At 43.0% G+C, this 71,485-nt stretch overlaps 2 protein-coding genes across 16 annotated transcripts in view; both read left to right on the top strand.

Moving 5' to 3' along the window:
* col18a1a (collagen type XVIII alpha 1 chain a) overlaps positions 1-13,023 on the top strand; it is a 60,219-nt gene extending 47,196 nt beyond the window's left edge. For all 5 annotated transcript variants that reach the window (XM_040202061.2, XM_078091175.1, XM_040202058.2 and 2 more), the window contains 30 exons: positions 1-6; positions 96-146; positions 268-387; positions 616-678; positions 1,350-1,394; positions 2,051-2,182; positions 2,469-2,540; positions 2,955-2,981; positions 3,369-3,467; positions 4,150-4,185; positions 4,456-4,545; positions 4,662-4,697; positions 5,641-5,700; positions 5,803-5,880; positions 6,048-6,083; positions 6,207-6,260; positions 6,402-6,467; positions 7,286-7,351; positions 7,610-7,640; positions 7,951-8,004; positions 8,115-8,149; positions 8,237-8,371; positions 8,533-8,692; positions 8,856-8,920; positions 9,473-9,601; positions 10,127-10,159; positions 10,244-10,561; positions 10,995-11,192; positions 11,428-11,543; positions 11,656-13,023. The exon at positions 1-6 is cut by the window's left edge and continues 66 nt beyond it. In XM_040202061.2, the coding sequence (XP_040057995.2) occupies positions 1-6; positions 96-146; positions 268-387; positions 616-678; positions 1,350-1,394; positions 2,051-2,182; positions 2,469-2,540; positions 2,955-2,981; positions 3,369-3,467; positions 4,150-4,185; positions 4,456-4,545; positions 4,662-4,697; positions 5,641-5,700; positions 5,803-5,880; positions 6,048-6,083; positions 6,207-6,260; positions 6,402-6,467; positions 7,286-7,351; positions 7,610-7,640; positions 7,951-8,004; positions 8,115-8,149; positions 8,237-8,371; positions 8,533-8,692; positions 8,856-8,920; positions 9,473-9,601; positions 10,127-10,159; positions 10,244-10,561; positions 10,995-11,192; positions 11,428-11,543; positions 11,656-11,869 (2,625 nt within the window). In that variant the 3' untranslated portion in view covers positions 11,870-13,023. The remainder of the gene's footprint in view (positions 7-95; positions 147-267; positions 388-615; positions 679-1,349; positions 1,395-2,050; positions 2,183-2,468; positions 2,541-2,954; positions 2,982-3,368; positions 3,468-4,149; positions 4,186-4,455; positions 4,546-4,661; positions 4,698-5,640; positions 5,701-5,802; positions 5,881-6,047; positions 6,084-6,206; positions 6,261-6,401; positions 6,468-7,285; positions 7,352-7,609; positions 7,641-7,950; positions 8,005-8,114; positions 8,150-8,236; positions 8,372-8,532; positions 8,693-8,855; positions 8,921-9,472; positions 9,602-10,126; positions 10,160-10,243; positions 10,562-10,994; positions 11,193-11,427; positions 11,544-11,655) is intronic.
* A 5,525-nt stretch (positions 13,024-18,548) lies between these two features.
* Positions 18,549-68,439, top strand: LOC120833908 (poly(rC)-binding protein 3). 11 transcript variants are annotated; one of them, XM_040201541.2, is made up of 16 exons: positions 18,562-18,906; positions 39,015-39,055; positions 39,215-39,291; positions 39,650-39,755; positions 54,253-54,424; positions 57,050-57,073; positions 57,217-57,249; positions 57,512-57,628; positions 58,066-58,197; positions 58,896-59,024; positions 60,432-60,506; positions 61,520-61,561; positions 62,888-62,963; positions 63,458-63,510; positions 63,834-64,003; positions 66,433-68,439. In XM_040201541.2, the coding sequence occupies exons 5-16, from the start codon at positions 54,350-54,352 to the stop codon at positions 66,467-66,469; spliced, it is 963 nt and encodes a 320-aa protein (XP_040057475.1). In that variant the 5' UTR covers positions 18,562-18,906; positions 39,015-39,055; positions 39,215-39,291; positions 39,650-39,755; positions 54,253-54,349; the 3' UTR covers positions 66,470-68,439. The 11 variants fall into 11 exon arrangements, with proteins under 11 accessions (XP_040057471.1, XP_040057475.1, XP_040057473.1 ...); XM_040201539.2 differs by lacking the exon at positions 66,433-68,439 and adding an exon at positions 64,906-65,241; XM_078091173.1 differs by having other exon boundaries at positions 18,563-18,906; positions 39,215-39,279.
* The last annotated feature ends 3,046 nt before the right edge of the window (positions 68,440-71,485 follow it).

Genomic DNA, 71,485 nt, shown 5'->3' with positions numbered 1-71,485 from the left:
GGATCTGTGAGTCAATCCAGGCCTCACATGCTGCATATTCAGCAGACTGCCTGCGTGACGTATTTGTTAACTGATTTTCGGTCCGTGTTTTTCAGACTTTTGTGGACATGGAAGCCTCTGGGTTCCCTGATCTGGAATCCATTCGGGTGAGAAGAATTAGAATTTGAAAGAATACGTTCAACAGGAACAAACTATGTAGTGGATGTAGCCTCTTTCTTGCTCTAAGACTAACTAGCATCTTTTAATGAAATACATTTTGTTTTTTAGGGATTGCCTGGTCCCCCTGGTCCCCCTGGACCCCCGGGTCCTGCTACTGATTTTGTAGGGTCAGCATCTAGTTCTGGGGCATTTGGACCCCCAGGAAAGGACGGGAATCCCGGTCAACCAGTAGGTGTCAATCTGTTTGTCTCTCGGCATCACTAGCCTAAGAACTCTCTGACCCAGTGGTTCTCAACTGGTCTGGCGGCGGGGTACCGGCACGTACCCGGACCAGCAACCCGACCCGCGTCCCACCAGTTGAGAACGACTGCTCTAAACCCTCTGAATCATGATTGAAATGAGTGTGCAGTCAAACCCAATCAACAACGACCGAATGTCTGAACCAAATTCCTTTAGGGCTTGCCGGGTTTGCCGGGTTCTGATGGACTCCCAGGAGTTTCTGGTCCGAAGGGAGAAAAGGTAATCTGTTGTTCTATGCCTCGGCCTTTGTTGGAAATATTGATTACTCAATTATGTGTGTGGGTGGTCGCGCAAATGTACATGATATCCGTTCAGTTCCAACACGTCTGCGTTGTGATCGATGTGTAAGCTCAATCATCGGGTAGTGAATGGAGCGCTGCTGTGACCAGTTAACTTTACTGACTGGATAACAGCGTTTCCCCACGACTGCACCCGTGAGAGGGACAGTTACTGCTACCTGGTACCTTCTAGGATGTGAGGGATGGGGATCTGCCAGGGATGTGTACAGTGGGAGTCGGTGCTACGCTAACCAGTCGCTTGCTTGCTTCTCCAACTGTCAAGTGGGAGGCAAAACACAGTTTTAAATGTTGTATAAGGGACCGGTTTTACATGAACAATATTTGAGCCTAAATAAGAGAAACAGACAGTTATCGATGTATGAAGGCTTGAAAGAGGGCTACATTTTTTTGCCAAAACTGGCTCCCAGGATTATAATTATTAGGGCAAAAACACAAGTGCTGTCGTAGCTGCATGCCGGTGGATATGCATCCATAAATATGTTCAAATATTTTGACTTTATTGGAAAATTGTATTAAAAAAGCACAATTGCAGCATCATTGCAGTTTGTAGTGTTTTTAAAAAACATATTTTGTTGCTTTTTCCTACATTAGGGTGATTCTGGCGACCTGGGCCTTCCAGGAGCAGTTGGAGAGAAGGTGAAGGGTTCATTGTCTTTGTTCTTTTCAGTTCTACTTGTCCTGTTAAAGTTCCATCTACAATCAAAAACAGAACTCAATGCAAATAGCTTTTTTTGTGACCAGTATCAGATATCCCATGATCCTGAATAAAGGGTAACGGGTAAATGCATTGGTGGTGTGCTTTTGAAATAACTAGTTACGGTGCCCATTGGCTAATTAGAACAACTTGTCAATTGTCATCCAACCCTTTAAAGCTCACTTATCCCTTTCATTTCTCCAGCCAAGCTTCTACTTTTCTTTTCCCAATATACTGCCCCACTATTTATCCTCCTACTTCCCTAAGCCGCCAATCCGTAGGCAACGGGGCGCCAGCATGTCAGCCATCAAAGGGGATTTGTGTCTGCTAACCATATGCAAATGTTTGTCAAATATTGTCAGCCAGACTTATAGATTAATCTGAGTGCTGCTTGGTTGAACATTTGGTAACGTCTGAATTTGGCCCGAGGACAGAGAGCGTGGGTTTATGTGCCGTTACATTGATCTTCGTTCTATTACACCACACATACAAAGCCAAACGCTGCAGGAACAGTAACAGCAGTTGTGTGCAGTATATGTGACACAATGAAGATTTGCTTCAATGAAGATTAAATCTTTGTATTTATATGTATTTACAGGGGTCTCGAGGAGACCCTGGTTTACCAGGAACCCCGGGACAGACTGGACTGGCCGGTCTTCCCGGCCCTATTGGACCAGTTGGGCGACCTGGGCCTCCAGGGCCTCCTGGCCCTGGCTATAGTGTTGGATTTGTAAGTTCTCTATTTGTTTTTCAGATGACACCTTCTGTGAGAGTTGACCGTGTATCAGCGAGAAATAAAAGCTGTTGTATGTGTAATTTAGTTGTCTGGGGCCGTTCTGCTCAACGATAGAGCTGTTCCACGGACACATTGTCGTTGTCCATTACTATGTTCATCACGGTGGTAAATTATTTGAAGGGAAAGCAACCAATGCAGAGAATAATAATACAGCATGGAAAAAAAGCAAAAGCCCATTTTGTTTGGCCAGCTGTCATACGATCTTTGCTGTTGTTTGAAGGATGACATGGAGGCCTCTGGTGAAGGCTTCAGAAATCGACTTCCTGGCGAAAGAGGAGTTGAGGGAAGACAGGTCAGTACTGCAATAGAAAAAAATCAGGTTTTGTGGAAGATGATACAGAATATCTTCAATTCTTTAAAATGCAATGTTTAAATCTGCCAAAAGCTCCTCCTTGTGCTGAAATTCCCCACGTAGGTCCCTGGATCGTATCACTACCCTTAAAGACATGTCATCACTTTGTCATCACTTTGTCATTTAGTGACAAAAATACTGAGTGTGCCCTTGTGTAAATGTCTGCCCTATTTGGCCTCCCTGCCATTTATTCGAAAAAATGATTTGGTTGTTTGCTTAGGAACAACATGCCGTTTGTACAGGTCTTCACTGTGCACGTTTGTTGTTTTGAAATCAATGTTTGTTGAAAGTTGGAAATACATGGGGAAGATATACATGAACCTGCAAATAACCAAAGCCAATATGTGCTTTCAGGGTCCTCCAGGCTCTCCTGGACTTCAAGTGAGTAACTAAAGTCATTTTCAAGAAGGGCTCCGGAGTTGGTTTTGAGTACATGAAATCCGTGGAAACACACAAACAAGCAAAATACTGCATTAAAACTTGAATACAATGCATTGCATTTGTTCACACTTTATGATGCTTTGTTTAAAGTAATTAAAAACTTAACATATTCAAAATGTCTTCAATCTAAACTAGTTAAGATTAAAGAAAAACAGGCAAACCCTGAATTTATTGTATACTGTACGTTCAGTAAAACATGTGAAAAGTAATTGGGAGTTCTGGGTTAACAAATACAATCAATATCTTTAAATTAAGGGCAGGAATGTGGTCATAACATAGTTTTTTGTGTTTCTCTCAAGTGTGATTTTCCCCATTGTGCCTCTGCAGGGTAAAGATGGGGTTCCTGGTTTACCGGGTCAGAAGGGCACTGATGGTCTCACAGGAAGAGATGGACGTCCGGGGTTGGATGGCTTCCCTGGACCTCAGGTAATACCGAGAGAAATAAGAATACGTCATCATCTTACCTTACCGTACTTCCAAACGACGCAGAAACAAAAACAAAAGCGGTTGTGAATAATAAAGAGTTCTACTTTTTAGAGCAGATTTTTACAGCAATTCTTTACAAAATGGTTATTGTAGGACAGCACAACCTCAGGCTGCCTGTTATAACAAGTATTACCCAATGTAACCATGCACGTTATTTCTTGACCTTGGAATTAGTCGTCTAAAAACACTTTCGATTGCATTCAATTCCTCGGCATGGTCTTCATCATTGGGTTGTTTCGGTTTTCTCAGGTGTTATTCATGCTGGTTTTTGTGTCAATCGCACCAGTATCAACTGTTACCAGCAATTGGCATGCTGGGTAAAGCTGGCTCTCTGTCGATGTACGAGCACGCTTTGCACCCGAATGAGGCGTGTGCTGTGGTAATACTGGGGAAACGGTCTTGGCAGGTGTTTTGTGCATTCAAATTTGCATGTGAATGGAATCTTAAACTGTTGAATACGATGATCAATTAAAGTCATTTATCAGGTAATTACATTATGTGATGTGATAGGAAGCCGTGCTTCTAATTAAAAGGTTGTTCCTCTCGTTTGTTGTTGGATCTTTCAGGTATTTGGCCACCTTGGTAAACGTTTCCTTTGTCTCGTCCCTCTTTCATTTCACAGGGACCAAAGGGGGACACTGGCAACAAAGGAGAAAGGGTGAGTTTCATCTTCATTGTAGTCATTTTTATCTGCAAAATATTGAATCATTTATATTGATAAATGAGGACATTTTGATCTCATAAAATACTTCTACAAAAGAAAGATAACAACGAACTAATACTTGTCATTCTCCTTCAAAATACTTGTATTCTTTATGTTGGAACAGATATAACAAACTGAAGCTGGGTCCATTTCAGCATTTGATGAATCTCTCTCGGAGGTGGGACAGTCACTCATCTTTTTGCTGTGTATTTGTTGTTGTTTTAGGGCAACCCGGGTCGAGATGGAACAGGGGTCCCAGGGCCACCCGGACCACCTGGGCAACCAGGACAAATCATCTACCAAAGACCCGACAATGTAAGCAGCACAACGCACACTGCACGAGTTTATTTTAGAATGAGTCTTGAGTCACTTTGCTTGCACAGTTTAGTGTTATAGTTATTGTTAGTTCATGTGTCTGTTTATTTTTCCAGGGAGGACCTGGTTTATCTGGCCAAGCTGGATTACCTGTAAGTCTCCCAGTGTTACATAATAATGGCCTTTACTCTTATTGTGACCTTAATTCTTTTGTCTATTTACTTCACACTAAATGGTGAATACATTTCATTTTAATGTTGCTGTCTCTTTGTCGCCTGTATTCTTTTTTCACCCTTTGCTAATTTACCGTTATTCTTTTTGTTTATTTTAATTTATATTATTGTCACCAAATGCCAAACCAACAATGTTTTTTTATCCCCCCCTCTCATTACTTTCTAACTTCCCATACAAATCTCAACAATTACCATTACACTTTATGTGTGAGCTATTCTTCCTGGTTTGATATGGTCAGTGCTGCGTTTAAATAAGTGATGCCGTGTTCTGTAATGCGCCAAAAAAGGTTTTTAACTTTTGAATAAAAAAAGTACAGTTTTCTGTTTGCAGTTAATTAAACCCGCATTACGGGTTTATTGAATATTCTAACTCTTGACCCTGGATGTTTCTTTAATGTTGTGTAGAAATACTTTAAATGAATTCAAAATCTTCTGTCCAAAATATACAATTTTAGTAAGTAAACTCCTACGTTTAGGCACTGTAGATTTTAGATAACTCCTTTTGGAAGACAGTGTCAAAGAGGAACAAGATACATCGGGCTTGTGCTGCACTGTTGGAAATGGTCTTTTGATTTAACCACAGGTTGCATTGCTGCATGTGGGTGGACGCTCACATCGTGATTACAGACTGTGTTTAGTCTTTAATCAATGCTACCTCCATTTCCTTCAAACTTCCATAACAGACCATTTTAAAAGGAAATGTGGTCTTCCCCTAAAGTAAGCAAGCATCAAATGCGTCTCTGCAGTAGAGTTAGCAGGTGACAAATTGACACTGCAAGTCTATGACATCTCATCCACTTGATCTGGGAGAATACTCTGCTGCTGAGAGTTTACAACCCATACGTACTCTTTTACCCTGCAGGGTCCTTCTGGGCCAAAGGGGGACAGAGGAGACACTGGCCCTCCAGGCTACGGGGACAAGGTCTGGTCCTCATTAAACTATTCATGCAGCCTCGCTTCGGCACTGAGGCACTGCTGTAATTGAGGGTGTGTTGTCGTCTCGCGTGTGCGGTTCCGTGTTCAGGGTGAGAAAGGAGAACCGGGCCAGGTAATCGGACCGGATGGAAACCTCGTGCATCTGGAAGGGCTGACGGGTCCGAAGGTCAGTCCCACTGCTTCCGACTGTGTGCATTTACTGTATGTCTCTCTCTCTCTCTCGTTAAAAGAGGTACACGCCTCTCCTCCAGAGTATATGCCTTGTGGTTCATTCATGTTTTTGGTGATCCATTTGTTGTTGTTACTGATCCGTTTCCTCTAAACTGCCTGTAGGGAGACAGAGGGACCCCTGGACCCGTCGGACCCCCTGTAAGTGTTTGAGCATCTCTATCTGATACCTCTACAATCTTTTTAACCCAAAATGGATTTTTTTCCACCACTTCATTCCCCTGTCGGCTCACAATGTCTTTCATCTCATGATTTATTGAATAGGGCCAGTATGGGCCTGCTGGAATAAAAGGTGAAATGGGAATGCCTGGAAGACCCGTAAGTACCCCTTCCTTTGCTTTATTGTTATTACATAGTCATTTGGATAACCTATCGCATATTGCTTTTGTCACATTTAAATACCATTGTTTCCTTTTTCCGAGTGCAGGGAAATATTAATGGATGACTTTAAACCCTCAGGGTCGCCCTGGTGTAAATGGTTACAAAGGGGAGAAAGGAGAGACGGGAGTTGGCTACGGTTACCCGGTAAGTATTGATAGCATTATTAATAACCGATTCGACCGTTGCAAAAGTTAAAACTGATTGTTCCACATCATCTTGTTCACTTTTCACTTACCAACCAAGTCATTCACACCTACAATACACCATCTTTAAAAAAAATTAAACTGACCATGAAATCAATGATGTGTTTTAGAACTGCACTCTGGTTGATCAGTGGAATAACGATCCATTTTGGTCCTAATTGTTCAGTTGTTTTCTAATGACTGAATTCTATATATTATCAAGAAACACATCTTTGCTAAACACGTTTAGTTTTACATGAGTCCCTTCGTGGGATTCAAATGTTGTTTTTACAAATCGGTTGATTAAATCAACTCATCAATTATTACCATCATGCGATAGTTGACTAGGAACTGTTTCGGTCGAGGACGGTCCTGATCTGTTGATCTTTAAGAATCAAGAATATATAACAGTATCATAGCCGTCAGTGCCGGCTTTTTTTAAAACGTTTGAATAAAAAATCTAAATGAAACACGACTTGAATAGATTTGGACACCGTTAATAATCATTTTTTGTACGTATTATTATCCTTTGGATATAATAGCCTTCGTTTGGTTAATTGTGCCAGGGTAATTAATGTCAATTCACAACGTTGATTCAAACATATGTTTCACATGTACATTTACATATTATCTCATCAGTGAGCTTCGGCAATCCTGATCCACACCAACATCAAACACAGACAGCATTGTGTTCATCGCTATATGCTTGTTATGTCATGAACAATCATCTACATAAACAACGAAACAGAAGGAAAGAGTGAATTACTTTGATTTCATTAGGGTGTACCCGGCCAACCGGGACCACCTGGACCCCCCGGACCAGCCATCCCCTTAGATCGCTTCAACGTAAGTACACAAGATCCACAACCTTGTACTGGGAAACCTTTTTAGCACCAGCACGATGTCTCCCATGTACCCCTCGGTGTCTGACCGCTCAACCCGAGCATGATATATCCCGTCATTATCTGGGGCTTTTGTACCGTCGCCTTCTTGTCTGGTGAAACTACTGTATCAGTTGCTAATTGCATAGTTTAGTATGAAGCTTTAAAAAAAAATCTTTTGAGGTGAATTTTTCCGTTGAACTTTCTTTTTTTTGGTTTATAGCGCTATGATGACGCTTCACGGAATTACCCAGGTACGAGTCCTCTCACTTCGCACCGATACATAATACTGTAAGATAGCGAGGGATCAGTAAAGGAAGAGATTTAAAAAGAGCTCCAAGTGTCTGCAGAGATAAACACTATCTTAATTTTAGTTTAATGAAGCTGCCTCAGCCTGAAGGGGATATTCCCTCTATTGTCAAGAGATTAGACTGTCAAGTGTGGCCGTATTTGAAGGATGAACTGACACAGACGACGTCACTATTGATGGCACAGCTCTGCACACCAGATGCACCTTTGGAAAATGATGGTCTCACCAATGTTAAAAATGGTATTTTGTTGTAGCCACTAAGGGGGAAAAAGGAGAGAGTGGGGACCAAGGACCTCCAGGAATCCCAGGTAAGTTAACATGTACATACTTTACCCGTATGCATTAATCCACTGCACTGCAGGAGAGTGTAGAAGGGAATTATTAGTATTTAGTTACTAATACACTTTTTTCTTTTCAGGGACCGCCTCTAATTTTGATATTTACACATTGAAGGTAAAGTAGCTGATCGCCACCCGCCAACGTGTATTTCTTAGTATGCTGGATGTAGTCTACTTCATAATGTTAAACTGTTTCCAACAGAACCAACTGAAGGGGGAGCGTGGAGACCTGGGTGTGAAGGGAGAAAAGGGAGAACCTGGTGGCGGCGGATATTACGACCCACGTTTTGGAGGAGCACAAGGCCCACCGGGGCCTCCTGGCAAACCAGGCCTGCAGGTGAGTTCAGAAAGTAGCCCTGGTTTACTTACAGGTGACGCGATTTGTCAAAAGGTTTTGGGTCAGAAGGTTTTAACTGTACACTAAGCACTCCGTCCTAGATGGAGAACTCTTCACAAGGCATCGCTGTCATTTAGATTTTTTCTTTCTCATCTCGTCAGGGTCCAAAGGGAGAATCTGTAGTGGGCCCTCCTGGTCCTCAGGGGCCACCAGGGCAACCAGGGACTGGTTACGATGGGCGCCCAGGTCCTCCAGGACCACCTGGACCTCCTGGACCCCAAGGTTCTTCCTCACTTCCCGGAGCATATCGGCCCAATTACTGTGAGTCACTTTTTCACTGTTTCAATATTCTGGATTATTCTAAACACTGCTATCTAGTGTGGAGGGGACCTTCAAAAGCTCTCTGCGCTCAGCTTGTCGGCCACGGGAGACACTTGAGCCGCCATAAGCCAAATCATTGACATGCTTTTGTTTACATTTGAAGCCCTCAGTGTTCCTGGACCTCCGGGTCCTCCTGGTCCGCCTGGAAGTCCCGCTCGCTCTTCTGGGGTAAGTACAATATCATCCAGCTCGTTATGTACTTGTTAAGGTTGGCATTGTTTATTTTAGATTAGATTCAACTTTATTGTCATTGCACAGAGTACAAGTACTGAGGCAACGACATGCAGTTTAGCATCCAACCAGAAGTGCAAAATAGCAATAGAGTATGTGCATATGTAAAGTGTAATAAGTGAATAAATAGATATGTACAGTAAGAAATGGATATACAATATGAACAGTAAGAGGTATTGTAGGTATAAGTACGATTAATACAGTAATAAGTGATAGAAAAAAAACATTCTGGTGCAAATGCTCAGTGGCTGGAGGAGGGTGTGGCAGTCAAGCCATGGTGGAGGGGGGGAAGTACAGTCACTGAGGGAGATGTGTGTGTGTGGGGGGGGGGGGCAGAGTTCAGTAGAGTGACAGCCGCAGGGATGAAGCTGTTCCTGAACCTGCTGGTCCGGGAACGGAGCACCCTGTTTGAATTTGAGCAATTTGTCAATTTCTTAGTTATTTCTTGTTCAACCAAAGCTAAACGCCATGTTTATTTGTTTTCCACAGGTCACTACCTCAAGGTCGTACGACACAATGATAGCTACTGCGAGACGTGAGCCAGAGGGCAGCCTCATCTACATCCTTGACAAAGCGGACCTCTATTTGAGAGTGCGCGATGGAGTGCGGCAAGTCATGGTACAGTATCTTCGCACCGAAGACACGCAGTGCTTTCAGGGGCATAGAAACCGTAGAGCAGGGGTGTCAAGCATCCGGCCCGCCGGGGGGTCCAGCGCGGCCCGCCGGATGCTAAGTGTGAAAATGACATGAATTGCATTTCTATAAAAATAGCTGCTATTCCTAATTAGTCCACTGGGGGTCGCCCTGCGTGACATGCGATCGACCAGGGTGATCGACGACAGTGTTCAGCGACTCTCGACCAGCCATCACCGCCTAGGATTTTATTGGTCCGGCCCGCGTGGCCCCCTACCTAAAATGAGTTTGACACCCCTGCTGTAGAGTTGCAATGCCATCATACTACGACGCTGCTGTTGGGGCAAACAAAACCACAGAAGGTCCAAACTGAGTTCAACTACAGTATTTGAAAAGTTTCTTTACGGTATTTGTTTGAATAACAAAAGCAGTTTGATATTGAGTTAATTACAGAGGCAATATACCCTGCCTAAATTATCTAATTTAGTCCCCCCCTCCTTCCTCTTCCAGCTCGGTAACTACAATCCCTTCTCCAGAGATCTGGTACGTACCACAGAAGGAAATACAATACAAATGTGGTCCTACCTGTTTTGCACTTTTGATTAAATGTCTCATTTGCACTGATAGGACAACGAGTTGGTGGAGGTCCAGCCCCCACCTGTGATCCTGTACCCCCAGTCACATGACCAGTCTCACAACAACGGAGCTGGCCATTACTCCCAGGGAGGTTCTGCCGTACGACCCATTGAGCCTCCTCCACAGCCCCCGGTGGACAGATACCCCCCACAGTATGATCCCAGATTCCCAGACACGAGACTCACAGGCCAGACGGACGGGAGATCAGACACGCAACGGACTGAGAACAGACACCCTGTGACTCCGCCACGACGACCCAGCCTGCCTGTGCAGCAGCCGGCCGGCCCCGTGGGGCCTTCAGCACCAGGAGTGAGTAGAGCTCAGTTCGTTTGTGAAGGAATCATCTTGCTGCGCACTTAATGGTAGTGATAATTATTGAAACGCGGTGCGGGGGTGTATATCTGTGTGGGGATTGTATTCCCTGTGTTGCCACCCAGAAAAAGGACAGCGAAGCCACGTGTCCGTTCCTTCCTTTGTTGTCATTATTGACCTTTGCATGAGAAGCACCTGCTTTGCTTCCCCCCCCCGTCACATCCAGCTAGGGTTCTGTTGTCCTATTTCCACATTAAATGCATTTTCCATCTGCAATAAGAAGAGTCTCGGCTGATGCAGTGGACCAGTCTTTTGTCAATGGGATGAACTGAGGAATGAATATACGTATAAAGTATTCTAAACCTATGTGTACCAAGAGCAGGTCTCACAGAGGCAATCATTGCTCACAAAGCTGCATCTTCCTCACCAGCTACACATCATCGCCCTGAACGCCCCTCAAACTGGTAACATGCGAGGAATCCGCGGGGCAGACTTCCTGTGCTTCCAGCAGGCCCGCGCTGTGGGCCTGAAGGGGACCTTCAGAGCTTTCCTCTCCTCCAAGCTCCAAGACCTCTACACCATCGTCCGCAGGTCGGACAGGGACAGCACCCCCATCGTCAACCTCAAGGTGAGCTACTGCGGATGGGGAAGTGGCGACATTGTTAAAGGGTTTCTGTTTATACTACATTGTGCGTCTCGATGTGCTCACATATTCCCCCAATTTAAGACAATTGTCACTTCCCAAGTCCAACTGGAGCTGTGGAAGCTTTTTGTTTTTAAAGGTTGTGTATCTTTAAGATGAAGAATAATGATACAAATTTAGAAGAGGAGAAAGTAATATCTATTAATGATATAATTTGCAGGACCAAGTGCTGTTCAGCAGTTGGGAGTCTCTCTTTGGTGACGACGTGAGCAAAATGAGGGAGAATGTACCGATCTACTCCTTCGATGGAAGAGACGTCGTCAGAGACAGCGCATGGTGAGTCTTCCGTTCAATACAGCATCTGTAGAAGAGAAGCGTTTATTCCCTTTCCTGCTACAAGATATATAAGATATATAATATTCTAAAACATGTGCTTGTTTTCCTCCAGGCCAGAAAAGATGGTCTGGCATGGATCGAGCAACAAAGGCCACCGGCAAACAGACCACTACTGTGAAACATGGCGGGCGGGCGACCACGCTGTAACGGGCCTGGCGTCCTCTCTACAGAGCGGCCGCCTCATGCAGCAAACCTCCAGCAGCTGCTCCGGCTCCTACGTCGTCCTGTGCATCGAGAACGCCTTCACTTCTCACTCCAAGAAATAAATCCCGCCCGTCCTCCCGTATTTCTTTTGTTTAGTTTTTTTTTTTTGTTCTGGGCCCTGGTTGAACAGCGTTTTGATTTCCCGAGAACACGCCTGGTGACCGTGTGGCGTCCAATGAACTGGCCCCGTGGCTCTGTGCCTGGCAGAGAGCCTTTGTGTTGTCTGCTCCTCCGGAGACGCCAAAGAGATGGGTTGAACCGAGGGGCGTTGGTCCTTTCTCTCGGGGGCATTGGCACATATTTGGTGCAGAGCGATAGCGGAGAAGCTAAATGTGTTCTCTAATTGTATCCTATTTCTTCTTTTGTTTTTCTGTATATTATGTTTGTTGTTTGTGATTTTTTTTGGATGTTTTACCTTTTGAACTGTTTATAAAATTGCTATATCCATCCGTTTTTTTTATTATTTTTGTATCAAGTATTGATCATCTCCACCTTTTTTCCATTTTCATTTTAAAATCTTGGATAATGACAGGGAACAGCAAACGTTTCATAGCTATTTCAAAGAAGATAATAATAATAATAATATTTATTTTTAAATGAATGTATGTAAGGTAAAAATGATTTGGGAAAAAAATGTTTAATACCCTCATATTCTAAACAACTTAGAACATTTCATTATTTTCAAAAGAGCTTCTGATCAGTAACTGTGCCTTTTTACTGCTTTGTGAGCTCAATAAGCTCATGTATTGAACCACTCCTGTGCAAAGCGTGATTCAACAAATATTGAAATGTTATAGAAGCTTTAGCTCAAGTGGATTCAGATGCATTTACTTTTACTAAATTTAAATGACCTTATCGGACTTGGCCACTTCTGTAATAAATAACCCCTCATCCACAGGGCAATATTCATTCTAGCTAAAATGGAGCCTCGTGAATCCAAAGTGATTATTTCTTTCCTTCTGGCACTTCATGAAAACCTATCAGTGAGTAAGCTGGAAATGATTAGTTGGCTGCTAATCTTTGTCGGAGGGATGGCTGTCCCGGGCGTTAGGGCCGTGTCCTGAGGAGAGAGAAGCTCCTGCCTGGTATGAATTTCAGAGACTAACGTGGCCTCAACGCTTGAATATCCTGACTGAACCCGTGGATGTCCATTTTTATTACTATTTGTGCTGTACTGTTTCTCCCAGGCACTGAATAAAAGTCTTTTTCAACTACAGCAAACGTTTGACGTGCTGTCCATGAAGCTGGACAGCGTGTTGAATTACTTCTCCTGAGGAGCTCTGGTGACACTGTGGACGTGACAGGTTGGCCTCAGCGGGCCTGACAGGTGGCATTGACTCCAGCACAAATCAAACTGAGTGGTGCTCAGAGAGAGGAGCTGCATACACCCCGTTCATACATCATCACTTTATATGGAATTGCTACTGTCGTTCAATTTAACCGTGATCAAGTACAGAAATGATGCAACGGTGACAATAATGATAACTGCCAATGTTGTAGGTTGGTCAAAAACAAAATAAACTACTGCCAGAAACCGTTAACGCCATCAATAGGAATAGAAGTTAAGTAAACATTTATGTTACATTGTGAAGTAATTACAGCAAAACATGATTGACTTACAAAACAAATGAAGTTAGCAGGAAATCGGGAAGATGTTTTCTGTGGGTCTCCAAGTAAGTGGATTTCAAAGGACTGAAGTGGGTCATCAGTCATTGGCGGATATCTCATGAAATCCTCTTAAATCTCTTTAAAGTTAGGAGGCGTCTCAAGATTATATTTGATTAATAAGATTAATTTGAATTATTCAGAGTTGGCCCAATTTAGAAGTTACTTTTGAACAATATGCCCAACAGAAGAGGTAGTCTCGTTTTCAGGTGGTTTTAGGGGACAGCATTTATCCCTTTGTGTAACTAAAGATAATAAAGGAGACCCAAGTGTCGTGAAAATTAACTTTAGAGTAACAGCCTGGAGTAGAGCGAGTAATGAAAAATATGTAATAGACAAAATTGATACTACAGTAGCATAAAATGCGAGACAATACTATACAGTTTTTATTACTTTTTAATGACATACTAAAGTATATCATAGAAGTCTCATATGTAATAATGTCAAAGTCGATTTATTAACGGTATCGCCCTCATGTAGCACCTAACTTTCTTTGCACCGGTAGATAAAAGTCTGTGTATCCTCTTCATAGAGCTTGAGTTCCATCTATTGATATTATCATTGACTATTTGTCACATCGTATAATCATTCAGTACAATCACAGAAAATGTTCTTCTCCTGTTATTTATCATGAAAAGGCTCGTTTTCAGTCAGTCAATATTCTACAGTTTCATGCACAGGTTCTCAACAAGCCTGCAGTACAAAACAAAGCATTTTTAAAAGTTTCACATTTCTATAAACTCATGTTGAGTTTGCTATTAAGTCGGTGTAAGACGGGGGCCTAAAGGCACCATCTTTAGTGGCAGGTCATTTGCGAATCAGGCGCAGCCAAATTTAACCACGCGCCCGCCCGTGATGAAAAGCGAGCATTCCTTATAAATAAACAGTAGATACAGTCTCTTCCCACTCAGTTTCATCAAATCTGCCTCTTAAGCATCTCTGACCGGCCTTACAGGCGCCGTAGGGCTTAAATTAATTGACTGTGGGGGAGGGGCTGCACTCCCCAGTCAGAGAAATAGACCGGCATCATAACTCCCGTCTCAATGTCCTTGGTTGAGTAAATCTTCAGGGGAAGAAAAAAAAAAAAAAATCCAACTGACTGAGTGGCGTATTATCCATTTAAGTCTTCCTGACGGAGTGGGGCGAGAGTGGGCGGGGGTCGGTCGGGATGTAATAACCCGCAGCTGGCTGCCTGCCTGAGGAAAGCTATATTTAGTGGGTGCCAAGTAATAACTAAGTACAGGCAAATGATCCGGCTACGGTAATGACACAACAGGGTGACAGCCAGAGTTTGGGGGACTTAATTACGCTCGGGGCGGAAGTGAAAAGCCACAGTTGTCAGATCTCTGGTGTGTGTTTGTTCAATGCGGGTGACTCTCTGTCACAGTAACCCCGGAGCTAACAATATCTCAACGCCGCATTCAACGAGATTGCAGAGCCACTTTGTTCGGCGAGCTCGCGAGGTGTTTTATCTCGGTGATGAAGAAGATACATTTAATGTATTATCAACATTAGACAGGAATATAAGTATAGCAAAAGACTATAATCGCTTAAATGCCTTCTCCTCTTAATGCATTCTGCCTCCAACTAGACCCACGTGTTCCCCATCAAATCAAAGGGTAACAAGGGGGCCTAGAGCAACATTTGTGTAGTGTCTGAAGCACTTGCGTCGCACCGCGAGGCTTTCACATTTCACTGACATTTAGACAGATAATGAGTAACAATCTGGCGGTCTTTAAATCCCCCCGTGAATCATATGGCATTTGAGTCTATTTCTTCCCTCCTGTCTTTAAATAATTAATAAGGAGGATGCTATCGGAGAGGATATTCCCGACATCGGCTTTGACCACTTCACCATACGGGCCCCCTGCTTTACTCAGCCTCACATCCGAGAGGCATAATTCAGTCCCTGTAAAGACACTGGATTTTCTATCATCGATTGCTTTTCCCAAAAAACGTCGTCTTGCCAAAATTCTGAACCAACAAGGAGCCAACAACAGGTTTTTCATCAACAAAGACGCTTTACCAATAACCTACAAATAACCACAGATGAATGTTTGAATGTAGCATGCTTTTATTTGTCTGCATGGCGTCTTGATGAGACCTGCGTGAGGGTGGGAGTCGGGACCCCCCCCCCGGTGTCTGCGCCGAAGCACAGTGGCAGTTCACAGCCTCCTCACAGGCCTGACACAGCTCACTGCCCGTGGTCATCAGTGCAGCTGGTTACATATTCGATGTGACATCTCCTTCCATCTAATGAATTTTTGATGTCTCTTCCTTTCCCACTCACACGCAGACGGGTCTCTTATCAGCCCTCTTCTGTAAAGGCACGCCACCATGAATGGCAGCGTCGCCTTTGGAATACAGGGGACACGCTTCTCACAGATTCCACCTGTGCACAGACGTTTGGATGTAGAGTGTTGGCCAGTTGGCGTGATAGTTTACGACCGTTGCATTGTCGAGATCCATTGCAGAGAACTTGTGCGAGCAGAAAAAAGGGAAATCCTGTCAAAACATTATAAATATCCATGATATAGTTTTTTATTATGAGCAATCATGGATGTATGTTTAATATCAGACGGCATTATACAAGAGGTCCATCTCTTCTCGTGCATCCCCCGTCTGGTTATGTTGATTTCACAGAACAAGAAACTCTCTTCCTACTCTTTACTCGGCTAAACGGACAGTTTGATGCCACACTTGTGCTGTGAATATCCAACGTGATCTCCAAAACCTGTTCGTAAAAATGTATACGAAATATTTGACATAGAAATTCGTAACAATACATGCTAACTGGCGGTGGTTAACCACGCCCCTTGCGTGAACGTCTCTCCGCCATGTTGGATTTTTTGAGGGGGTTAAGGTTAGTATTCTATTCTTACAATTTAACATTGATTTCTCGTTAAAATTTTTATTTTTGTTTATTTTACATCGTTAGACTTCACACAGTGTGTTTACGGGGTGCAGGTCCCCGTTCACTTTGAATAGGGTGACGTCATCGGTTGCAGTCCGTATTTATTTAGTATGTATCACTACAAATTTGTATGTTCAAGATTTTCGTATACATTTTTACGAACAGGTTTTGGAGATCAGGCTGGAATATCTGACCATGTTATAATGCACTCAAGTATCGACAGCCTCATTGATTATCGGGGCCCCTTACAAAGATCTTTCAAAGGGGAGTAATGTGATGATCTGCAGACCCTACTCATGCAACCAGCAGAAATAACACCTCATTTCTCTTGACCTCCTTATATTTGAGTATTTCTTCACACAGCTGATTATTTACGATATACGGTATAAAGATGGTTTGAATAAAAACAAAAGGAGCTGCAGGCAACAGCTATCTAAATCAAAAGTGGAATTCGTAACTATTTAAAGGAGTTGGAATTGATTTGTGTCGATGTAGGTGAAAGATGCAACAGCACAAAGTTAAAAACACACATGTCTCATTTCCTTGGCGTGGGTTGTCTCAACTGCACTCACTGATACGCAGCCGTGAAAATACTGATACGCAGCCGTAAAAATACTGTGAATATTGGGAAACTATCAATATGTTTGCTAAAGGGTGTAAACATGTACAGGTTATTACGGACAAAATATGTTTTCTGTACATCAAAACATGTAAACATGTTTGAGTAGAATCCCAAAATCAAGTATAAACTGTACATGCTGGGGGTGTTTTATGTTATATTATAAACTGCTGCATGTGGAAGGAAATATTACTGGAAATGAATTTTCATCAGACATTTAAACAGCTCAGTAGAATATTATCTTGTCTCAAAAAGGCAATAACATATTTGTTTTCATGAAAACACAAAAAAAACACATCTCTTTCTGCTTCAAGAGAACTGTGATCAGTGACTTTAATAATTTGAAACCACACGATGAGAACAAAGAATAAATGGCGGCCTAATAGATAATGTCCAAAATAAGCAGTTCTTATGAAGAAAATAAGTTAATCAAATGACTTAAGCGCCTCACATACAGCAAATGAGCAAACAGGGATTATGACGTTCCATTGTGCCCATTGTTGCTTCTCCCTTCATTCATATTATGTGTAAAGTTGTTATTTCCAAAATGCGGTCTGGCCCACAGGTTTGAGCGGGACAATGTTGGTCTCTGTGTCGTAGACGGACGACATGTTCCTCAGCCTCTTGTCCCAAAGGGCCGAACATCAAGGAGGAGCCCTTCATGCTGTACATGAAACCTGCAACCCTTCCAGCTTCAAAAGGCGCCGCGTCCCCCACAAAGACCACCTGCAGCCGACTAAACGACGGACAAAGTACTGACTTGTTTTGCTTGATGTTACCGTGTAACCGCCGGTTCCTTCACAGGTGCTGTGGCTTTCATCCCTCAGCTCAACAGTTCACCGTTGATCAATTGTCAAGCTGCTGGGTGCGTTCCAGATGCATCGACTGCGAAGGAGAGGGGAATGAAATAAGACTCGTGCGAGTGAAGTATGCTCCTCGGTGAACATACGGCCCACGAGGAAATCTCACACTTCTCCCTCTGCTCAGCGGCGCTGGTGGGAGCCGTCGCAGAACGCTGAGTGTAAATGTTCTGTACGTGGCAGAAGGGAATTGATTGTGTGTGTGTGTGTGTGTGTGTGTGTGAGAGAGAGCCTGTGAATGTGAACACATGACTGCGTGTCATGTGTGTGTTCCTGCCTTTGTTCATGTGAGGCTTGTTTGACCGTACAGCAACTCTAAAAACTCTTTCCTCTTCTCTCTGCAGGAGACCACGCGGCGATGTTGGCTCAGATTAAGTGGCCCAGAATGTAATCGCTCTCGTGTCTGTGCAGCCCTGAATCTCCCTCCCTGGCTGGACCGCGACGCTCGCTCTGTCCTTCCAAAAAAAAAAAAAAAAGGGAGGGAAGCTTTCCATGATTCCTTCCCTTTTGCAATTATTTCAACTGGATGTGAGCTCTTGCACTTATTGGCTGGGGGCAAAGGCACCGGCTGCCTCCCCTTTCATTGGCTACCTGGACACCTCTGTGCCGTCTCCCCCATTGGCTGCCTGGAGGAAAAGGGGAGGAGAGCTCACCCCCCCTGTGGCAGAGCGTGTAAATGTAAAGACTCCTTCTCTTCCTATTATCTGAGTGGCTGTGGGTTTGGTGTCTGCGTGTGCATGTGTGCGTGTGTGTGTGTGTGTGTGTGTGTGTGTGTATCGGAGGGAGAAAAGAGATAAAGAGAGAGAGAGTAAGGGAGGGAGAGGCAAGCAGCGTTTTCTTCTCCCCCCTTTAGCCTCCCCGTCTCCCTGCTCCCTGTCATTCCATCCTTCCTCCCCTCTGCTGGACCACCCTTACAGCCCTGCTTTCAGCCGGACCGAGACCCTCCCCCCCCCACCTCCCCCCTCCCCGCCACCCAGACCACCCCGGGACCCTTTGACTCTCCTCATTTCTCCGTCCCTCCAACCAAAAACCTCTCAGCAGGTAAGACTCCGCTTCTTCCAGCTGGTGCTGCTTCAAAAAGTACTTCCCGGCTGTCCGTCTGCTCTTGTTTTTGTCTCCTGTTTCCTTTGAAGTGGTCTGTGTCTGTTCCCTCTGGCCTCGCCTCCTTCCCCGCATGCATCTGTCAAGTTTCCCCCCCGTGGCGCTTCTGTCCCCCTCAGAAAAGTGACACAGTTTGCATGAGATACAATGAGTGAGGTCAGTGTATTTTTCTTCATCCTCTGATGTCAACACCCCCCACCCTCCCCCCCTCTCTCTCTCTCTCTCTCTCTACCACACAATCTCTTCATCTTCTCTCCCTCTTGTCTTTTGTAATCTCATTCGCTCCGGCGTTGAGCGTGTGCAAATTCTTTGTGGTAAAGTGAGTCAAGCATTTTAATTCTGCCCAGAGCGAGAGGACATCGTGACGCGTTTCTGGTTACGGGAAATTCATCCCTAATTCATTTTTTGAAAAGTGTTTATGTTAGTTGGTGATGGCTATTTATAGGTGCTGACGCGTCAGGCACACGTGTTTCCGCTTCCACGACGCCCGGGGACAGAACACAGGACTGTCCACTGGCTCCAGAAAGCATGACATTGCACAAAGTGTAATGACTTTATGAGGCATTGACTTGCCCGATTGAATCAAGCAATCCTTCCAGCAGGACGAGTCCGGTATTAACGTGGCCCATAAAGCCGTCCTGGCAACAGCCAGCGAGGAACACATCCGTACAGCAGAGGAGACACAAAAAACTGCTTCGTTCTCCATCCGCACATCCTGTACTTTACCAGGAAGGGAAAGCGGTGTGTGTGTGTGTGTGTGTGTGTGTGTGAGGGAGACGGAGATACTGCTAAATTGCTTGAGACATCAATACTGTCAGCCTGCAGCTTTTAAAGGCACTCTATCATATCTGGAAATTGGACCTTACAACAATGTCAACAACTGAGGAAATGCTTCCCATTGCGCAGTGTTTTTTTTTCTTTTAGATGGATAGATTGATACTTTATTGATCCCTGATTGATTTTGATGGCTTCTCTGAGGAGTCGTGTGTTCACGTGTTTAAATATGAGTGGCTAAAGATGGATATAAAAGGTTTTCATTCCCATGATTAGTTCATTTTGATATCTAAATTTCTACATTTAAACATAAAATTTCCAATACGGTCTTCGAGTCTTCACATAATTCAATATAAAAATATAACATTATTATAATCCATTAACTTACAGAAGGGACTTTGATCTGTGACAAAGCATCTTGGGAACGCGAGTTGTCGCTTTTATTAAGATGATTTTGACGACTGAACAAAAAGAACAGGCATCTACGACAGCTTCAATCAAACTATAAGTTATATTTAAAATGTGTATCGTGTTTCTGACCATTGAAACTGCTTTGAAGAGCGCATTGATGATGTTGTTAGCGACGGTCACGTCTAAATTCACGCATTTAGATTGTTGGTGTATTAGTACGTGTCAATCGGGTGTCTGTCTTTGTGAGCAAACATGCAGCTGTTTGTCACAACTGTCAGCTGGCGGTGAGCTAGAAGCAAATTATTCACTATGACTCTCACTTCATCACAAACAGCATGTTGATAGGAGGCCTCTAAACCTAAAACAGAGTTTTGGCTGGATGTAATATTATATTGCTTATTGACCAAAAACAAAATTTCAGTTGAAAAATGTGCGTCTGCAATGAGAGCAAACATGGCAGATTGACTTCACCTGCAAGATTTTGTTTGTATTTTGTGAATTATGTATTTTTATGGACAAAAAGATGATTTTCGGACCTACTTGGGATTTGCTTTTTGGTTATAGCAAAAATCTCTTTCTTACTCATACTTCAAAAGCTTGGAAGCATTCATGTCAGTGACATCTTAATGTCTGACTCATATTAATTTAAGAGATATTGCGGCCAATTTAACATGTGTGTTTTGTTTCAGCCGCTCTGCAGCCTTGTTTAATGCACTTTCTGCGCGTCACCTCCTTCGGTGAAAGCGCTCATAAGAATGCAAACATGAAACTCGTTGTAGAATGACATATTTATTGGCCTCGCTGGTGTGTTTTGCACATTCCTCCCTAAGCCACAGCTTTAAGCTTAAATCCGGCTGCATGCGGATGACAATGAGTGTGCATCGCCGTGTCGGACCAGTTTTACACTCGCGCATCACATAATGACACAGATGTCAGTCAGGGGCACTCGGTGTCGTGAAGGTTTGGAAATAGAGCCGGGCGAAGCCAGCAGAGTGACAGCATATGAAATGTGAGCGGACGGGCTTTTGTTTTTCAAATAATGTCACTGAGAAACAATGAGGACGGGGCAGAAGAGGCCATATGGCACCCTGGCTTGTAGCCATTCAAGTGAATCCTCACCAATCATACATTACACCACATATGCTTTATGAACGTCTTGACGTTGGATGTGTTCCTCTTTCCACTGCTGATTCGGAACCAGCGAGCGGTAAAGCGACCGATCACATGATCACATGATCACATGTATCCAGCATATTCCTTCTGTGGCAGGCCGATGCTCTGCAAGCAGCTGGCCCTTTGTGCCTCGGCCCAGTCGAGCCGTTCCGGATCTCCCGCTGGCCTGGCACGGGCCGCAGAGTGCCGGGAGTTGCCTGGCTCAGTGTGAAAAAGCCCACTGACATTGACAAGCCAGCGCCTTGGTGGCTCCCACGGAATGATGGAGGGCAAATGGTCGCACGCGAAAGGCCTGCAGAGGAGGGAAGTGTGTTTGGTCTGTCAGGGATGATTGACTGGTTCCTTTTTCCGAAAACTAACCTTAAACGGGGTCACTACTGCTTACGATATAAACGCATGCAGAATACATCATTTTTATTCGGTTACACCAAAGTATGAATTGATATTTTGTGGACTTGTATTTGTGATACACCAATCTCGGTTATTTAACCTTTAATTGTTAACACACAGTAGGAGATTGTGTTGCTGCAACACAAATGAAGTGTCATTACAGCCACATTGTTTTCATAAATGATCTTGATCAACTTGAAAACCAACATGTTTTAAATAAGAATGTATGGAACTCCTGTTATTTTGGTAAACAAAGAACATCACACACAATATTGGATGAGTTATATCTAAACTGAATTACAGAAATCTGATCTATATGCAGGTTTTATTTTGGATAGTATAACTGATGAAAATTACACTTCAACAAGAACATGCTTTTGTTTTCTTTGGGCTTTTAATGAATGACTTCATAGAAAGAAAGAGTTATTTGTTCATAGGTTAAATTCTGTTTATTAATATCTCATATCAGGCACTGAACTTATTCTTTTTTCAGTTTTTTTTATTTAATTTAATTTTGTAAATGTTGATACAGATGATGTCAAATAACTGTTGATATCTGAGACACATTGCTTAGCATCTATGTGTGTGTCTGTATGTGTGTGTGTGTGTACACTAATGCACAGAAATCTGTCAGTCACAAAACACAGGCTCAGCTGATCACACAAACAACCCACTGGATGCTCCTGCTGCCGCTGACTTGTTTTTACCTCTCGCTCATTTTGTTGGTTAGCAGTCTTCTGTCACTGAACTGGGCTGTAAACTTGAAAAACAATCCATCCTGTGTCATAATTCATGACCGAATGCGAGGGGTCGGGGCGGTGATGCAGTGCCAGAGGCTGAGATTAAACACGGCACCCTTTAGCGCCATTGGAGAGAATTATGACCTTTGAAATCTGAGCCTCTTTTTTTGTCTATTTCCAAAGGTGTAATTTAAGCTGGTGAAGGGTTGCGAGATCAATCAGAGAGGATGCGGCGTCGGGAGAAATGAAAGCGGCTGCGGGTTAAGAAGGGAAAGGTGGAGCAGGAACAGGGCTTCTGCCTTCCCCGCTGCTCTCTCTGGGTGGTGAAGTACGACCACAAATAGGCGGTCCTCTGCCCCTTGTGTTGGTGCTATTTTTATACTCGCTAATGCAGGGGGTTTGGAGAACCAGCTCAAGTGGTGAAGTGACAAGAACATATTATTGTTGGCTTGGAGTTGAGAGAGCTGCAGTGATCAAAGGACTAAGCATGCCCATGGAGGCTGTGACAGAATTACCCTTGCGTTGTTAATTCTTTATTACATCAGGGCTCTGATGGGCTCACTTTTTCCTCAGCGTGGATACGACATTTGTTGAAGTATTTGTACATTGGATCAATTTCTGGGTATGGATTGTGTTTTGGTTCAAGATATTATAGTTAGTTTAGAGGTCCAACCTTCATCCACAGGTTCACGTTTTTGCCTACTTTGTTTCTCCACAGTCTACCTTTTTCAGAATTTTCTGTTCTTGGTATAAAAAACAAGAAAGGTGGGACGGTTTCAGAGGAATTCGGTCAAAACAGCGTGTTTTAGCGGGGCTTATGAAATCCAAGTGAAATGAACGAGAGAAGGATGAAATGAATGGCATGCCGCAATAATTTGGCAGTAGTTTGACATTTGATGAGCACAATAAAAAGAAGGGCAGATATGGAATATCATCCTTTGACTTTGGATGATGCAAGTTAACTATCCATTCATTTAAATGAGTCGTATTCTGAGTGGTTTGCAAAAAAAGAACATTTGTACCTTGTACTAGACTATCAAATATGTTGAAAATACAGGGATGACATGGTATTAGTGGGCACCCCAAATTCTGCAGATGAATAATATGCATATACATACATACCTATGTACAGTACTGGGATCATACCAAATCACATCTAATCAATCAGTACATAGTAGAGAGAGAAGATCAACAGTAAGAAACGGGGTGACAGTTGTTGGGATCTCTGATCCCCCCGAGTTGGTAGATGAGAAGAATCGCAGCACGTTAATCAATTAAAGTCAAAAAGGCAACATTTATAAAGAAGAGAAAAAGATTACATGAGCAATTCTCCGCAGATATATTTGGCTCTAATTATTGCTTGCAAGCAGGAGGTCAAATACACCGACACGTATTACAGAGTTTTCATACACATAGGAAGGCCATCCTCAGTGCAGGTACGAGAAGCTGCAAACACAAGTTGAGATAAGAACCAAGGTTAAGATGAGGGAAACACACACAGTTCCTTTGTTCGAGCGTCTGTGTGAGCAAGTTAACTCCCTTCTTCAGACACAGCTGCATGTGGAGACCGTACATCTTTCTGCTTGTGCACATCACTTCATTAAAGACAATAATCACTCTTTCAGCATAAGACTGTGTTATAACATATTTTTAGTATTACATGCATCTCACACAGTAATCCCTTTTTTCAGAATAATGAGTAGACATATTCTTCATGATCCTTATTGGTATTTGAGCGCTTGTTCCTCAACCTTCTGTTAAGGGCTGCATGGTGGTGTGCTGGCTATTGCTATAGATTCCCCGGTTATGGGGAGTTGGCAGGTTTTTCCCGTGTCAGCGCGGGTTTTCTCTTCCCACACTCCCTCCAGTTGATCCGGTTGATCTCTCTGGTGAAGTTGGTGTGAGTGTGAATGGTTTTGCGTCTCTATGTGTCAACCTGTGACTTGGTTTGTTGACCAGTCCAGAGCTGATCCTGCATTTGTAGCACTCTGTCTGTATGTCCATGCTGTGACTTCCTTGACAACCGTTCATGGATTGGGCGTTCTGCTGAGGACCCAAAGGGTTGCATTGTTGACTGTGAGCTCTTGAGATCTGTGGGACACATTTATTAGTAGTGGGTTATATGCACACCGTGTGGTGAGAGGACCACTGTTGAGTGTGACATTGCAGATGATGCGTGAGCTTTTGCTCTCGACGACGGTCTGCTCAACACACCCGACATGGCGGGTGTGTTGAGCGGGACCAGAGGAGACGAACGCTCATCGTTGTTTGGATGCGCGCTCGTTGACAAAGCTGCAAGCAGCGACCTCACAGGTCGAGCACTTTGTTCTGAACGGGCTCGTTATCAACAGGAAGTTGAATTTTAAAACAATAAATGTCCATCCTTGTGGTACCAGACTGTATTTCCATTTCTCGTACTCGCACTTCAGACACACTTAAGTGCTGACAGTCACCTGTGTCACAGCGCTGCAATAACAAACAATCCTCTCTGTTCAACTCCCATGAAATTACCGTTCGGGGAGATGTTTTACTTTATTAAAAAAGGTGTATAATGATTCTGTGGTAAACATTTTTTTAATGTAGAAATATATTTTCACTACGCAGAGGCAGAACATGTATAACAGTCATATGACAGTTCAGCACCTGCCGACAGTATGAGGTCCCACAAACGGTGCAGTGGGTCGACACACATTGGCTGGATTTTACCAAAACAATGAAGATCCCACTGTAATCCACAGTGTGCAGATTGTAAAGTGTGCAGATTGTAGTACGATCTAATTACACTGAATGTGATGATGCACAGCACATAAACACTTCCACAGCACACAAAATGCACTTTGTGTACTTAAAGAAAAAAGGGGAAAACACACACACACACACACACACACACACACACGCATCTGCAGCTTACAGTGAAAATGCACGTCTGGTGATGTTAGGAGGGAGTGCGGCAGATATCCTAAAGCCCGTCTCGTAGCCTGGGCTCTTGGCACTCGCCGCTGCCTCTCAGCGTTTTTGCTTGATTAAAAAAGCGCCCAGGAGTTCGTAAGCGCGTGGTAGGTGCGAGCGCACACCCTGACAGCTTAACATACTGATTATTCAAGCCTCTTAGGCTAAGCCACGGCACTCGAGTGATGAACGTCAGCTCCCCTCTCTTCCACACACAGTCTCGATTTCTCCCTCCCTTTTATTCTTCGTTTCGAAAGAGTGGAAAGCCAGTGACAGCTTGCAGAAAGCAAACCTGTTGTCTGGGAAGCGGAGGGGATCAGTGACACGGTGATTCATACAGCACCGGGGCTTTATTTAGACAACCCTCCCCTCCCCCCGGTGTAGGGTCCTTGCCCCCAACTTGTATGGAGGGCCGGGCTGGGTATTGTCCTACAGCGTAGACCACAGGACAAGAGGTTTAATGCATTGGTGATTGTCCTCTATACTCTGATGTCCCCCTGCAAAGGTCACATTATCACTGCTGTTTTGTCATTATAACTAATTGTACCCTTTTTCCGGGACGCCTAATGTGTAGGATCTGGTGTCATCCTAGATGATGTATTTCACCCTCCCTGCTCTGTGGTTACTGCACAAGGGCACAATGCACAGTATTGGCATCACAGTTTCTGCATAACTGTCCCCTTTGATTTCCTGCAGCGAGAAGGTTTAAACTCATGCATATTCATGTTCCCATTAAAAAGTCGTTGTAGACATATAGACACATTCGTGTAACGGTTACGCTGAATTGCCACAGGGATGTTGTGTACGCGGTGTGTGCCAGTTGGTGGTTCTGCCAGTAAAAGCCGTCCCTTTCTGTGTAGGCTGTGGGTTCTCTGAGCTCGCTGGCAAAGGCCGGGGCCACTACCGCCGAGTCACACCTGTACAACAGATCGGCCCCGGCTGGAGGCCGAGGCAAGAACCGACACAGCAGACGCTCACCTCGTGATTCAACTCCTGAAGTGGACACGCTCAATGGAAGGGAGAATAAAAGGCCACTTCAACAGCATTGCATCCGTCACAGTAAAAAAGGATATGAAAAATAAGATGTCTGTCAGATCTCTCAGTATGTTGTTCTCTTGTTATGTTCTACACGTTTGCATAAGTAAAATAAACACTTTGGTTAGCTAGTGTCAATTATTTAAGGCAGCAGGACAAAGCCCTTCAAAACACTATTACAAAGTGCTTTACTGGTAACAAAATCCTATTTAGGTGTCATTAAGGTCGGATATGAGGGAACAGCCTGTGCAGGGATTCAGCAGTTTACCACATTCAGATGCAAGACTCGAGACTGGAAGTGTTTTGATCAGTGGCCACTGGGGGGGCCGGGGGGTACTTTTTCAAATATGATATCAGAGCAAAATCAATGCTGTTCCATCAAAAACGCATTACTATTACCATTGCGCATTGAAGATGTTACCATGTTATTTACTGCTTTTTTTGTGTTGGAACATTTTTAAATATAGTAATGTTAACGGTAATAGTAATGCGTTTTAGATACCTACCTTCATTATTTGATGTTAAATCATACTGGGATGTTTGCTGAAATCGATGACCGTACCTGGAAAATATTCCACCGGCTGCCATTGATTTTCTGATTGCCTCTCAACATTTCACCGACGATCTTTGTTAAAGAGAGTGAGTTTAAGAGGATGAGTTTTCATTATCTATGATGCAGTTGTCAGGCTGGTGAACAAGCCCGGGCAACAAGTCTGTCAACGCTGCCGTTCAATCTCCTTCATGTGTCTCTTCTTTCTCATTTTCTCCTCCGGTCTCAGAGGAGAAACGATGCCATAGCCGTGCTCTCTGTTTCCCTGACACACTTTGTCTGAACACTCTCTTCATTCATTTATACCCTTTTTATTTTCATGCTTTCATACTTTACGCCATGCGCTGAGCAGGATGCCAAGTCAGCGAGAACTCAGCCGAGTGCGCTTAAGCAGATGTAGAAAAGGAGGCGAGCTTGAGAAAACCCTTCCGTGGGTTTCTGCCGCTGGGGTGCGTTCAGCATCTTAGGTGGTGGGTTTGATGGGTTTGTATGTGTGTGTCATGGTGGAGGTGGGGGGGGGGGTCAGCATCTTAGGTGGTGTATTTGATGGGTTTGTATGTGTGTGTCAGGGTGGAGGTGGGGGGGGGGGGGTTCAGCATCGTAGGTGGTGTATTTGATGGGTTTGTATGTGTGTGTCATGGTGGAGGTGGGGGAGGGGGTTCAGCATCTTAGGTGGTGTATTTGATGGGTTTGTATGTGCGTGTCAGGGTGGAGGTGTGGGGGGGGGGGGGGTCAGCATCTTAGGTGGTGTATTTGATGGGTTTGTATGTGTGTGTCAGGGTGGAGGTGGGGGGGGGCAGCATCTTAGGTGGTGGGTTTGATGGGTTTGTATATGTGTGTCACGGTGGAGGTGGGGGGGGGGGTTCAGCATCTTAGGTGGTGTATTTGATGGGTTTGTATGTGTGTGTCATGGTGGAGGTGGGGGCGGGGGTTCAGCATCTTAGGTGGTGTATTTGATGGGTTTGTATGTGTGTGTCAGGGTGGAGGTGGGGGGGGGGGGGTCAGCATCTTAGGTGGTGTGTTTGATGGGTTTGTATGTGTGTGTCATGGTGGAGGGTTCAGCATCTTAGGTGGTGTATTTGATGGGTTTGTATGTGTGTGTCATGGTGGAGGTGGGGGAGGGGGTTCAGCATCTTAGGTGGTGTATTTAGTGGGTTTGTATGTGTGTGTCAGGGTGGAGGTGGGGGGGGGGTCAGCATCTTAGGTGGTGTATTTGATGGGTTTGTATGTGTGTGTCAGGGCGGAGGTGGGGGGGGCGGCAGCATCTTAGGTGGTGTATTTGATGGGTTTGTATGTGTGTGTCATGGTGGAGGTGGGGGGGGGGCAGCATCTTAGGTGGTGGGTTTGATGGGTTTGTATATGTGTGTCAGGGTGGAGGGTTCAGCATCTTAGGTGGTGTATTTGATGGGTTTGTATGTGTGTGTCATGGTGGAGGTGGGGGGGGGGTTCAGCATCTTAGGTGGTGTATTTGATGGGTTTGTATGTGTGTGTCAGGGTGGAGGTGGGGGGGGGTTCAGCATCTTAGGTGGTGTATTTGATGGGTTTGTATGTGTGTGTCAGGGTGGAGGTGGGGGGGGGGGGGGTCAGCATCTTAGGTGGTGTATTTGATGGGTTTGTATGTGTGTGTCGGGGTGGAGGTGGGGGGATTCTGCTGTAAGGAAATGGGGGCAGCTTAAAATCCCATTAGCCCGGGCTGCGCTTTTCCACCCACAACCTAATTCATTAATAACTAAAAATCTCAGAGACCCCCCCTAGGGGCCACATTTAACAATTCCATCATGTACTACTAGGAGTAGTATTTGAACCGGATGCATCAAAATGCTGAAAGTGTACTTTGACTCTTATTAAATGAGCTGTCAAACGTCACCTTTCGTCAGAGCTCCTTCTCGCTGTCTGTCTTTTCGTCCCACATTAGGTAAGAGGGAATGCTCTTAACCCTCCCTCCCTGCTCTATTATTCATTTAATGGAAGACTGAATCTGTGTCAGTGCAGCGGCTCACACATTGTTTTAGACCTCGTGTGCTACAGTGGCGTTCCTTCTCACCTGCCTTTGCTTTGTTCTTTTTTCTTGACGTGACATACGCTTGTCCTCTTATGTCCTCTCTTTGTGTGATCCCTTGGTGACATTAGTGACATTGTTATATCGATGCTTCGAATACTGATGCTTGGTCCAGCGTCTACGTAACCCTCTGTGTCCTCAGTGTCCTATGTGTCAGGGACCATGTGTGTAATATAAACGTGTTAATGCACAGGAGGTTTTAAAAATGAAAATATTTATTTCCAGGACAATAGATGCATACAATAAACGGACTTTGTTAAGTTCACGTGCCTCATGATTCACAATGATTCAAGGGACTAACTACGTTAGCAAGTTGACACAATGTCAAAGTTGACATTGTGTTAGTTTTGCACAGGACACCTGGAGAGGTTTCCTAGACAAAAGTCCTGGGAATATTCCCCCACATCCGCGTAGTGTAGATTGTCTCGCACTATTGTTTAATAATGGTTTCAGTCCTCATGTATTACATCCACATGCTAAAGTCGTGGAAGAGCACAAGGCGAGCTGCATTATTTGATGGCTCGGGATTGAGCACGGATTGGAATTGACGCTGTCACACCAAGTGGATCAAATTAACTGCAGGAACATCCTCTTGATTCCTTTTTTTATACATTTTTTACGGCTCAACGTGAGCTGAGCCACAATCTGTTTCCCTGCAGGAGAATCAAAAGAGGGAGCAGACTATCTAACCAGCATGGTGTGATCTACCCGCACACAGATTTGATGGGACTTGATCCATTAGCTAATTTGCTTTCGTCGTTCTGCAAGAGGCAGTATTGGCGCGTTTCCACCGAGCGGTATGGTACGGTACAGTACAGGTCGGTACGGGTCGGGTCTGTTAACCATGATTTGGCGAGCGTTTCCACCGCCAACAGTACACTTACTTGATAGGCGTGGTGTATTCCAGAAAGTAGTGATAACGTCACTTCATAGGCGTGGTATATCACGGAAAGTAGATTGACGTCATTCGATCGCGCAAAAGGTGAAAGCTTAGACATACAGCCGATCCTGTTCTTGCTTCTCAATATGCGACTGTTTGTCACAAGGAGACGACAATCTTTGTTTGAGCAAAGGCTACATGCTGCAAGCCTCGTGTGTGGTCTTTCCCCTTGCAGCACGTGCAAATGACGACACTCTTTCAACCAATCAACGTTCTGCAGTCATAGTCTAGTCATAGTGGAGTCTAGCTCCACCCTTTAGTACCAAACAACTGTGCCAGGTACCCCAACGGAAGGGTACCCAAAAAGTGGTACGGTACGGTTCAGATTTTTGGTACCATTCTCAACTTTTGGCAGTGGAGACACAAATAAAAGAGTACCTACCGCTCGGTGGAAACGCGCCATACGACATCATGATTACCCCCTCCCCCCTTTGATAATAATGTGCACTCTGCTACTTACCCTCGCAATCACTTTGCCAACATTAGCACAATGCTGTTGTCATGTGCAAACCCTGCAACTGTAATTGTTGGTGGGTTTTCACTGTGTTTACTAGAAAGGTTAAATTCATCTCTGCTGTTCCATTTGGTTCTCGGGGAACACCAGTGGCGAAGTCACAAATGCATGTTGGCTACAAAAGCCCCACGAGGCTCCATAGTTAAGGGTGGATAAACATATGCGTATTTGTTTCTGTGTGTGCACGCTCACACACTGGAAAGCTACAGAAAAAGACCATCAAACGATGGAGGTTCTTAATTTCCCCCCTCTCGTAGGGATTAAGTGGGGAAAAACTCTAGAAGATCAAAGTGTTTCCCGTCGTGTTGAAGAAAGGCTTCATGATGAAGGTGTGAAGATGTCAAAGGATATCAGGCTTCCCCTGAGACGCACATACGTCTGCACGTAAGAAACAAACACATTGTTACCACACACATTAAGCCTACGTATCACATGTGACTGTTTTAGCGAAGTGGTGCATCATTGCTTCACGCTGACTCACAACGACATTTCCATGCATCATCTCGAATGGACATCGATAAGCTGAAGCCTCCAGAATCTCCTGGAATTACTGAACTTGTAAATGTGCACATTAATATTGGTTCATTGGTGCAATGAACAGCATGAAGGTTTTGGGGATTGGGACAATTTCACCTTTGATGTCTAGCTGCATTCATTTGCATGTACATCAGAGCACCAGCGCTGTTCAAAGGTCTTCTTAGCCGCTAACCTCATTAATGTGGTTAGATCAAAGATTATTTTATTATCTTATACCTGCCATTTGGCAATGGGCATCTCCCTCACAGGGTCAGAACCCCACAGAGGGCAAGAAGACCGTTTTTGGGGGTCACACAACAGGTTACCAAGATTGCTCTGCAATAGTCTGGGGTGAAGTAATGAAATAAAACAACCTGAAAAGGGGAGAATTGGTAGTTGGCTTGATTTGTAGAGACACTAAAAATTCATCGCAGATAAATGGCATTCGTTTCATTTATTTTTTTATTATTGGTTTATTTGAAACGGGACATAAATAAAACATTTTTGTAAATGCAGCAGCATTTTTCATCTGTAGTCCCAGTTAGAGGGATATTTATATTCCTGTACTGTTCTGCGGCTTGGAAGTTCCCCTCTGCATTTTTTGACCACTACAAATGTTTTTTTACCAGCGGGTCTCTCTCCCGGGGCTTCGCCGCAGACTGCACCTACAGCTGAGATCTTCACTTCCTCATTTGCACCCAGTGGAATGACCCGAGTGAAGTGTTTTTCTGACAAACCCTGTGTCGATAACAGCGGAGAAGAATGCCGTGTGAAATGCAGAGCCAAAGGCAGGTCTTTACCCGCAGGCAGACGGAGTGTGCAAAACCTAAAGAAGTATTTACAAACAGGGTTTCTATCACACAGAGAACCCTGACGAGCCCTGTTCGAAACCTACAATTCTGAAATCTTTGTTGGCTAATGTTGTCCTTTTAACTTACAATTCCACTGGAGTGATGTTGCTGCATTTCTGGGGTTTTGGATCTTGGGCCATTAAATGCATTTTTGAATGGATCAAAAACACACCTCAAGCTTGAAACTAGGCTGTTTTTTATTAGTTCCTAGTTGATATGATTACACTGTGCGTATTTGCTGAAGGGTCACGAAAAGGCAATGGGTGAATCACGTTTGAATTGTCAGTCATGCCGGTCTATGAATCTGCATGGCTATTAAAATAACTATTGCAAATAAACGGCTCCTTTGTGTGCAGCTCTTTAAATGTGTGTGAGTCAGAGTGAAAGGAAAGACACTGAATGGAACAGCTTCCGTCACGTGAGAAAATTCACTGAAGGAATAAAGCTGTTAGTTCAACATCATTAAATCCGGAACTCCCCACCTTGGGAAGCAATCAAGCTGCATTTGCAGTACGTCTTGAGAAAAAAAAAGGAGAAAATCAGGTAGGTTAATACAGTCTGTCAGAAAAAAATTACTGGTCAACAGTTTGTGACTGGTAATTTATCAGATTTATCAAAGCTGGCACTTTTATCCGTGGACAAAATGTCCCAGTAAGGGGAAAAACAGCTGTGCAATATCCATCCATACGGGGGTTATGTCTTGGGATGCATGTAACTCGTTTGGCTGACTGTATAAAGAATCGGGATACGTTATAGACAAGAAACCTTATAGATTTCCACTTCAGTAATACCTGAAACAGAGATTTGAATACCTGATTCAAACTACAGTGAAACAATCAGACGATATTTATTTTTTCAAAAACGTAAAGATGTAAGTGATGCATAAACACCTCAAATGATAAAAACAGACACAAATTCTAATCACAAAAACACACGATTTTTGGGGTACGTGATTAAGTGCTGATGTTGATTTAATGGGTGGTCAAATTGTATTTATTGAACGATTTGCTTGTTTAGCCTACAAACCCCAATGAGCTGTGTGTGACCCCAAACTGTGGGAGAGAGGTTCTGTAGTTTGAAACAGGATTCAGGAGTCAAGGGGTCATGATGAACTTAAAGCCGGAGATTCTGGCTCTTACAGCACTTTAATTGGAAATATGCTTCATCCAAATTACTTCTAGACAGTATTCTGAGATGATCAGTCATTTTTATCCCCACTTAATACTGTACACTGTGTATGCAAATTGAAAGCAAAACATATTGCACGAACATGGAGGTAATTGTCTGAAACTGAGCTGAAACTAATTAGATCATGTGTCATAAAACGAAACGAAATGATCATCGAAATGATCCAGAATGTTTGAAATGTATAATTTCTATTCAAAGCTCTATGGCGCAACGTTAATGCACACGGATGTGACAAAGGACGGACTGATTTGAATAACCGGTGTGAAACATAATGTAATGGCCCATGAAATTGTCCCGACAGGCCTTAGTTTGCTCTCATATTTATCTCTGTCCAGTTTTATTTTCGCATCTCTCAGCGTTAAGCATCTGCAATGTAGATATTATCATAGTGTTACAAATCTCACAAACAGTTTTACCTTCTTAGCATGCAGTTGGACCTCTGACGCACGTCACTGCGGCGCCTCCATGAGCCCATTAACAGACAGCACGCTGGGTGTTACAGTATTTTGTAGCTGTGCAACTCATCACCAGAAGACGCTCATGGCACGGCGGATCTTCTGTGCAACAACTCCTAGAGGAGAATCAATCCCTGGTGTGGATGATGTCCTGACCTTTGAATAAATCACAGGCTCGGTCAGGGTTCAGCAGGCCAGAGAGACGTGTCCTTGCGTGGTGCTGTCCGGTGACCTGTGGCAACCAAAGGGACCTTTCACTTCATTTACTTTCCCAGCATATCCTTATCAATCCCCTTACTATGAGTGAGGCCATCAGCAGCCAAAAACACTTGCTTACTTGGTCTAATTATGCTTTTTTAATTGAAGTTTTGTGTGTTCCAGTCATACACAATGGGACAACTGACCATTAAAGGGTGAAACAGAAACTCAAATGCAACTTTGAGGATCCACATGACAGACAGGCCTACCCAACATCTTAGAAGCCTGCTGTTTCTTTACTGTGAGTCAGGTCTAAAAACCCTACAACAATAAGTATGGCATATTTCTTTTTGTAAATGAGCTTAATTAGATTATTTTCTGTTCTGTGTTAAATGACATTTGGATTTACTCTGCTGATGGTCCAGTGGTTTAAACGTAATTGTGATAGAAAGTTCTCTTGGTGGATCACCTTATTATGTGCAAACCATCTACCGTTCACATGTATTAAGGTAAACCTTTGCAATTCTTTGGAAATACCGCATAATTGTGCTGATGCAGCACTAATTCATAGTGCAGTGTCTCGTGACAACAATCTGCACGTACAACACTGGACACACACCCACACAACATGAGATGCAAATAAAAAGAGACATGCACCACATGCACAGGGTGTGGTGTTATCAACGCGAGCACACATCACAAACAGGCCTTGCGCACACACAGTTCACAAACAGTGACTGTGATGAGCCGGCAGAAAGAGGAGTCTCTCTGGGCATAAATATGTCCAGCGTCAAGATATACAGCTGGCAATGCCATCTCCAGCTGAAGCCTCGCTGATTGCTTCTCCAACCCCCTGCACCCTCCCCCCCTGCAAGTCATGCAGGCGTGCAACGCACACAGGCAGAAGCATGGCCTTGCACATGTGCACGCAGAGCACAGACATGAAATACACACATGGTGAGGGGTGTGGGGGGGTCAAAGAAGGGATGTATTACAAAATGAAAATGACCTCTCAGTTTAATTGAGGATCATGTAAACACATCCATCCATCTTGCGGTGATGCCTTGTGCTGCTGAGCAGCAGCCTGCAACCAAACAAGCAGCCTGGAGATGGGGGGGGGTCCCTCCAGCAACGGGACACTCAGATGTCTTCTTAAAAGGTTTCACTGATTTGAAGTAATTAGTATGTCAATGTAAATCAATTCTGCTAAAATGTTAATTCTTCGTCGTAGTTTTAGACGGTAGTGAAATGTCATGTTTGGCCAGATCAATCCTTGTCTCACCGAAAGGTCCCACTCACACGGGACAGTATTAATGGTGAGCAGTGTAAGCGAGGGGCGGTGGGCGATCAGTGAAGGAGGACTTTCAAAACGTGGCGTTGTGTCACGTGACGCCGCGCCACAGAAGTCACATGACACACGGCGTGAGCCAAACCTTAATGTTTCTACTTGCCCTCACCCAAAACGCCACAGTTTTGTGATGCTAACCTCATGTGAACGGGGGCTACTGCCCGAACAGCAAAGTCTGACGAGGAGGGATGAGATCAGACTGCAACGAGACACTATTTAACCGCTGATGCTTCAAATCACCCTTCAGAGTAGTCCAACAGAAGTGAGATGCAATGTGTGGCGAGCTGTATGAATCCTCTTTGTTATTGTCCAGATAACATGACATGTCATTTAGCTGACGCTTTTATCTAAAGCGACTTACAATTACTGCATTTCAACCATAAGGAGACAAACTCAGAATAACAAGAAACCAGAAAGTGCAATTAAAAAAAAATAAGCCGATATACGACTTGCTAAAGATAAGTACAATTTCACCTTACCAAACTTGTTTGTGCTTTACAATTTCCTCCAATGGGAGAATAGAACTTCATGTAAAACTGCAAAAACTGCACATCAAAGTTTGAGAAACTTTTACGGTCTAAAATGCTAAATGACTATTGCGTGATGGTTGTGCAGTTGGCTCGATGCTCAAGTTGTTCAGCGTTGACAAAAAAAAAAAAAAAACCTGAAGCGGAAAAAACCCTGAAACGCAGCAGTCAAGAAAGCTGATGCACACTCTCCAACAAACATAGCGTGACTAATCCCTCCTCACAAGTGACAAGGCCGAGTCATCCTGCACACAATGAGCGCTCTCCCTCGAACTGACTTCAAAGCAAAGAATTTGCCACAACACAGACTCGACATTCTGTCGGTGACGCACAGGGTTAACTAGACAAGACATTTCAGCAGCATTTGCTAAAAAGCTTGATGGGGCCAGCTAAGCTCCAGTGATTGGCCTTTGTGTGTGAAAGTGACCACTTGAGTGCTGTGCAGCCCCTCCTGACTGCGTTCGCAGGCATAAGCACTTCTTCGGACTTTTCGCCTGCCCTCGCTGTCCGCCTGTGTGCACAGAGTGTATCGCTGTGAGTGAATGTGTGTGTGTTTGTGTGTGTGTGTCTGCAGAACAAATGCTCACTGGTGCATTGGTGGTGTTTTTTTCTATGGCATGCATTTCTGTGAGAGCGTGCAGCGCGTGTCCTTGACTCATTGTGGTGCTGAATGTTTAAAATGTCTGTACTTAAGCAGCTATGAAAGCGAGAGTATTCACACATTCACAGACTTGAATAGTGTCCACAAGCAAAATATGAGTCTTAATATGATGTGTGGTTATTTTAACACCCCTCGAGTTCTTTGACTTTCCATACTACAACTTATTATTTATTTTATACCAGCAATGCGTGATTGTTAAGCGGCAAACAGGTCTTTGCCGGCTTTGTTGGGTTACAGTATATATACAGTATATGATCTAAATCCCACTGAAACAAAAAGGACCAAATAATTCTTAAGCGCAGGTCGGGCAGAACTAACCAGAAAAGATACCCACATCTTTGCTGTTGTCTTTATGCCCTCAGGCAGTCAATACCTGCCGAGGGTTACTGCACCGAGAACCATCCACCACAGCGATGCAGACCGAAGCGTCTCAACATCTGATGATGATGTGGTGATTCAAATCCAGTTCGGTGTTCCAGTCACGCCCCCCCAAGGATAGATTGTTATCGCTTTGATGATCTGCGATGTCTCTGTAGTGCAACGCTTTGGTCATACTTTTAATTTGCTCCATACTTTAGTTTACAATACAAAGGACGTCCCTCAGGTCAGCCTCAGCTCCACTTTGTGCAACAACTTCACATCACAAACACGGGTGCAGGAAACCTGAGTTTAACCTTTTGAAAGTAAGTGTTACACACAGCGGTGCTGCTGTGGCGCCCTCCAGTGAAATGATGAACATGGTATCCCTATTGATCCCCCATATGGAGGATTTGGGTGTCGTAGCAGCTAAATAATAATAATAATAATAAATAAAACGTATCATACCATATATAAAAATATAATAGAAATATGGAGAGCTGCTCATTGAAAACTTCACCCAATACCAACACCCAATAAGCTCCACCTGTTTCATTCCCTTAACAAGTGAGGGTTGTTGACTGAGGGAGTCTTCCAGAAATAAATAAAGACTTTGATATGGAGACAGCCCACATCGCGGCCCTCAAAAATGATAAAACATAACCGCTAGCTATACAAATTAAAAACAACAACAGCAGGAATCATCATCATCATCCTGCAATTACTGTGAAATCTTTTTTATTTATAGGCGTTTTAAGCCTATAAATGTTACCCACACATACATACACATACACGTTGCCCCCAACAATAACTACATGTAACACAAGGGGTAACTACAGGGGCAGAAAGCAAAACGCTGCATTGTGTAAAGTGAAACGTATAAAAAATAACTAATAAATTAACTGATTAGTTCTCTGACAAGTAGTTACAGCTGAATAAATACGCATTTGCTGCCACTGGTGGCTTATTATTATTTCATGAATATTATTTTATGAATCCTCTGGCTGAGACAAGACACGGCTACAACGTCACAAACATGTGCACACAGAGTGACGCATTTTTTAAAACTATTGTCATTATTTTCTGTGTTCAGACAAGGTGTTATTTTACATATTCCAATATATGGCGCTCTACTGCCTCACTCTGACACATCTTAAAGGTCTGCGTCTGCCTGAGAGAGAGAGAGAGGTGTTCATCATCAGTGAAGGGCGAGTCCTTCAGCAGACGGGGTCAGAGCTCTAATCTGAGGAGGTGATGATATTGTGAGGATATTTAATGAGAGGATAAAAGCAAAAGCGAAAGGGGGGAATGAGTATTAGCCTTTTTAGATATCATTAAACATTAATACTGTCAGGGGGCTGAGCACACCGGGTGCTTTTCATTGACTTTCATGCTGCGTGCTAATAGAGTTTAACCTCTGGGGACCTTCAACCCCCCCACCACCCACCCACACCCCCACTCGGAGCAGATCGCCACCCCGCCTTCCAGGATAAGCTTAGTGTGTGTGTGTGTGTGAGTCTTTTAGGTGTAGATTAGTGAGGTCATGCACTCTCTCGTTTTCGCCTCTCTTTCCTTTGCTCAGGATGTATGACATATGCATATTGGAACATTATATGCACGTTTATATGGTTTAGTATTATGCACGTGCATAATACTAAACCAGGACTTCAGGTAGCTTTTTTGTTTGCATTTCCTGAGCAATGTCTTATTCTAATATAGCCAATGGGTTTTGCTCTTCTTGTTAATCCGCTTTCGACTAAAGACGTCTCATTGTCACACAAGTTATATTATGTAGAAGCTTGTTCATGGTCGGTGAAGAACACAATTCTGCATGACTGCAGATAATTATTTCTATGTTTTATCAGTCTGCTGGTTGCTCTTTAGTGTCACCTCTAAAATGCCAGAAAATCACAGTTTGCCAAAGTCAAAATAGATGTCCTTGATATCCTTTTCTCCTCAATAAATAACACAACTCACAACTTAAAAGTGTTCAGTTTCTTAATTAAAAATACCTCAGATAATAAATCAGTTCGGTGATCCACAGAAAAACAGTTCCACACGTTATTAAGCATTTGAACTGTTGTTGCAAACACAACAAAAGTGGAAGTTATTAAATCTAATGAAATTTAATGTGATGTTTGTTCTGACGGAATGGTGTTTGTCGCTAGAAGCACCAGCAGAGGGCAGTAGCACCCATGAAAACAGACAAGGATGGTCAGCACACTGTACCTCACACCGTGTGTGTTTGTGTGTGTGTGTGTGTGTGTGCTGATTGATACAGCTGGGTATGGCTGTGGTTAAATGCCACTCTGCAGGTGTTTACAGGCAGATGCGCGGCAGAAGCTGTTGTTGTGAGATGAAGTTGCGTACATTAAATTGCACCAAAAATGAATAACTGGATGTCATTCACAGGAATCCCTCCTCTCTGTCTGTCAACGACTCAACTGCACACTGTAAGAAACATTAGCTTGCACTGATGAATCCATCCGTCATTGTGCATGTATTCAGAACCCTGCATGCCTTCACATTACTGAACCTCATTATTCACAACCATTGTGTGCTCTTGGTTATTCAGCATATGGGCTAAAACAGTGTTTTCTTGTCTAAAACAGATCGGCCGAGTCCACTTCAACAGTTCCTCTGATTTAACCCGTTGCTGCTGGGCCTTTGCTGCAAAGTGAGCGGCCAGGTGACATTTGATTCCAAGAATTATACATATTTGTTTTGTTAAAAAGTACACGTCCTGGATGCTTCTATTTGTAACATGTAAGCTAATATGAATGCTGACTAATACTGAATTGTTAAGCACATTTATCTGCAGTGGAAATGAAAAGTTTACACCTTAAAGAAAATGCAGGTTTTCTGAAGTTTGAAACTTTGTGTAATTGTCCAACAAGCAAAAGTTTAGAGATTTAAAAAATATATATTTTATATTTTGTTAGATCTCCTAGTGATTCAGCTAATATCTAACTTGTAAGCCTGTCACATGACAGGTGTCATTCGTGTTACAAAAGTTCTCATTTCTTAACACTGTTGATCCGTTTTAGCTCCATCGGCCAGACGTCCGGTCTCCCCATTCGGTTGGAAGGCTCCCAGCCACAGGTCACATGACCTGGAGGAAAAAACCTGGGAGACTTTTGGGATCCGTCTTCGGTGAGACACACTTGCCTTATTTTCCTGCGTCTACACAGATTACGAGTAATATGGCTGGCGGTTTGATCCATTCTCACTGAAAGTCCCGCTTCTTTAAAATGTGTTGAGAAAAACGTATGCAGGGAACGATTGTGTGTACAGGTACATGTGTCCCTGTTGCGTCCTCTCAGACTGGATGGTGGGGTGTTGAACCTCTTTGCTAGCGTCCTCTCTTCTTCTTCTGAATATTCCATAAATGTTACAAACATACTTTTGTATACCTCCAACTTCATCTCTGTGACACACTTTCATTTTACAAGTGTTTAAAAGAAATCCCCAATTCAGAACATAAATGATAATGTAAAGGCTTTTGAAACCATAACCGACATGAACACAACCAACCTGACACAGCAGACAGTGTTGTGTGAGGTGATTTGTGAATTATGATTTATTATTCGTCCAGCAGCTGACAGATGTTTTTCAAAAATAGATCGGCACTCGAGATAATTATCCATGTGGAGATTTTAACTGCTAGCTGACATTGCAAAACATTGCTGCTAATGATTTCATAGTCCTTTACTGATTGGACAGCCTGATCTCCAAAACCTGTTCGTAAAAATGTATACGAAAATCTTGAAGATACAAATTCGTAGTGATACATACGAAATAAATACGGACTGCAACTGATGACGTCACCCTATTCAAAGTGAATGGGGACCTGCACCCCGTAAAGACACTTCGTGAAGTCTAACGATGTAAAATAAACGTGTTATGATTGCATTTTTAACGAGAAATCAATGTTAAAAATTGTAAGAATACAATACTAACCTTAACCCCCTCAAAAAATCCAACATGGCGGAGAGACCTTCACTCAAGAATCCAACATGGTCCGCCATGTTGTTCACTCAAGGGGCGTGGTTAACCACCGCCAGTTCCTATGTATTGTTACGAATTTGTATGTTCAAGATTTTTGTATACATTTTTACGAACAGGTTTTGGAGATCACGTTGGATTGGAGGCAGTTAAGTGCCAGGGAATGTGGTCAGGTGGCAGCAAAACCATGGAAGACAGCTGCTAGCCGATGGAATCATTGACGTAAACCATGCAGTCTCCATGAAGTTCAGTCAGGAGAAAAAGTAAAAAAGTAGCAGAAAAAAGTTAAAGGTGTATTTGGCAGTAAGCCTCTCTTAAGACTAGCTGATGACATGTGGCAAAGATGCTCTGTAGACGTTTAGCGTGCACTCCAGCTTTCTTTACCAGCAGTTTATAGAAAAATAGTTATACCAGTTTACTGCCTCAGCTCACTTCTAAAACATTTCCTGTATTACAGTAGAGACATAATTACTGCAGCAGCAAAGTGAAAGAAGTGTCAGGTAGTGTGCACTCAGTCCTGATGTTCATCACTATACTTTGTCCCGTTCCATCTCAATCTTGGAAGGTTAGACTGAAATGTGCGTTGATGAATGAAAGCCAGCAGAAGGCTTGGATACAGACATGAATTAAATAATTTATCCTTTGCCATTGTAACATCTTTTTTAATTTGCACCAGGTGTCAGGAGGCATCAAGAAAAGGAAATACTGTCAGGATGGAAAATATATCAAAATCAAGTCCTAAACGATCAGACTCAAAGCTATGAGGGTTCGTTTTTCATTTCCCGCATCATGGAGAATCTTTATGCACCATGGAGGGATGGAGGGAATGTCTTTATTTATGTAAAGGAAAACACAGAATACCCTCTGCAGGTGACAATTCAACCATGAAGATATGTCATTTGAATATAAATGTTAATCGATCAGTAATTCTACATTGCTTTCAAATATTTGTTATTCCATCCGATTTAAGAAAACGTAGGCATCATCTACAATCCTTCCTCTTTTGGGTCTTTCATTTCTTAACTAACGTCAATAAAACCTCACAAATAATATGGAAAAAAGGTCTTACAGTCCAGGAAGTCTACTACTCAGTATGAATTATGTTTCACTTTCACATATAATGGAATATAATGGTATTACATAGTGTACCTCATGCCCACAGTACTTAACTGGTAGTAGATCATTTCCATGGGCATAGTTCACGTTGTCTCTTCACTATCTGACTCGTAACCCATGTTATCACTGATACGTGATTCTCTTGTGTTTAAGAGATAGAAGATATGAAAGTCAAGTTGAGTATTTTTAATAATTATATGGCATCGCTCATGATGATTCGTGACTGATGTTGCTTGGCTTTAACCCGGTCTTTTAATGATTCATTTAGGTCCTTTCAGGTCCCGCATAATGGATTGAGAGCAAAAAAATGAAAAAACATTTTTAATTGAGAGCAAAAAAGTACGATGGGGAATAATAAAGTAGAAGTGGACAAGTTTGAGTTTATGTTTCTCTGCCTGTCGGCCGGTTTCTTATTGAAAGCCTTTGAACATGTTTGTATGCATACACATTTGTATGTGTGTTTAGACTTTTAAATACTTGTAGCAAAGCTTTATAGATTGAAATCCTCTGCTTTTTTTTTTTTTTTAATATCAAAGCTCCCTTGCTGTACACAGCGTTGCTTTGGACTGATAGCAACCTCTTTACCCAAAACAAGAAAACACTGCTCTACGGTCATAACATGGCTTCTAAACCAACAAGTCGACGCAGAACACGCAAATTCATAGTTAAAAGCAAGTAAATCAATACTGACAATTACTCTTGCAGATTCACACAACTTCTGATGTGCAAATAAATGATATGACATCAATGCGTAAACGGGGAGAGTAGCACACCGCACCGCACTGTTGCGTCACAACAAGAAGGTCCGGGGTTCAACTCGGCCCACTGGCCTTTCTGTGTGGGGGTCTGCGTGTTCTCTCTGAGTCTGCGTGGTTGGTTGGTGACTCCACGTTGCCCATCGGTGTGAGCGGTTGTTCGTCTCTCTGTCCGCCCTGCCATTGACTGGCGACCGATCCAGGCTGTAACTGTTTCTCCCCTCATGTTGGCCGGGATTGACTGCAGCCCCCTGCAACCCTCTAAGCGGCTCTGAAGATGATGACAGGACAATAAAAGCAACTGTTGAAATGTCCATGCAGTCATCTTTTCTATTGAGTTGATGAAATGAGTAATTTTGCCTTTGCACATTGTTTTTGTGGTTGCAAGTAAAACACAGTTTTCACAGTCAACCTCAATGCTCAGGAATAAACCCCGTCAGTGATTACCTTTCTAGAGGGAAGCTTGTTGGAGAAAACATCACACCAAAGAGCGGTAGGGTCTCTGGTGTGGTTGAAAAATGCTCGCTGATTGATTAGATTATATCAGATTAACTACAACTGCACTCGAATAGAGCAGATCTCTGCCTCGGTCCTGGAACATCTCAAAATGTAAAAACATGTAGATTATGATTTGTGCATCAGACCCGTGACCAATATCCACCCAAACATGAATGGAGAGCCCAAATGAAAAAGGAACATATCACTCACACATATTTATTTTCCGAAATGGGCATTTACACTTCTTAGCAACAAATCCGAAAAAGGAAGAGGGCAGAAAAATTTGTGGTCAAAAGGCAGACTAGGTCAGAACAGACGGCTATTGGGCTGATTCAGAAATCAGGAATCAGGATACATTTATTTACCAAAATATGCCAAACATACAAGGAATTTGTCTTGGCGGTTAGTGCGCGACAGTAGACAGACAAGACAGCAGTGCACAAGTAAAAAAATAAAGTAAAATGAAATGCTAATGCAATGGGTTAGTAGAATAAGGCTATGGGTTAGTATAAAACAAGGGAATAAAGTGAAAATTTTTAAATATTAAAAAAGTTAAAAAGAAAAATATTAAGCATAAAGTGCACTAACGAACAAGTAACAAAGTGACGAGTGACGACAAAGTGACGAGTTGCAGTTAAGGTGACATGTGCAGTATGAAGCAGAGTGACCGGTGGAATGTTATAGTCAGTCAGTGGGGGACCGGGCTCTGTTGATGAGCCCGACTGCCGACGGGAAGAAACTGTTCGTGTGGCGGGAGGTCTTAGTCCTGATGGACCTCAGCCTCCTGCCAGATGGAAGGGGCACAAACAGTTTTTGTCCGGGGTGGGAGGGGTCGGCCACAATCTTTTTAGCTCGCTTCAGAGACCTGAAAGCGAACAAGTCCTGCAGGGACGGCAGATTGCAGCCGATCACCCTCTCTGCAGAGCGGATGACACGCTGCAGCCTGCCCTTGTCCTTGGCTGTGGCTGCAGCGTACCAGACGGTGATGGAGGAGCAGAGGATGGACTCGATGATGGCCGTGTAGAAGTGGATCATCGTCTTTGGCAGGTTGAATTTCTTCAGCTGCCTCAGGAAGAACAACCTCTGGGAGCTGATGTTCAGCTCCCACTTGAGGTCCTGGGTGATGATGGAGCCCAGGAAACGGAAGGAATCCACAATAGTGACAGGGGAGTCACACAGGGTGATGGGGGAGGGTGGGGCTCTGTTCCGCCGGAAATCCACAACCATCTCCACTGTCTTTAGAGCGTTGAGCTCCAGGTTGTTCTGACTGCACCACGACACCAGATGGTCGGACTCCCACCTGTAGGCGGACTCATCACCACCAGAGATGGACATCTTCTGGTACTACGGAACCACAGAATGTTACAGGCTTAAATACTGAGTGGCTGGAGAGGGGGTGTGGTGCTGGTGAGAAGGGCAAGGAGAACCCGGTGGGATTGATGAGCTGATAATGTGTGAGGATCTGAAATGACAGGAGGGTTACTAAACATGCAGGTGAGATGAAAACAAACCAGGATGTGGTCAAATGTGTGACACTGACACCATCACCTACGCAATGCCTGAGCTCAAATATTATTGAGCTTGCAAGAGGCTTCCCAAGCTCCATATGCCCGCCTAAGAGCCGCCTACTCGCCCCTGTCTGATTGGCTAATTCTACAACTGAATCATTTATGATTTGGGCTGTTCTGCAACGTGGCTTTCAGAGACTTGAGTCTCTGCACCACAAGAGAGTTTGCATTAGTAATGTGGTTGGCTTGTGTCATGATTAACCCAACATTACTTCATTAACTATTGTCACGGGAGGAGTCAGGACGCTACAACACGGAGAGTGTAATTAGTTCCCTCACAGGGTTTATTGACATTTCTTCAATACCAACACATGCAGGAGGACGGTAGTGCCCCTCTTGCGGTCTGTCGTTGGGTGGGCCGTGGGATCAACGACTAACCCGGGTTTCCGCGTCGTGCGGACTGAGTGTCAGGCACTGGTCTCTGAAGACAGCCCAAGAGGGGTTAGGATACGTCTGTCTCACTCGCCCTCCTGGTTCGGTGTGAGCCTAGCGCTTAAATGGGGTTGGGTTAAGTGGCACCAGCTGCCGGCGATCAACCCGTGATTGTGGTGCGGTCGGTTTCCATGGCGTCTGATTGCAGGCCTCAGGTGACTCACCACACTATGCAGCTACATGACTGACTCTTACTCTTACACTTACTCTGAGATATTATGAACTAATAATGACCACTGCCCTTGGACTTGTGCTGAAAAATTGATTTCAGTAGGATCAAAGACCAGCAAAGCAATTGAGACCAACTTTAGTAACACAATTATTGAATAAAATTCTGCCTCAGGGATATGTTTACTTGCCCAAAGTGAGGAACTGAATATTTCACACACTGTTTTCTCTTCAGTTGCAGGGAATCAAGCAATGCAAAGCAACCTGCACTGGTTGCTTCCTTCTTTCATTTCAAGCATCACAGTCAGACCCACAATAACATTTTTGTAGTTAAACGTTTTCAAACCGATTTAAAGTTCCCCAAATTAGATTGAAAGCATATATCGAAAGGGGAAGAGGCTGTCACTTACTTTGCCATCGTACGACTCAAAAGCTACATTTCTTTTGGTAATTCAATATATTATAATTTTAAAAAAAATGACACTAGAAATGCAAAATGCATATAGACCTTCGTTGGAGCTCAATTGGGTGAAATATATTTAGTAATAAGTAATAAATAAAGCTTAAGAGGGAGTCCTTATTCAGCGTGGCGTGTGATATCGACACATGGAGATACTGAGGATCTAGGTGTGTATGTTGTATTTGCAAGGGGAGGGAAGAGGGAAAATGGTTAGATATTCATCCTGCACTGTTAGCTGTTTGCCAATAAAGTGGTTTGCTCCGGGGCATTCCTTCTGAAATAAATCACTTTCTGACTTGAAGTAAATGTATTATTTGGGGGGGGATCTAATGGTAGAAATTAAATATAATATTGATAAGTATGTTTTCTAACTCTAACCAAATGTTTAATATCCTGAGAATAACAATTGTTATGATGCTGTGCATTTATATTAATTTATCTACAGAGCCAGTCTCCTTCACGAGTGCACTGTTTTTACGGTTTTCAGGAGACAGGGGGCCTTAAAATTGCCCTGTATTGGAGGACCACCCCTAATAAATATGTAGATATTGTCTTCACTGATAATATCCCAAAGGTTCTCTGGTTATCTAAAAGCTTATCCAAGACAATTATCCACATTTGGATGCTTTTTAGTAATTAAGTAATCAGATATGCAAATGAGGTGATTATTCAGCATTAAACATTGACATGTAATGGGGGACTTGTTTGACAGGCCATGTTGTTTTCATGTCGCCTCCACTGACTATTGGGCGAGAAAGGCACACTTCCAAGTTCTTTATAGGGCTGTCAACATAAACGCATTAATCTATGCAATTAATGTGGCCGAATTAATGCAACAAAATATTTTAACGTAGTTAACGTACGTTTCTTTACTTGAGCGGAAACAAAAGGCCGCTAGCTGCTGTCAGTTACATCAAGATGGAGAGAGCTTTTTGCATTAGAAGTAAAACAAACAGAGGCGCAACATACAGCGGAGAATTGTGCAGAGGAATTACTCCACGCGTCAAACAGAAGGGGGTGAGTGGCAAACGGACCACTGCTGTGCTAAGCTAGCTGCTGGGAAGGGGGCCCCAGGACGGAGGTTGATCGCACAGTCATATGGCCTATGTGGAGGGAGGGACTGAGCCTGGGACTTGCTAAGAACCTCTCCTAGATCATGATACTCCCGAGGGACGGAAGAAAGGTCCGGGGAAGGGACACTGGGAGTTGGCCGGGGTGACGGGCTAGGAGCTGCCTGGAGACACTGCGCGTGACAGGAGGCACCCCACTCCAGGATTGTTCCAGAGGACCAGGCAATGTGTGGCTCATGCTGCACGAACCAAGGGTATCCGAGAATCACTGGAACCAACGGGGACTGGATGAGGTAGAACTGGGTGATTCCCCGCCACATGGTTCCCCGCCACAGTGAGGGAGACGGGATAGGTACCCTGGGTGATGCGGGCTAGTCGGCGGTCGTCCAGTGCAAAGGCCTCCACGGGCTCCTCCAGAGCATTTAGCGGAATGTTAGCCTGGACAGCGAACTCCAAATCCAGGGAACAATCATCTGCCCCTGAATCGAGGGCCCCCACCGTAATCCGCTGATCCGCCCAGGACAGAGTGACACTAACCCGCCGGTTAGGTGGTGCAGGACTACGGGAACAAGAAAGGCGGCTCACTAGGATCTCCTGGGGTCCTGGTGAGCCTAATCTTTTGGCCGGGTGGGATAGCCACTGATGCGATGCCCCTTCTGGCCACAGTAGAGACACAGTCCTCGCCTGAATCGGGCCTCCCGTTCGGCTGGGCTAATGCGGGTGCGTCCCAGCTGCATGGGCTCCTCCCCAGTTGCCGTCTGACGTGGAAGGCCGGAACGGAACGGGGTAAGTAGAGTGGACGAACACTGGGTTCCTCTCCCGTGTGCTGGGGACGTGGGGAATAGGGAGGGGCCCCGGGGAACTCGCTCCCGCCTTCTCTCACAGAGACGTCCATCGATGCGGACGGCGAGACTGACTAGGTCATCGAAGGAGGTGGGCTCCTCCCGTGTAGCTAGCTGGTCCCTTACAGCCTCGCTGAGTCCTCCTCGGAAGGTAACCCGAAGGGCTGGGTCGTTCCACCCGCTCTCTGCAGCGGCCAACCTAAACTCCACCGAGTAGTCTGCCACACTGCCACTGCCCTGTTGGACGCTGGCCAACCGGGCACCAGGGTCCTGACCCCTTACTGGATGGTGGAACACCTTACGGAGCTCGGCCACGAACTCCCTGTAGGAGTGACGAAAGCTGGCACCCATGGACCAGGAAGCGGCAGCCCACTGGGCTGCCCGGCCGGTGAGCAGGTTAGTCACATATGCGACTCGGGCAGCATCGGAGGTGTACCGGCTGGGTTGGTGAGTAAACACCAACTCACACTGCATTATGAAGGTGGCACAAGTCTCGAAGTCACCCCCGAACGGTTGTGGACTGGAAAGGCTGGGTTCCTGGGTTAACGGGGCGAACACCGTAGGACTAATCGGGAGGGGATCCCCAGGGGGCGGATTCACTGCCCTCACAGGTGCAGGCTGGTTCAGCGGCAGGGTGGTGAGAGCCGCAGTCAATGCCCGTAGCTGCAGTAGAATCTCCGCTTGCTGGGCCGCCGCCGCCACCTGCTGCTGAGTCAGACTCTCCACCAAAGCTTGAAGTGGCTGGACCTGGGCCTGGAGGTTCTGCACGGCAATGGCGGCCGCCTCCAGCTGGTGCGTGTGGTTGTCCGTCAGGTGTCTATCCAGGGTCACTTGTAAAGAGCCACAATCTGTGTCGGCTGGGGTCATCATGGCGAGTTCGTACTGTTATGGTTTGTCTTCGACCCCAAGTGCACGACACCAGACAGGAATCAGGATCAGGAAACATTTACCAAAATATGCCAAACATACAAGGAATTTGTCTTGCTGGTTAGTGCGCGACAGTAGACAGACAAGACAGCAGTGCACAAGTAATAAAATAAAGTAAAATTAAATGATAATGCAATGGGTTAGTAGAATAAGGCTATGGGTTAGTATAAAACAAGGGAATAAAGTAAAAAATTTTAAATATTAAAAAAGTTCAAAAGAAAAATATTAAGCATAAAGTGCACCAACGAACAAGTAACAAACAAGTAACAAAGTGACGAGTGACGACAAAGTGATGAATTACAGTTAAAGTGGCATGTGCAGTGTGAAGGGGAGTGACCAGTGGAATGTTATAGTCAGTCAGTGGGGGACTGGGCTCTGTTGATGAGCCCGACTGCCGACGGGAAGAAACTGTTCGTGTGGCGGGAGGTCTTAGTCCTGATGGACCTCAGCCTCCTGCCAGATGGAAGGGGCACAAACAGTTTTTGTCCGGGGTGAGAGGGGTCGCCCACAATCTTTTTAGCTCACTTCAGAGACCTGGAAGCAAACAAGTCCTGCAGGGACGGCAGATTGCAGCCAATCACCCTCTCTGCAGAGCGGATGACACGCTGCAGCCTGCCCTTGTCCTTGGCTGTGGCTGCAGCGTACCAGACAGAGTTTATGTTCAGCCAAAAACACGGCGTAGTTTATTCTTTCACAAGAACTCAAGAGCGTAAGGTTCCGAGGAACAAACAAAAACTGCCTCCTTAATTGGCAGGTGAAAACAAAAGAAAAACACCTCAAAATCCCTTAGTCCATGGGCACTCACAGTTCAACGGAAAAAAAGGAAAACTCACTCTTAAATAATCCAAAGGGAAAAGTCTCTCGTAGGTATCCATAGGGAAGTCTCCAAACGACGACCGATCTCTCCAGAAACAGGGCACGAACACGCGTCGAGCCATTGAGAGTCCTCCAACGTAACTCTCCATAGAACGAGCCAATGAGCTGCAGCTGCGCAATGAGCAGAGTGGCTTCAGGTGTGATCCGGTGCACGCCCGGCTCGTCCCCGCCGCAAGGCGCGTAACTCTCTGGCTGGCCGAGCCGTAACATAATGAATTTCAAAATGTGCGTTTAATTACTTTTGACAGCCCTAGTTAAAGACAATCAAAAGCTAGAGATGTGGATGTTGTCTCATGCTCTTTTACACCAAAGAAAAAGAAACTGGTAGTGTTAATATTGTTGATTATGACACATTTTCCCTTTGGATCCACCTCTCTGATGTAAAGAATACAACCGTCTCAAAGCCTTTAAAGCCTTTTCATTAATGAAATTCACCATACAAGATCAATAGATCAATAATTTACGGTAGCAAGAGGAACAGTCCCAACATTTGCTAAAAAGCTCTGTCGACCAGTCTGCTATGAAGGAATACTCCGACATTGTTTTAAGACATGATTTAATAGGTGTATGGCTTGTGGAGGGGGGATACGATTAGAGGGTTCAGACAGAGCTGTGGGCGCTTCACCTAAGAAAGATGGTGCTCTTGGAAGTCGTTTTATTTTGGGCATAAGACTTGCAACGCATTTGTCGTCCCTCTCCCTGCAGCAACTCGTTGACTTTTCGTACCCCCCCTTTGGAGGCGGACCGTTAAATTAACAAATCACAAGATAGCATCACATCGCCATGCTGTTCTCTGTTGTTGTCCATTCCGGTTTATCTTTGGCATCTAGAAGAGGATCTGCAGCACACCTCTCTCTGGCTGAGAAGGAAAACTGTCACGTACATTACCACACACACGGCTAGATGTGAGTCCTCATTGGCGACAGCGGTCAGCAAAAACTGACAATTTATTAACCACTGCAGCAGTCTTTACAGCTCCATGACTATTCAAGCAAACCACCAGTTTAGGGTGTAGCGTCAGAGGTCCAGGTTCTGCAGGGCACCTGCAGGCCAGGTCCTCCCTCTGCATCCTCGAGCGAGTGATGTCTTTTTTTCTCTTTAATGAAAGTACGTTGGCTCATATATATATATATATATATATATATATATATCTGACTTGATTTGCGATACCACAAAATTCTCACGAAGAAAAACACCCAGAGAACACAAAGAGATTGGATTTTCTTGAATTGACTTTCATTTATTTGAACCTCATGGGGAACAATCAGATGGAGTTCTTCCAGAACTAATATTGTGGATGTAAAACGCTTTTTGCATGTTCCACACTGCTGGAAACATAAATCGTTTGTAATACAAGTGAAGATAACGTGGAAGTCTTTGAGCCACAAAGCTATGAAAGTAGAACTCTGCGGTTCTTCCCGGTCACCAACAACATCACTTTCACGCCGCTGGATGACGGAAGAGTAACACATTTAGCAGAAGTCTCGAACTGGTGAATTCCCTCTATAATAATGTTTCTAAAAAGCGCATAGGCAATGGAATTAAGGTGTGGGGAAAAAAAGCCATTTTCTGTGTTACAATGATAATTTATCACACAACTGCAGCAGGACGTCCTTGGCTGTTAGTCATCTTCTACACGGCTTATCCTTAGAGAGTGGTGGGGGCTGGAGTCAATCCCACACCCTGTACTGGTCGCCAGTCAATCGCAGGGCTGACCCAGAGAGAAACAACCTTTAGTTGTCACATCCACACTCCTACGGGCCATTTAGAGTCCCCAATTAACCTGATCCCCAGAGCAAGTCTTTGGACTGCTGGAGGAAGCCGGAGTAACCGGAGAGAACTCCCACAGACACAGAGTGAACATGCAGACTCCACACAGAAAGGCCGCCGGGTGGTTTTAAACTCACCACTGTGCCGCCTTAGCAGTCTATTACTTATTTATTTTTACAATTACTTTAGTAGAGTTTTAAAATAAGGGTTTAACATTACACACACACACACACATGGTGCAGGACACCTGCGATTGTTTGCAGAATGAAACCCAAACAAAACCCTGCAATAATTTTGTCACCCTCACTGAAAGTCTGAGTTGGAATTTTAGGATACATTGTTTGTGTGGTGGAGAGGAATATATTGAGCACACAGAAAAACAAACACATAAACAAATAAAAGAGCTACATTTAGAAGTGCCATAATTTTTGCAAAGGTTGTCAGCTATCTAGCCAGATAGTTTCTTTCTCGTCCTTAAAATGGCCGTGGCCTGGTTTACCTGCAATGCACATGTTTGGCATCACGTTGTTGGTATGAGAGTGGTGTAACGTGTCACCGCAGGATGTGCGTGGTTGAGCGAGAAAGAGAAAAAGAAAGAGAGAGAGTGAGTGTGACACTGAGTGATTTTAGAGCTGAGGTGTACAGTTGGTTTGGCCTGCGTTTAAACAAGCAAGCTAACACACAGACATTGAGCCGTGATCAAACAAAGTAGAGAATGTTATGAGTTCAAAACCACAATAAAGTGGATATTTACAGGTTACTTTAATACATCTGGCACCCATTAGTAAAGATTGCTGCTCAACCACCGGGGATTGAGTTAATGCTTCAATAACGGGAGCGGTAGCTCTTCAAGACGCCTCTTACTCTGAGATCCTCAGCATAGAAGCACAGAGAGCAGTGTCCAGAACCAAGTGGCTCGGGCCAGCTGATAAGTACATGGGTGATGGATTACTCTCCCATCCAGCTCCACATGGCCAAGAGGCCATCTCCCCCATGGTCTTTAGAAGCCCAGCCAGCTTTCCAGTAGCTCCCTCTACCAGACATCTTGTGGTTTGTTGAAATATCCTGGCGATGGCCACCGAAGACTAGATCTGGATCCCAGGTCCGGTGGATTTTTGGGAGGCTTATCTTAGCAAGCCTCCCACCCCCTATTTGAGGGGGTGGGAGGCTTCTGTGGGGTTATGTCTCGGGAGGTGGGTGCAATAGGACCCCTGTCCAATCTGGTGCGTCCTCCACAAGCTGAGTTCTGAAAAGGACGGACTGTCAATGACAAGGCAGGAAGACAGAAGACAGGGCACAGAGAACCCATGATCCCGCTGCACCGATGCCTGCTACTCTCCTCCGTTTAAGGAGGCCCATGAATGAAGCGTGGCCTAAATGGCCCACGGAGGCTCCACTCTGGCTGCACTGTTCACTTGTGTGATGGTGTGGCACAGCCAATGAAACAAATGCTGCTTGACAGAATCATTAACCAACGGCTGCTGTCTGCCTTGGTTTGTCCTGTGAACACAACTCACTGAAACATAACACACGGAGCGTCTGTCGTTAGGTGTTAATTGTTAAGACTTTGGGTGTTGATGAGGGATTTGATGCTCGTAGCAAGAGACCGACAAATTCGATCTCAATATTGAGCGGAAGGTTATTCCCCACTTCTTAATGGAGGCCAACTGGTAAAAAGTTGTTTTCCATTAATGCTGTCCAAGCTTATGTCATAACAAGGTGATCAGCTTGCCAAGGTGAGGCAAGCTGATATCATCAACAGAAGAGATGCTAGCTCACTTCTATGATTGCTTCATATCCCATTTTTGCGAAAGAAACCCACCTTGCGTCCATTCACATTTCAGAGGGAACATTTTCTTGACATTCTGTGACCCAGCTTGGTCCTAAAAGACGCATGCTGCCAAACCCTCCTCCTTTAAGAAAGATTATACATTTATTTTCACATGAGTACAAGTAAACAATAGCTTAAGGTCATGTCTGGCTACTGAAATTAGTTATGTCGCAGTGTACAGAGAAATGTATTAATGCCTTGGGCCTTTGATATCTGAAATGCATTAATTAAATGATTCTCTTAGGTAATTATGGCTGTACAGAGTACACAGAGTGGATGAAGAAATTCATGTTTGTATTATTATTATTATTATTATTATTATTATTATCTGTGTGTAGTGACAATGTCCAAATAGCAGAGATGTAAGATTTAATTCAGTTTCTATTTCAATTGGGATAGTAAATATTTAAGTTCACAGTACAGAATTGTTATTATTATTTACAATTATTAGAAAAATTGACAATCCCAAATTGCAATAAATCCATTTTTAGGTTATTGTAACATTTTTACAATAATAATAATTTTATGCAGTGGGTTACGCAATAGCTTTGGAAAGTATTTTACCGGTGTGGATTTTGCCACTAAGAATTTGAAAACATAAATATGCTGTAGACTATAACACACTATATTCATTGTCATTATTTAGTTTTATTCCCAGTGCAGTCCTTTTGGGACCAATAAATACTTCTCACCCGTTTGTTATCAGTAATATGATTTGATAACCATTCAGCATCCCAAATGCATTTCTTTACATACAGTCTTTAAAAGGTTAGCCAATTTGTTGCCTTTAAACTATTGGGTCCAATTAAAAGCAATACAAGTCAGGTTGCTTTTTTTCTTTTATTTTTTATGCACATCTGAGACAGTAGATACCTGGGGGAGCTGAATTTAATCCAATTTGGTTATTTCCCAATCCTTTGCATATTTATGCCTCATTTATGGGGTAAATGTTGTCTAGGGTGCTGTGCTGAATTCGCAGTCTGCCCTCTACTGCCGTTTTTTTAACACAGTTCTGGCTAAATGATCCGCTCCTATTAGTGATATGCGGTGACCTATGAGATAAGCACCATGAGATGAGCTTTCTAAGTTTCCTTTTGGATTCTATGCCTTTGTGGTTAACACATTCCTACAAAGAAGCACAGACATAGACATATTTCCATGATCGTATATGTTTTATTACACACAAAAGGCAAAAAAAAGAAGTAATCTGTTGAATTGTAACCCAGCAGAACAGAATATATGTATGAACTTCTATTCATGATACGTGATTAAATGTGTGAACTTATTTGACATTATGGATAACATGTTTTTATGTCATGTTGTGTTTGGCAGGTGACTGGCTGGCTGGAATACCCCCCTTCCACTTCTCTATTTGAGGACATTCCATTCCAGGACGGTGCTTAGGTCTCACCCCCACTCCTCCCCCAGCATGGAGCCCACCAAAGTCCAGTCCGATGGTGGCCTCAATGTCACCCTTACCATCCGCCTCCTCATGCATGGAAAAGTAAGTAGGCAAAGACAAATGTTATATTTTCTCTCATCTTTTTTTTACCTGTAGACATGTAAATGCTGCTGTAGCAAAGGAACTCTCCCCAAAAGTAAATAACACAGAAACTAGTCTCTACTTTACAATCACAAAAATTACCATTTGCACATTAATTGTTCTCCGATGAAACTTTTTTTTGCATTTCCTTTCTTGCAACTGAGAAAAGTCATGATAAATAGCTTCAATACTTTAAGGATACATTCCATGCTTTTACACTGAAATGCTGTGTCAAGTCATACCTGAATGTTAACTGCAGCAGCACTCAACATTAACTTGAAGATTAGCATGCTACACCAGATCAAATTTTCTGCCACAACAGCTCAGTGAACTAGTTTAACTTACGGATCAACTGCAGCTGTACATCCATTTTCACTCTTAAACATCAACATAAAAGCTTATCCTTTCTCCTTGGTGTAATGCCGCCCCTCCTGTCCCAGTCTCACCACGGTAGGTGCTTTTTGTCCAGCGTGCGACGTCCAGCTGGGAATGACCTTAAGAGTCAAATTTGGAAGTGCTGAGCTTTGATTTTTGTTCCGCTGATCCCACTGCAGTCTGCAACTTCATAAGCCCTCATTCAGTATGACAGAATTGATACAGAGGTGGGACTTGTTGCGCTCTCAGCTTACCATACCGTTGATGTTTCTGTGCATAAGAACATTGTGTTAGCTGTGCAGGGGCTGTCTTTTGTCTTCTAGTGCCACTGTCCAGCTCTCTGCACTGGCTTGACCTCACAACAGCATGTGTTGATACACACACACACTTGTCCTCTGGGATTGGGACGGTTGATTAGAGTTTACAAGTAGATACTCCAGACTTGAAGAGTGGCAGGCTACTGACTGCTCAGGGTGTTCTTGTCTGCCATCAGTGTTTTCAGGATTCCCAGGGCACAGAGTAAGTGGGCCCCAGGATCGATTTTTTTGTTCAAGCACTTATATGTAGTGTGCTCTCTGACTATTTTCTTCCACTTGAACTCTTTCAGAGCTGGTTAAAATGTGTGTGTGTGTGTGTGTGTCTGTGTGTTAGCCTCACAAAGATCCACCATGCTCAACTGCAACTGCTTTTGCCGTACTTATTTCAAGACTGCAGAGTTTTTTAAAGGGCAATGAGTGGTATTGAATGAATGTCTAAATGCCTCGGTCTTTATGGTGGGCTCCTGGCTGCTAGATAATTGGAGAACCCATGCTGCACGTCTCCCTTGTGTGTAGGGTGTGCGGCACATTGACTCAAGCCAAAATCGTCCCATTGTTTTTGGGGCAAATCAATTTGCAGGCCAACGATTTTCTCCACCGCGTGTCTGCTAATGCAGGAGCCCCCCAGTGGGGGATCCAGTGACAGGTTGAATAACCCTGCAGCAACACAGGCCCGGTCAGCCCCCAGAGACTCAGTGGATGTTGCGTGCACAAAGGACTTTTGGAAGCATTACCTTGTTGCTGCTCTTTTGCTCCAAGCAGCAGGGGGTCGCCACTTGGTGGGGTTGTTTGAGGTGTTGGTAGCATTTTCAGCACGGTCTACAAGGGGCAGTCCATAGGACGCTCCAACTCCTCCAGAGTGTGGATGCAGTAAAGACTTTGTGGTGGAGTAGGTACTGTCTTGGACGCCCATCTTCCAGATTTAGTTTAAGCAGTGTTGTACTTGCGTTGCGCTTTTAGTCTTCTGACCAAAGAGCTTTAACACTATATGTCATTCATCCATTGACAAACATCTATAGACTACAAGCCGGGGATCGAATCATGGATCCTTTGAATGAGCAGAACCTGCTCTAACATTCAATCGTGCAGGGGAATTAACCGATTCTTTTGTTTTTATTAAAAAAAATATGTTTATGTTGTTTGGGTCCATATTTTATTTTTATCCAATTCAATCGCAAAAATATATATTATATATAGAGATATATAGACATATATAGATTTACTGTGGCTCTGATATTGTGTAACAGATGTGAGTTATGCATCATTGTCTAAGAGCTTGAATAAATACATTGTCAGTTGTTGAATGCATGTAAGGAGACATGTCACGGACAGTATGATGACACGATAAATTATGCATAATGAAATAGATGTAAATGTTGGGAAGAGTTCAAAGTAGAGTACCAAAGGTAGTACTGAAATCTCATTTTCAAAACTGTTGTGGAATAAAAGTTGAGTAAATTGAAAGTGCAAATGAAATACTATAAAGAGGACTTTTAAGCTAGTGGAGCACATCCACCTATTTGAAAATATATGAAAGTGAAAAATATAAATTGGTTCCAAATCCAATCTCCAATCATCTAAATGTGGTGTGTGCTTATGTCAGCTACTGACCAATCTTTACCTATGATAACATGACTTTATCCATCAAAAATTTTGCAACTTTTAGCGACAAGACTCTCAGGCTACTTGTCTGCAGCTTAAATACCACAACGGATGTGACCCTTCTGCCCTTTACTCACTGTACTTATGAAGACTGATTACATGCAAATAGAAAGTATGTTCCTGAGCGCCGCCATGCAGCTGTGAATCCTTTGCATGCCCTTGTACTGTTTAAACCTTCTTCGATGAATTTTTCTCTGAAAATCCGTGTTTTACTCTCTGTTTTCTATTGTAGGAGGTTGGAAGTATAATTGGAAAGGTACGGTATTTCTGTTAGATGACATTTTTGTACTCTTGGAAATGTATATGTATATTACTGTTAATTGTTTTAGAAAATCTACATATTTATAGAAAATGTATAACATAAAACTTTTAATACATTAAAATGTGCTTTTTCCACAGAAAGGTGAAACTGTGAAAAAGATGCGAGAAGAGGTGGGTTACAGTCTTAAAAATCCTTTATTTAAATAATCAAATAAAAAACATTGCTATGCTCTTCCGAAGCAAGTCATTTAGTGACTACACTTTAAAGAATACAAATTGCTGAAAATGATTGACGAAATTATATCACATTCTGCCCATTTGGTTCACGAGTGTTAAATAGACATTTCAAATTCATTATATATGAATTCCTGGATTACGGTTCTGCATTAATTATATTGACCCCGGTGACTTTATTTTTGTGTTGTTTTTCAAGAGTGGAGCACGAATCAATATTTCTGAGGGCAACTGTCCAGAGAGGATCGTCACCATAACTGGACCAACAGACACCATCTTCAAAGCATTTGCTATGATTGCATACAAATTTGAGGAGGTAAGAGAATTACTGCAGTGAAGTGAAAAATGCAGATCCAATTAGAATTCATGGGTTTTTGCCATCTTACAAAATATGCATGGATAGTGTCATATCAGACACAGGTCCTTTGTCTCAATTTGAATGAGCTGACATGTGTATCGGCTCATATCTTAAAGGACTACAACAGAGTTTATATAACGGTTACATTTATGAAAAATGAATATCCTATTATAGTGCATCTACATAAGGCACATACTCTTTCATCATTCATCATGGCAGATATTTGTAGCCTATCGCTCGGTGGATTTAAGAAACCTTTTCCTCTGATCGGACCTTTGTGTTTCTGCTGCTTATTTGCACTGACCTTTAAGTTTGTTCACTGATTTATTAGGAAAGGCGTCATTGATTGTTTGGGACACATTGCAAAAATGAAAGCTATATATTTTGTTTTCCAGGACATAATCAATTCTATGAGCAACAGCCCAGCGACCAGTAAGCCCCCAGTCACCTTAAGGCTGGTGGTGCCTGCCAGTCAGTGTGGCTCCCTCATAGGTAAAGGGGGCTCCAAGATAAAAGAAATGAGAGAGGTATACTATGAAACATTTTTATGGTTAACCACAAAAATCAATGCAACATGGACAACAAAGTCAGGCATTTTCTACTTTCCTTTACCTTTTTCAAGATAAGCAGAATAAATAGTTTAGCCATTTTTTTTGTCTTGGTCTTTAGTTACATTTTATGAATATTTAAAATCAAAACTGAAGCTGAAGAAAACTGAAGAGTCCTATAACTGAAATGTGTGATGTCATGAAGTAACGGTAAATGTATGTTTTAGAACTTTACTCAAATCAAACTCAAGTAACTCTGCATTCTTGGGACCTACAAAATCTGTCTTGCATTCAAACTGATTGGAGAATTGAAAGGCCACAATATACCCTGTTATACATGCAGTACACCCTTTTCCCCAAAAATTACCTTACCATACAATTAAACTGCATTCTCAATGATGTTTCAAGGGAAACTTATTTTTTTCCTTGTAACGGCCTCAGTCACGTCAGCATGTCAGCAGGCTGATAGGTCTAAAAGTTATAACTTATAACATCATTTTAATCTAGTGATGGGTACATGTTGTATCCTCACCTTGTATAAAAGTACCAGATCAAACCCAACTATAACACTGGATGTTGTCAGTATCAAGAAAGTTTAAATACTTGAGGCACAGTCTGTGTGATTTAAAACCAAAACCTGTCAACCTTGTAACTCAAGGTCCCTTACTCTACTCCAGTCCACAGGGGCCCAGGTCCAGGTAGCAGGGGACATGTTGCCCAACTCCACAGAACGAGCCGTGACAATCTCTGGGACCCCAGAAGCCATCATCCAGTGTGTCAAACAAATCTGTGTGGTCATGCTAGAGGTACAGCATGTCACGATTGAGCTTTGGTTCATTCAATTGCTAATTTTAGTCCGGATAAAGTTGTCTACTTATGAAGAAATTTGAGTTTGAGACTCCAAAAGCTGTGACAGATTTTCAGCATGACATTCACGCACCACGTCTCCACACCTGGTTAGACTGACCATCTGTGGCAGTAACACAAATGTATTCAGGAATCGATAGTTGAATGGGAATCAGTGTTTAAATTTAAAAATAAATTATATGAGACACACATTCGACTGTGTTTGGGTCAAAAACACCTAATCATTGTTATCCAGAGTTATTAACTTGACTCCAATTGATTTCCATTTTGTAGCAGACCTGGATGGGTATTTGAAACTTGAGGATCACTTGTGGTGCAACTACGTTGAGAATACATAATTAAATTGTCTCATTACAGTTTGAAGTCACTTTGTATTCATAACACAATTTTTGCGTATTACCATTCGGGTAAACTGTCAGCAAGCCTGTTCTTGTAAGACTAAAAACACAGTTATTGTTTCTTCATCTTGTATTTAAAGCACATACCTGTAAACAGTCCTCCCTCCGCAGCGCAGGAACAAGAGAGAAAATCTAATTATGCCCTCTCTACATCCCCTTAGATGCAGCAGGAATCAATAACTGTGTCATCATCTTCCATAATTAGAGGCCTGATTTCTCTGAGCTCCATGACTCCTTTTGGTTTGGTTTTTACAAAGAAAATTAACTTTTGATAAAAGCTGCCAGCAAACAAGAGAAAATCTAATTTACCAAAGTGCGAAAATTTCCAGTTTTTCTTTGATTAAAATGTGATTGACAGCATGAATACATTTAAATTATTAAGCAAATGACTGCTTCTCCTCTACTTAATACTAATGATTTAATTTCAAAGCTACACCCTGCTCCACATATATCAAATTATACAATGCCAATCACAATAGTACGAGAGTATTTTGGGAAACTTCTCTTATTAGAGTTCGATGACAGGATCATTACCATCGTCAGATCTGTTCATTTGAAAGAAGCAACAGCCAATAGTCGGATAGTGTAGCATAAAGGCAGGGGAAAACCCTAACACACCTTGTTCCAAAGTTAACACTATTTACACCATGAACCTTAAAGCTCACTAACAGATACAAAGTCACTACAGCAGCCACGAAATGATCTGTTGTATTATTTTTACTATATATGTATATATGACTTGCTACATTGAGAGCATTATTCGTTCTGGTAGGTGGATTTTATTTGCTAAACATATTAGCCATATATACTTGTGTGTTTTGGATCTTGTCATTTAATTCTCAACAATTTAGCTAATTAGTTCGTATTGCAAAATGTTGAAACGGGCATTTTTTAAAATAAAATGGAAATAGCTGACTCTGCCTCTCTTCTCTCTTCCCATTCTCTTAGTCTCCACCAAAAGGTGCCACCATCCCTTATCGCCCAAAGCCCGCCTCCACCCCAGTCATTTTTTCTGGTGGCCAGGTAAGAGCTGAGCTGGCATCAGCTTGTTAGTCCGTGCCCACGGCCAACCCGAGACGGGTACTGCAGCGTCAGCCGCTGCGTGTTCCTGCAAGCCTTTCTACTTTTCTGTGCAAACATGCTTACTACCACAGTCCAGAACCAGGCGACCCTCTCTGGAACAAATCTGAGCATTAGTTGTATGTTTCAAAACTGAAATGGCCGGCGTTTGCATTTTCCCGACAAATAACATCCCGTGACGCGCAAATGTGTTTGTGCACTATCAGCCGCAACGGCTGGCTTTTAAAAGTCTCATGGAGGTCAGACGGGTTTCTTTTGATGTGTGAACAGGACGTGTGTCTTTGATACCAGAGGATAAAAACCCAACACAGGCTCACTGCCGACTTGTCAAATACCAACTGTCAGTCAGTTCCTTTCAGAGGCTGATAGCGATGAGTCAACCCTCAGACACACCACTCTCCCCTCCTCACTGTTAGCATACCTAGGTCAATATTTGATGCAACATTCAAGGCATTTTTTAAGAAAATAAGATTTTTGCAATTTAAAACATTTTTACGGTCTTTTGAGGTAAAAGTGTAAGAGGGTTTGTCAACAGCTGTGACTGAACAAGCTGGTTTTCTGTGTGACTCTTTTAGCCCAGTGGCATTGCAGGACGTGAAATAGGACACAATTACAAAAAGGATTGTGTACTTGAACACAAATTGTTCATTTTGTTGTGTCGCTCTGCATGAAAACAGTTACAATGATGAATTGTGGCGGACACGGGAATTAAACTTATTCATGGAACTATTCATTGGTCAGAGCTGGTGATGTAGTGTTGAATATCCAGAGAGACCACTTATGGATGGCTGCAGGATAGAGAGACAAACCCAGGACTTTCACACATGAGACCCGTACGAAAAAAATAGAATGTGTTGCATTTTGTGATTAATTCACAAACTGTCTTGTGACTAAGTTGTCTGCGCCTGTAGTGTAAATAAGATGCTAAAAGAGTGTAATGTTGTTCCTCTCCTCAGGCCTACACAATTCAGGGACAGTACGCCATTCCACATCCAGATGTGAGTAGTTTGTCTCTTTTTCAATAACTCTACCTGTATCTTAACCGCCTTCTCAAACACGCTTGTTCAACTGCATTGACGCATCCGTTGCTCAGATGGTGATTGAGGGAAGGATGAAATCTCAACCAAAGAAATGGTGTTTGCACAGCTTTGCACTCGGCGGTCCATGATACCTCAGTATAGAGAGGGAGGAGTGGCCAAGGGGGTTATTTAGTAAATTTCCATCTGCAACCACCCGACAAGATTGCACCAAACCCCCCACACTGTCCCTTTGAGAGTGAACTACGGCTTAACCAATAGAACTCATACCAGACGTGGTTGATAACAAAACGTTGACTGTTGGAGGTCACCGAAAAAGACAGACAATAATGGCAGTTTTTTTAATACTCTGGCAACCCAGGGGATGTTGATGGCAGATTGAGAGATAAAAGTGGAGTCTCAGAGACAAAAAGTGTCCTTTAATAAAGGTAAAGGCCTGTGCACTGGATAGTAGACTCCCTCCATCACCTCTTGCAATCTGAGATTGGGGATCCGCCTCCTCTACTTTGTCTGCTCGGCTCCTCCCACTGGTTTGCCACAATATCAACAACCCTTAAATTCCCCTGGACCACATAGTCTCCATTAATTATCTGCCTTCATGTGTCCTTGTCGTGAAAGCATCTTAAAAGGCTACTGTGTGTCACATCCGCTAATTCAAAGTTGGTCAGTGATTGATGCAACTGGAGGTGGTGGTGGATGGTACAATCACTCAAGTACTGGCTTGACACCCCCTTGCACCCTCATTAAAACTCCTCTTAAAATAAGAAGAAGGCTTAAAAGCATCTGTCTTACCCCAGTCCTGATGGAAATTATCCACAGCGGGGGAAGGACATACTGTGACCATGTCTGGAGCATAGCAGCTTCTTTGACGGGCTATGTAAAAACCGAAGGTTTCTAGTTCTGAATACTAAGTGTCGGCTAGAAGGACACATGGTAAGTGGAGAGGAAAATGGAAATGACGTTTTTTTTCTGCTTTTGGTTAATGTGCTGATGAGTGGAGACGTTGGTCCCTCCTTTTTGTTCCTTAAAAAAACAGGTTAAATCATTGAAAATGAAAATGAAATTAGCAGAAAGAGGAGGAATAATTAAATTACAGAGCAATTTAGAACGTGACAGACAATCACCCCTTTCTCTATCTCTCTTTCTCTTCATTTTTTTGTCCTTCCACACCCTGACCTCCTTCTCCTCACCTTTTTTTCAGTCCAGTTTTAGTTTGCTTGATTTCTTGGTGTGACCTGTGTGCCAGTAACCTCTTAGTTCTACTTTCCCTCCTAACCCCTTCAGCAGTTGACCAAGCTCCACCAGTTGGCTATGCAGCAAACCCCCTTTACCCCCCTTGGACAGACCACCCCTGCTTTCCCTGGTACGTACCCTCAAGGCCCCGTAGACGTATCCCTCTCTTTGCATCCAGAGAAATATTTTTCTCTTTCCCTGCCTTCTTCCTTATCTCTTTTTGGCACAGCATGACTTGACCCCCGTGGTGTCACTCGCCCCTTTGATTTTTTTCATGTATATATTTTCTCTTGGCTCTGTCTGATATATTATGCCGGTGAAATGCATTAAAAACGTGGGCACTGGGCTTCACTTAAAACAATGAATTTATAATTGTGTTATCATTTGGCAACAGGATTCTTCCTCTAACACATTCTTAGCTTTCGTAACTTACACATTAAAACCTCCTGTGAAATAGGTTTATCACATTGTACTGTAAAAATGAATTTGCCCTCATCTCCGGCCCATGCATGCATGGGGACCTTTCTGTAAAAGGTCAAACGTGAGTTCGACACATGTTTTAAAGGTCAAAGTGACTTTTTAAGTCCCATTTCCCGTCTCCTCTCCCCTTGCTCCCCAATTCAGGTTTGGACACCAGTCCACCAGCCAGCACCCACGAGATTACAATTCCCAATGATGTGAGTAAAGCTTTCTTGAGGAAGGTGTCTGAGCGGGCTCTTTCTCAAAATCCTGTACTTTTCTAATAATGTGACTTTTAATTATTATGTCATGTACATTTAAGTGATGTTGAAACAACGGCTGATTTGCAAAAATGATTGTAATAAACAGTTTGTCACTAAATATGGTACCTCGAATGATTCAGTCTTATAGATCACTACTTACAAAGCCAAGCCATTTCATTACCTTTTGAACTTCCTTTTAAATAGGTATTAAGCATTTATCATCTTAAAACAACAAAGACCTTTTCTTGTTTTTTATTGATCTTCTGCTTTCTCCCCAGTTAATAGGCTGCATCATTGGACGCCAGGGAACCAAAATAAATGAGATTCGACAGATGTCAGGAGCGCAAATCAAAATTGCGAACGCCATGGAAGGCTCGTCAGAGCGCCAGATCACCATCACAGGGTCTCCTGCCAACATCAGCCTTGCCCAGTATCTCATCAATGCCAGGTAACCTTTCAACTCTACCTTCTGGGTTTCAGCGCAACCAAAAGGACGCATGCAACACCTGAGTGACCATATTTATATCAAATATCCAATTGTAATGTTTTAAAAGAAAAATAAATAGCTTGCTAGTTTAATGTTGACGTTTAACACACTGATACGTGGATGAGTTGACTGAAAAATCCTGATATTTTTCAGGTTTTGACAAGTGACAGATAAATGTATAAATGATGAGGCTATTTGTGTTATGTCCTTGTTTTTTCCTTACTACTTTTGTTTGGTACTTGCAAAGAAGTATATGCATTAAAATGCATTACGTTTCAGCCAGTGAACTATTGGCAAGTAAGTGGTTCAAGGGAGCAATGCCAACTACTGAGACAAAGTTGTGGAGCCTGGACGGAACCTGTAGATTCCCAAACTAAATGTCCAAAAAGTAAACCTTTTAATGCGCAATTTCCATTTGGAAAGATTATGGACAAATCTGTAAGGTGTGCAGTGTCTACAAACCTAATATAGTAGATGGTCCTTGTCTGTTTTCACATAACCAAATTATGCAAATTATACAAAACAAGAACGATCGGTGAGAAGAAAGCAATTTAGCTACAAGACATATTCAGATTCAGGAATGTATTGATGATAAAAATACCGGAAAAAAACATAAGAACATATTTAGCATTTCCCCCTATATCTGCTGAAACCAGCCATTCATTATCAACAAAGAAAACGCACCCTGACTGATGTCCACAGACCTTCACCTCAAAGGCAAATGTTATCAGCGTCAGAGCAGGAGAACCCACATACCATTACTCAACAAACACAATTTAATTTCTTTGACTTCTTGAGGAGATTTGAGAAAACATTCCGCTGAGAAACTAATGGCTATTGCTTTCCTACAATTCCAACGGCAGGTTCAGGGATGTGGCAGCCATGTGGAATGACCCCTCATCTATGACTACATCCTGAAGTACCCCCAAATCTGCTTCACAATTAACCTCTCTGTGTTACCCCATGGAACCTACCCTAGAGTCCCTTGGTTTTGCAAAACACTTGTGCATTATTCATTGGGAGACCTACAGTAACGGTCAGATTTACACCGGGATGTTTTTGAAGTGGACGTAGCCAGTATAAATTTAAGAATAGTTTGACATTTTGGAATCCTGAGTTATTAGTCATTTTTGCTTTGGATTAGAAGAATCAATACCACTCTCGGATGTTTTTTAAGTAAAGCTAGATCCGACTGGAAACAGCTCGTCTGTCTCTATCTCAAGGTAATAGCATCCAAGCGCTTCTAAAACTCGCAAATTGACATGGTCGCCGAGAAAATCTCACGTTGGCGTTAGAGCTCGAGAAAGCCACTGTAGTTTGGCACACAACCCTCTTCGGAAAGCCTGAAGGTCACATTTTAAACTTCGCTTTTCGTACGAGTTACAGATTCATTATACAATTGTCAGAGCTTCATGCATTGTCAACATAGCGGGGCTGTCTGTGCATTCCTTTGCAGGTCATGTGATGGCGCCCCACAGGCTCAATAATGGCCACCGCTGCTCTGTGCTCATAGTACGGTTACAGCTGATAACGCCGTAGTCGTTCCCCCACAAGTTAACACTGTTACCCCTGTAAACACTGTTGCCGTTGCCTGCACTGTTAGCACTGTTAGCTTCAAGCTGCGTTGAAAGCCACCTAAAAGGCAAAGGAAACACTCTACATTTGAAATTCAGCCACTTTAAATCAAATGAGATGTGATATAATGTGCGAGGTGGTACAATGCGGAGTCTGCTAAGAAGGAGCCATGGTTCCAGGTTGTAAGCTATGCTTAGCTAGGCTAACCGTTTCCTGACTTTAGCACGCAGACATGAGAGTGGTATTCTCATCCTACTGCAAGAAAGGGGACTTTTCCTAAAATGTTAAATTATTCCTTTTAGTAGAGTTTTAGTCTTCATTTAGCATGAATATTATCCTATTTATTTTTGTCATCGCTATAATACATCGACTTCCCTATTAAGTTCAACTGTCAGAGTTGAGTAAAGATAATAAAAAAATTTAAAAGAAAAAAAGAAAAGTAAAAAAGACTAAACACGTGACTGCCACTAGAGCAATACTGTTTGAAATGCAATGTGATGCCTCGGTCAGGGATTGCAGAGATTTTTACAAATCCCATGACACAACCATTCTTTTCTGTCCATTGCATGGCTTCAGGAAGGGGGTTAGTGTTGCATGGGTATGTTACCATATTTTCTAGAAGCTTCGTGTGAAAAGGGTACACATCTGTGCTTGAGTTTCTGCTGACACCAGTTCCATTTTTATTCTCACAAAACCAGCCGGAGCAGCATGACTTTCGAGAAAGTTCTTCTTTCACAGCTGTTTTATTTTCTCTGTCGCCCCCCCCCCCCCCCCCCTGCTCCTCCCCCTGCCTGGCTCTCCCTTAACTGTTCTAGGCTGATGTCTGAAGTCACTGGAATGGGCACACTCTAATTTCTACCCATCTTCCTTCTGTGCACCACATGACCTTTGAGTGAATGGCATTATACCTAGAATATTTATTTCTCTGTATTTGACTTTGCTGATATTTAGGTGCTTTATGGTTTTTTGTATTTACTGTGAACCTGGTATCTGCACTGTTTTTGGGATGCCTCACACCTCTGTCCCTGTTGTTTCTGTTTCTGAAAGGTCGCCTTACTTTTTTGACACTCTAGTACCTTTTCATCTGCTTCCTTTTACCTCATGATTTAATATGTCACTGCATTTTTCTTTCTTGCTCTGCAGGCACCCAAAAGTAAATACAAAGTAAACCTAAAAAAACAGTAGGCGATTCAAACAAAGCTTTTCTTTCACGCACCAAGCATTCTATTCAATACATTACCACTATATAATTACATATATCCATGTTAAAAAAAAAAGGTGGAAAGGACGACTGAAGGGTGAAAGGGAATAGATCGCGCCGTGAACGGTCTTATGTGAGTTGTCACACTGACTCCAATTTCAAATGACCTCATAGGCACAGGAAAATAAACATCCACTGTAAGGCACAGACATCCATCTTTCAGAGTTTCCTACGAGAACTGCTGAAAAGGTTGGGAGAATAAATGAAAATAGGCAAAAAGGTTTTACGGTGAAGAGTGAGATTCATATGGTACAAATAAACCCTGCCTTATTCAGATTTGTTATTTCGGCTTCCATCTCGTAATGGCTGCATAAGGATCATCTGCTAGTTTGGGAAGCAACAAGCAAACATTCCTGGTTTGCATGTATGAAATAGTGGAAACATATGTCCCTTACATGTATACCAACGATGAACCAGTTGTGTGGTTTTCCAGCTTTACGTCAGTCAATGAAGTTAAATTAAATCACGGCTTTACTATAAATTTCTGTATGGCTCTCTACAGTTACCATCAAATACCTTGGTTACAACCCGCTGCCTATCAGTTTAAGCTGTTGTTGTTTCTAACTAACACATGCACAACCTTTGTCTTTTTCAAACTCAAGCTGAATGTATTTCAGAATGTGTTTTAAATGCAGTGACATGTTTTAAATCAGGCACGTGGAATATGATGCAGAATGATTATTTCTGTGATGTAAGGTATCTAACATTAACCAACCTTTCTGTATGTTCTGAAAACATATGAACGGAGGCATCTGCAGTCCTCATTTCAAAATGTGGGCAATAAGTTAACAACAATTATGTTGTCAAACTGGACATTTCGTCTCATGGATGACAGGTAGCTTCTATTTATAATACATATATATCTTATATCATAATATCATTTTAATCCCAAAGCCTGGATGTGCTGTACTCTGATGATAACTAATAGGAATTATTTTGGGGGAATATTGCATCACTGCAGTTTAGGCTCAGGTACTTTTGAAAATTGATTATAAGTTGGTTAAGAGTCAGAATGATTTTGTTGAAACCAAGCTGCTTTACATTAAACGGATTTACAAATTGTTTGTCACAGTTACATTACAAATGTAAATCTCTAGAGAAGCACTTTGTTTCAGATGGAGGAATAGCTGTCAGAGAGCGAACTGTTTTATTTAAAAACTCCCCATTATTCATCATTCCGCAGGTTCAAGGTGCCTGCTGATTATGCGCAGCCAAGATGGGTTTTAAATTGTGACCTATTTGCGAACTTCTGAGTTGCCTTTTTTAATACCACACATTTCATAATCATGGCATCATTTATTTGCTCATTATTCCACAAGGCTGTGTAAGTCAAACAACTTTTGTTGTGTTGCTTTTGTCGTTATCAATGCATTAAAACTTTTTTGTTTGTGTGCTAGAGCAACAAAAAAAAGGCTATATTACTATATGAGGCTGTATGAGGAAATGTGTTTGATCATGTTTAGGTTTGATCATTTGCTTCTTGAAGGTCCGTGTTGTATTTGTTAATTAAGAAATGTTTTGTAAAAAGAAGAGAATAAAGTTTGTGTTTTTCTTCCCCGGACTTGAATTTGTCATCTTTTTCCTTTTTTGCGTCTTGTGAATTATATTTTGAAATTTGTTCAACTTTACAGACACTTTCAACAAGACCATTTCAATGCGCTTGTACGCTTGTTTATTGTTCAGAATTACATTTGAACCTTTAAAGAAATTGAACATTAGGATTTACTACTACTACTTTCTTCCTGCCAATATTGGGCAAGTTGCTCACATCCTCCAACAACCCGAATCCGAAGTCCTCACAAAAGATGTAATGATTTACGCTGTGGGGACATGGATTGTTATGTGAGTCCCCACAGTGGGACCGAGAAAAACTATTTATTTCGACAACACACACACACAAGCTGAAATAACCAGCAGTTAAAATAGTCAATACAATAGCAATACTGGTCAAACATGTTGTCAGAAAAGCCTCTGCCCTCTAAAGACATTGATGAATGGCTTAAATCCCCCTCAGAGATAAATGTGTTGTGCTTATACTGTGCAGTTTGATCTTTATCGTGCAGAATGAGGTTTGCGTCGTGTGTGACAGTGGAAGGCTGATTCATGTTCATTTGCTGAAGCATTATAAAGTTCATCTGTAATTACATGGAATCTCAGTTTACACAAATGAAATGCATCGTTTCTCAAATATGTCAAACAAATCTACGGTGCACATACGCTGATAACGGATTTTTCAATGAGGACGAGATTTTGGGAGATGAGTTATTTGGACCTCTTTGCCCAAAACTGAAAGAAGTATATAAAAGTTGTACTTTAACATGTCTGGAGGGGTGGGGGGTGTTTTAAAAACCTAGACAAAATATAGTGTTAAAAGGATGTTTATGTAATAGAAATAATAAAATCTCCATAAAGAGAGGAAAAATACTAAACGACAACAGTGCTACAGCCGTTCTGCTATAGAATCACTCACTGTATTTTACTCGTATACTTTTTTCAACCAAAAGTGCTTTGCGCTGTTAGGGGGTACCTGGCTGAAACATATTCCACTGGGGTACATTACTGAAAAAGATGGAGAACCACATACGGCCCTTTGAGAAGCATGAATTTAGTCTAAGTGTTCATATTCTCTCTAGAAGCCACACTTGTTACTAGAGCTTGTTTTTCCCCCCCTAATGAATCCCACCAAGGCCCCCAGTGAGGGCATCTTGTACATTTCATTCCGAGATAACCCTGCATGACGCCAGTTAGTTCATTCTTCAGCACAACCTAATGACCATGAAAGTGGACAAAATAGCTACAGTAAATCCATAAAATGCAAGTTACAGACAAGCATTAGGACAATTAAAAAGGTTACTTATTTTTGGCTTAATTTCCCTTGTTAGTCTCTGATTTACACGTGCAATCAGAGGCAGAATTCTCCCACTGTGCCGAATGTTCACAGACATTCCAACAACAAAAGTTACTTAAAACTGAACTGAACTGAAATGTTGCCTTATTTTATACTCTCACCATATACTGTCGGGCTTGTAAACTGTTTTGTCATGCTCTTTCTATGCAGCAATTTGGCCACTGTGTTTTGACAGGAAGCTCGTTTGAATTTTAATTTCAGAATGTGAGAAACTTGTGGATGGCATATAGGATAATTATTGGATAGGGATGTTGAGGGAGTGGACACAATAACAGGAACCTCTTGCAACATAATGCAACCAATTGAAAGACCCTTTTGAGACACTTTGGTTTACAATGTCATAATTTGAGTCTACTGTAAAACATAATTCTGAAAAAGCGCCGCAATCCTGATGCAAAAAGGTGAAAAGGCTCCGTTGTGTTGTGTTCAGTGACAGTTTCATCTAGAGTCGCCGCTGTTAATCAGACGTCCGTGTGTTGTGGCTTGACAGGATTGTGTGAACAAGAGACCCTGCCACAGGGGACGCTTTTGTCCACAAGGATGTTGCAAATCAACGTTGTCGCTCCAAAGGGGCGACAAGAGGTCACCTTGTGTGCAGCCTGAGCATCAGTCCTCACCCAATCTGTAATGGCTGTTAAATATGCCTGGTTTCAAGCAACTGTTGTCATATTCATGACATCGTGCTCGCAAAGTCCCTCATTGCATTTAGTAACACATTCAGCAAGTCTAATGAGAGATAATGCCCACGTGATTCTGTTGACAACCTTGCCAGGAAGCTCCAAATTAGAAGCTCATTGGGATTTTGCCTGTTTCAATACCTTAACATAATGCAACCAATTTTTCCTTGGCGAAAAATTAAAGAATTATGATATAAGAATTAAGATGAACAGTCCTTTTGAGATAAATCGATGATATAATAATAAAGCAATGAGACTTACAATTCTAGTGACGTAAACAGGTTAATGAATACTACATCACAATTCTTAGTGTGGACTTGGAATGTGCATTTGACCATAGGGATACAAACTCAGAAAATCAAGAAACAAGAAAGTGCAATTTCATCAAATAAGCCAATTTACAATTTGCTATAGAGAAGTGGCGTTGAAAGTACAATTTAAGGAATGTTAAATTACACAGCTGTAAAAAAAAAAAAAAAACTGATCGATATTTCCTCTGGACATGTGACTTTGAGAGAACTCCTCTCACGTGTACATGGTAAAAAATGATTAAATAATGAATCCCTTCTAAGTGTTTGGGGCTGGTGTTCATCGTGTGATTCTGCAATACGAAGAACGTTTGAGGCGGCTTGGTTTCGCTAATATGAGACTATAAAAAGAAAAATAGGAAATGTTTTCATTTAATTAGAGGTTAAAGCAAGATTGTAAAACTTGTATTGCAAACGTTTATGGAGCCCTGAAAATCTGATTGAGTGTTGCTTTTGGAATATAAATAATTGGGTCCCAGAAACTAATCACGGGGAATTATTGGAGACTTGAACGTGTTCTATAATTAACAGCTCATGTGACACGACCTGCTTTTCCTCTTGTCTGCTGGGTTCCCTCCATCTGGTGGAGATTTTGCAGCTCAGTGAAATCAGATGGTCTGGTATCGGAATGAAAGCCATCATACTCTTGACTGTCTGCCGCATATTGATTAAGTCAAAGCCATTTAGTCACTGCTGACAGACTACAGATAAAAA

The sequence above is a fragment of the Gasterosteus aculeatus genome, chromosome 16, assembly GCF_964276395.1.
Source record: "Gasterosteus aculeatus chromosome 16, fGasAcu3.hap1.1, whole genome shotgun sequence".
NCBI lineage: Eukaryota > Metazoa > Chordata > Actinopteri > Perciformes > Gasterosteidae > Gasterosteus > Gasterosteus aculeatus.
Note: the sequence above shows the minus strand (reverse complement) of the source record. Positions and strands in the feature narration are given on the sequence as shown.

Excerpts from the sequence above, each read along its gene's own strand:
- LOC120833908 (XM_040201536.2), top strand. The coding sequence starts at position 54,350 with ATGGAGCCCACCAAAGTCCAGTCCGATGGTGGCCTCAATGTCACCCTT. Across the intron at positions 60,507-61,519 it reads TCATTTTTTCTGGTGGCCAG|GCCTACACAATTCAGGGACA; the intron begins GTAAGAGCTGAG and ends TCCTCTCCTCAG. Across the intron at positions 63,511-63,833 it reads AGATTACAATTCCCAATGAT|TTAATAGGCTGCATCATTGG; the intron begins GTGAGTAAAGCT and ends CTTTCTCCCCAG.